Below are 72,089 nucleotides of genomic sequence, written 5' to 3'. Positions count from 1 at the left end.
GCCGGGGATGGGGCGGGTGGGGGTAGGTCAAGGTGGGTCGGAGGAGGGGATGGGGAGAGATCAACGTGAGACGGGGGCGGGTCGAGACGGGCTCGGACACAACTGGGAGGCCAGCGATTGGGCCATGGATGGGGGAGGGAGGGTAACACAGCCAGTGGTACAGGGTCATGAGGCTGGCCAGCAATTGTGCTGCCCAATGATTGGTGGGCTGGCAGAGCGGGGCTACTGCGCATGTGTCGCTCTCGGCTCTGACAGATCGGTGCATGTGCAATGGCTCACTCAGCACTCTGCTGCTGGACTCTCCAGTGGGAATAGGCCCCATCCACTGAATTTTAATGATATTCACGCTGGTGCACTCTGCAGTACACAAAGTGTGGGAAATTAATTCTGAAAATCACGCTGAAAAACCAGCAGGATTCACTCCAGTTTCTTCATGTTTCTATGTTTTGAGACAAGAAATTCTTCATCTCAAAATAGCTGGTCTCTTACCCTGAGACATTGACCCCCTAGTTCCAGACTCCCTGCCAGAGAAGCTAGCTTCTTATCTTCTAAGTATTTTATACATTTCAATGAGTTCACCTCTTATTCTGATGAATTCCAGTGAATACAGTCCCAGTGGATTTAAGAGTAGTAATGAGTCTAAGACTAGTTTTTTACAATTATATAAGGCCCTGATTTTACTGGCACACAGAATGGCATTCTCCATTGGCCTTGGGCGCAATCTTACGAGCCTCGGGCGGTCGTGCTGGTAAATATCCGACCTTAGAATTTTTTGGGGAGAATTCTGCCCCTTAAGTTTGATGCTTTCTTTAACTTCTTTAGTAAATCACCAATGGTAGGTCCACTCTTTACAATATTTCTTTAGAGTAGGAATATACTTGTTCTGAGCATTGTGAAATATCATCTTAAATGTCTGCCCCTGCCTCTTCCCCTGATCTGTCATCTAGCCTTGTATCCCAGTACACTTCAGCTAGCTCAGTTACCTAAATATTTAAATGTAAAAAATCTAGTCTTAGACTCACTATGACTCTTAAATCCACTGGGCCTATATTCACTGGAGTTTATCAGAATAAGAGGTGAACTCATTGAAATGTATAAAATACTTAGAGGACAAGAGGCTGTTTTCTCTGGCAGGGGAGTCTGGAACTAGGGGTCATTGTCTCAAGATAAGAGGTGGACCATTTTGAGAGGAAGAATTCCTTCTCTCAAAATATAGGAAAGTAGAAACTGAAAGCAGGAGTGGGCCATTTGGCCCTTCGAGCCTGCTCCACCATTCTTTATGATCAGGGCTAATCATCAAACTCAATATCATGATTCCCCCTCTCCCCCCATATCCCTCGATCCCTTTAGCTCCACCAGAAAGGTTGTGGATCTTTGGAATTGTCTACCCCAGAGACCTCTGGATGTTCAGCTGTTGAATATATTTGAGATTGAGATGATAGATTATTGGACACTGAAGGGGTGAAACTACATGGTAAAGGTAAACTCGCCATAGCCCCAGATGATCATTGGCTGCTCTCCCATTTGAGGGGGGAGAGCTGGCTGATTATGATTTAACCTGAGGATCACTAATGGATGAGGGGCATCGTTGAGAAGGCAGGCTTCAGGAACGACATTAGCCAGCACAGGAATTGAACCCACACTATTGGTGAGGCTCCGCCTCACAAACCCACCATCCAATCAACTGAGCTAACTGACTCCTGAGGGCATATGGAGGTAGAAAAGCAGCCATCATCTGACTGTATGACAGAACAGATTGTATTACCAGAATGATAGGGAGTGGGATAGCTTGATCTTGGGTTTGGACATAGCTCGGCACAACATCGAGGGCCAAAGGGCCTGTACTGTGCTGTACTGTTCTATGTAACAGGCCTAGGGGTCAGATGGCTTACTTCCTGCTCCTGTTTCTTAGATAGGCTCTTGTGACCTTCAAGCTATACTCCCAATAATGCTACACTGCTCTGTAAACTGAACAAACGAAACATTTGAGACAGTTGCTCTCTATTTTGTGCTCTTGTACAGGGATGACCTGCCAGGCTCGGACCTCCTATAAAGAAGATGAGATTCTCTGGGGCCACCGATTTGAGTCCTGCATCTCCTTGGAGAAAGGTGCGTTCCGAGTTGATTATACCAAATTTGAGAAGACGTTTGAAGTGCAGATGTCAACTGGCAGTGCAAAGGACATGCAAAAGTCAAAAGAAATGGAGGAAGATTATTTGTCCTCACAGACTCTGTACTGGGATAATCTGAATCACTCCTGTGCCAAACAGAGGGGCTATAGTTTGACTGGGAATTGCAATATTACAGAAGAGAGTAACGTAGAAGACATTGAGAATAACTGAAGGCAGTCATTTTCTTGCAATGAAAGAGGATACATTCTGAAATCAGCAGGATAATAAAGAACAAACTCACTTAAAATCTGCTGAGGATCAGAACAAAAATAGTTGATCTGACCTTGATTTTCAGCAAAAGCTTGCTGGGAAATGAAAAGACAATCACTGTAAAGATTGAAAAACTGGCATCCATTGGAACGCAAAGATTCAAAGTTCAAAGGTCAATATGTTGGATGGGGTTGGGGGGATAGGCATGGTTGGTTTGGTAGATATTTTAAGTTTCCAAATTGACAAAGTACTGTAAGTCATTTTGAAGATTGGATGGCTTCAAGGAATGTGGTGGAGACTGCAATTGGATAGCAACCGGTCTGGGCAAACATTTGGCTTGTTGAGCTGAATGGTCTTTCCTCATCTTGAGTTTTCTAATATTTAAGTCTCTCTTCCCGGAATGAAGCTTCTCTATTTTCCTCCATATTGGGGTGTGATATTACTGTTTCTTTAAGTTGTACAAGGCTAACTTGATTTAAGTAACAGAGCCTAGCTCATCTCCACGTTATTCCGGTCTAAATATGCACTAGAGGTGCTGCAATATAACACAAACCTACAATGGCTTTGGGTTGCAGGAGCAGAGGGACCTGAGTGTTTATGTGCAAAGATCATTGAAGATGGTAGGATAGGTGGAGAGAGCCGTTAATAAAATGTGGCATTCTGGGCTTTACTAATGGAGGCAAGAGTACAAGAGCAAGAACTTTTACAAGGCACTAGTTAGACCTCAGCTGGAATATGCTGTACAGATCAGGCAGGCACAGTGACACAGTGGCACCTCACAAGGACCTGAGTTCAATCCCTGGCTTGGGTCACCGCCTGTGTGGAGCTTGCACATTCTCCCTGTGTCTGTGTCAATTTCCTTCAGGTGCTCCGGTTTCCTCCCTCCAAAGATGTGCAGGTTAGGTGAGTTGGCCTTGCTAAATTCTCTTCATGTGCTGGAGTGTGGTGACCAGGAGATTTTCACAGTAACTTCATTGCAGTGTTAATATAAGCCTACTTGTGACTAATAAATAAACCTTTAACTTTAGAAGAGGTGCCACACAAGAGGAAGGATGTCAACGCATTAAACAGAGTGCAGAAAAGGTTTATAGGAGTGGTTCCAGGGATGAGAAACTTCACTGATGAGGATAGATTGGAGAGGTTGGGACTGTTCTTCCTGGAGAAGGGAAGGCTAAGAAGAGATTTGATAGAGATCAAAGAAATCATAGAACCCTACAGTGCAGAAAAAGGCCCTTCGGCCCATCGAGTCTGCATCGAATACCATCCCACCCAGGCCCTACCCCTTTATCCTTACACATTATACCCACTAATCCCTCTAACCTACGCATCCCTAGACACTAAGGGGCAATTTCTTAGCATGGCCAATCAACCTAACCCGCACATCTTTGAACTGTTCAAAATGACGAGGGGCCGGACAGAGTAGACAGAGAGAAATGGTTCCCGCTAGTAAAGGATCAAGAGCGAGGGGGCGCAGATTTAAAATAATTTGCAAAAGAAGCAAATGTGATGTGGGGAAAAACATTTTCATGTAATGAGTGGGATTCCCGAGCCACACGCGTCCCAAGCCTGGAAACTCCCGTCTAAGCTCAACAGAACTTTAAACGGTCCACCGAATTCTCTCTCATCCGCTGTGATTCCAGTGGCGGGAGAGACAGGACATTTCCAGACAATTAGTGCATTCCAGACCCCAACCACTATCTGGAAGTGTGGTGGAGGCAGGTTCAATTGAGGCATTCAAGGGGGCATTAGACAGTTATTTGAATGGAAAAAATGCACAGGTGTACAGGGATAAGACAGGGAAATGGCACTAAATCATGATGTTCGTTTGGAGAGCTGTTGCAAACACGATGGACCAAGTGGTCTCCTTCTGCACCTTAACAATCAGAGAAGAAGATCCTTTTGCTTGGTCTGGGATGCCCCCTCTCTGTCATTTACGGGATAGAGTCCAACTCCCACATTTCAACTGATAGTTCAGCAATGACTTCTGATGAGCTGCCTTTGCCATTCTCTCAACTTGAGGAAGTGAATAATCCTGTTCCTGCGATTGTGGGATGGGGTTTGAGGATAATGTGACATGGGTGAGTGGGGGAATTGTGCTCTTCTGCACTGATACCAGCAGAGGAAGCACCCAGGAATTTCTGTGTCATTGTACTCCTTTTACGACATTGTTTTTAGAACCATATAATCCTTACAGTGCAGAATGAGGCCATACAGCCCCTCGACTGTTCACTGACTCTCTGAAAGAGCATCCCACCCAGACCCTTCCCTCTGCCCTATTCGTGTAACATTGTGCATTTACTTATTACAATGCAGCCAGATGATATGGTGGCACAGTGATTTGCAGTGCTCCCTCACAGCTCCAGAGACCCTTGTTCAACTCCAGCCTTGGGCGACTGTGTGGAGTTTGCACATTCTCTCCGTGGCTGCGTGGGTTTCCTCCGGGTGCTCCGGTTTCCTCCCACACTCCGAGGATGCGCAGGTGTAGTAGATTGGCCATGCTAAATTCTTCCTTAGTGTCCCAAGATGTGTATTGGTTTAGTGAGGTAAATGTGTGGGGTTACGGGGATAGGAAGTAAGATGCTCTGTCAGAGAGTCAGTGCAGACTCGATGGGTTGAATGGCCTCCTTCTATATTGTAGGGATTCTATTCTATTTTAATTGTACCCTTCGCTATGGTTGTAACAATGTCTATATATTTGCCTGAAAATTCTCTTCTGTTGAATCCTCAGTTTGAAATGTTTGTATGTTATTTATTCCAAATCAGATTATGAAATTTTATTAACTGTATCCTAAGATTGCATCAGTATTAAGTGTGTATTGGTCAAACAAAGCCATTGTATTCAATAACGTAGGAAGTAGACATCTGTGGATTAATCTAAATCTCTGTATTTAAAATTTCTTCTGAAATATCCCTACCATTGGAAATTATGATGGGACATTGGGAGGATTGATTGCATAAAATGAGAAAACTTAAATACACCTCTTCTTCCAACTCTACTCTTTGTACATTGAAAGATTTCCATATCTCAGCCCAGTTTTCCAGAAATCCTCAGCATTCAGCAGCTTGGTGAGGTCACACTGGGAGTATTGCATGCAGTTACAGTCTCCCTACCTAAGAAACAATATACTTGCTATGGAGGGAGTTCAGTGGAGGTTCATTAGGCTGATGACAGAGTTGGTGGGACTGTCCTGTGACGAGAGAGTCATTCAACTGGGCCTGCATTCACTAGGATTTAGAAGAATGGGATGAGATCTGATTGAAATATATAAAATTCTAGCAGGGCTGGACAGACAAGATGCAGGGAGGATGTTTACCCAGGGTGGGGAATCTAGAACAGGGAACATTGTCTCAGGATATGGGATAGATTATTTAGGATTGAGGTGAGGAAAAATTTATTGACTCAAAGAGTGGTGAACCTGTGGAATTCTTTACCACAGAATGAAGCGGAGGCCAAATCACTGAGTATAGTTAAACGTCTCACAACACCAGGTTAAAGTCCAACAGGTTTATTTGGAAACATGAGCTTTCGGAGAACTGCTCCTTCGTCAGGTGAGTGGAGAGGTAGGTTTCACAAACACAGCATATACAGGCACAATTGCAAGATAATGGTTAAAATACGAGTCTTTTCAGGTTATCAAGTATTTACAGGTACAGACAGTGTGTGTGGAGAGAGGGATAATCACAGGTTAAAGAGGTGTGAATTGTCTCAAGCCAGGACAGTTAGTAGGATTTTGCAAGCCCAGGCCAAATGGTGGGGTTTACATGTAGCGTAACCCCACTATTACATTAATTGCCATCATTTGGCCAGGGTTTACAAAATCGTAATGACGGTCCAGACTTGAGACAATTCACACCTCTTTAACCCGTGATTGTCCCTCCCTCCGCTCATACTGTCTGTATCTGTGATTACCTGAAAAAAACTCTCACTCCAACCATTATCTTGCAATTTTGTCTTTGGTTATATATGCCGTGTTTGTGAAACCTACCTCTCCGCACACCTGATGAAGAAGCAGTGCTGTGAAAGCTCCTGATTCCAAATAAAGCTGTTGGGCTTTAACCTGGTTTTGTGAGACTTCTGACTGTGCTCACCCCAGTCCAACGCCGGCATCTCCACATCATGAGTATAGTAAGAATGAGATAGATTACTTTTAGATATTAAGGCATGAAAGAGGAAAGTGGGAATATGGCATTGAGATTGAGGATCAGCGATGGTAATGCCAGTGCATGTTAAGCAGACATAGTTGGAGGTGGCCATTGTCTGGCCATTGACTCTTATCAGTTTACGCCTGAATGTCAAATAAGCCTTGCTACCTACAGGTATAGCCCGCTTTAGTGTCTGACAAGTGGTTGATGCTGTACACTGTCTAAACATTGGCAAACATGGCTGGTCTGGTTACGTTTTTGGCCAATGCCAACTCTCAGGAAGTTGATGCTGTGGTTTTGGTAGCCAGGGTGAGGTAAAATAGTTGCCCAACATGGGTGGCTGCTCTGTAGTAAATGGCCAGCGATGTAAATGGCAGGGACTGTATCAGTACAAAGGTCATTTACAAATCCTGTTAAGTGACTGCGTTGTCGATAACATGAGGCAGTGAACTGAGCCTGGAAACATTAAAGAGCTCAGCCATCCTCAGCAGTCCGTTAATGAGAATTAGCACTGAGCAGTCCCTGATTTGTCACTGCAAAGGACAATTAAAATCAGATTTAGCTTTCCTCGCTGAACTGCTGCTAAAAATAACAGCGCACAACTCGTATTTAGCAGAGATTTAAATAAAGGAAGTGACACCCACAATCAAAGCCTTTGCAGGCAACTTTCCAGAACTTTCTATGAAATGCACCAGGATTCATTCGTTGCATTAAGATGCAAAATGAGGCAAAGCAAGCACCAAGCCACCTGAACTCCCTGGTTTATGTTCAGTTAGCGATCGCAAGACATGTAATTTAATTCTGTTTTTGGACATGAATTTGGAGCTTTCAATTCTAATAATTTACAGAAGTTTCTGGAACGTAGACAGTGAAACCATGGTTTTTATTTACAATAGTAAATCACAAATCTAAATTAAACTTTTAACACAACAAAAACTTGTGAAGCAGAAATGAAACTTTTTAAAAAAGTGAATGGCGAGTTTTCAATTTTTGGATGCATGACACTTTCAGGGAAAATTCTTGCTGAGGGTAATCGGGTCTTTCACATGTCGCTGCTGTATAAGAGGCACAATTTTGGACCGTTTGCTGCAAAAGCCTCCACGCTGACACTATAATTAAGAAAGCCCACCAATGCCTCTACTTTCTCAAGACAGTGAGGACGTTTGGCATGTCAGCTACAACTCCCACCAACCTCTATGGTTGCACCACCAACCTCTATAGTTGGTTGGTATGGCTCCTGTTCCACCCAAGACTGCAAAGAACTGCAAAGTGTCGTGAATGTAGCCCAGTTCATCACTCAGACTAGCCTCCCATCCATTGACCCTGTCTACACTTCTCGTTGCTGCAGAAGAACAGCCAGCATAATCAAGGATCCCATGCACACTGGACATACTCTCTTTCACCTTCTTCCATTCGGGAAAAGATACAAATGTCTGAGGACATGTAGCAACCAATGCAAACACAGTTTCTTCCCTGCTGCCATCAGACTTTTGAATGCACCTACCTTGCTTTGGTTGATCCTTCTCTACATCCTAGCTATGACTGTAACACAACATTCTGTACTCTCTCCTTCTCTAAGTACGGAATGCCTTGTATGGCATGCACAAAACAATACTTTTCACTGTATACCAATACATATGACAATAACAAATCAAATCAAATCAAATCAAGTGTCAGCACATTTCACAAACTCCTCTGTGGAGCTGTAAAAGTGACTGGTGCCATCTGGTGATTTTTACATTCAGCAACGGAATCAGTTCAATCCGTTTGCCCATAGAGAGAATTTACAGCACAGGTTTAAGGTGAGAGGCAGTAAGTTTAGGGGAAACGTGTGGAGAAAGGTTTTCACGCTGTAGGTGTTGGGTACCTAGAACGCACTGCCAGTGGAGGTAGTGGAAGCAGACACATCAACAACGTTCAAGTCGTATCTTATTAAGACACATGAACAGAGGCGAACAGAGGGATACAGCGCCGTGGTACTCACTACCCTCCTGTATGCCTGTGAAACGCGGACTGTGTATCGAAGGCATGCAAGACAGCTCAATCATTTCCACATGACTTGTCTTCGCAGAATATTACACATCAGATGGCAAGACAAAGTACCAGACACTGAAGTTCTCTCTGGAGCAAGTCTACCATCAGTCTACACACTGCTGATGAGAGCACAGACCCGGTGGGCAGGTCACGTCATCCGTATGTCAGACGAGCGCAGACCCAAGCAGCTCCTTTTTGGGGAACTCTCTGCTGGAAGACGTTCGCATGGAGGGCAGAAGAAACGATTCAAGGGCACATTCAAAGCCTCCCTGAAGTCGCTTGACATTGACACGACTACCTGGGAAACGCTGGCACAAAACCATCCTACCTGACACTGCCTCATCCACAAAGGCTGTCAGGTTCACAAAGCAAGGTGTATTGCTGAAGCAGAACTTAAGCGTGAGCTGTGCAAGTCCAGAGCCACCAGCGCAACAACTACAGTGTCTACACACGTCTGTCCAATATGTGCCAGGACATTCCGTGCCTGAATTTGCCTGATCAGTCATCTTCGGACACACCGCAACCAGCCTCAAAATGACTAATGGTGGCGAGGTCCTCATCAATGACAATGGACGAGCAACGTATTATACATATACCAAGATCTAGATCATTAATGTTTATCAGGAAAAGCAACACTGACTAGAATCCTGCAGTGCAGAAGGAGGCCATTCAGCCCATCGAGTCTGCACTGACCACAATCCCACCCAGACCCTATCCCCATAACTCCATGCACTTACCTCAGCTAGCCCCCTCACACTGAGGGACAATTTAGCATGGCCAATCCACCTGCACATCTTTGAAATGCGGGAGGAAACCAGAGCACCTGGAGGAAACCCATGCAGAAACAAGGAGAATGTGCAAGCTCCACATGGACAGTGGCCGAAAGCAGAAATTGAACCCGGGTCCCTGCTGCTGTGAGGTAGCAGTGCTAACCACCAAGCCACTGTGCTTACCAAGTCAGAATGGTGAATGGTTTGAAGGGGAACTTGCAGGTAGTGGTGTTCTCATGTATTTGCTGCCTTTGTCCTTCAAGATGGATGTGGTCATGGGTTTGGAAGGTGTTGTCTAAGGGTCTTTGGAGAATTGCTGCAGTGCTTCTTGTAGATAGTTCACACTCCTGCAATTGAGTGTTGGTGGTGAAGGGAGTGGATGTTTGTGGATGTGGTGCCAATCAAGTGGGCTGCTTTGTCCTGGATGGTGTCAAGCTTCTTGAGTGTTGTTGGAGCTACATCCATCCAGGCCAATGGTTCCTTCACACTCCTTACTTGTGCCTTGTAGACTTAGGGCTCTGGGGAGTCAGGAGGTGAGTAATTTGCCGCAGTATCTTGTAGCCACTATGTTTATGTGGTGAGTCCAGTTGAGTTTCTGATCAATGGTAACCCCAAGGATGTTGACAGTGGGAGATTCAATGATGGTAACACCATTGAATGTCATGAGGTGGTGGTTAGAGGGTCTCTTGTTGGTAATGGTCATCGCCTGGCATTTGTGTGCTGCGAAGGTTACTTGCCACTTGTCAGCCCAAGCCTAGATATTGGCCAGGTCTTATTGCACTTGAATATGGACTGCTTCAATGGACTTGCTCCGAACTGAATTATTCAGCATTCACCCTGGTCATAGACTCGAAATGTTAGCTGTGTTCTCTCTCCACAGATGCTGTCAGACCTGCTGAGATTTTCCAGCATTTTCTGTTTCTATTTCAAAGGGGAAGATGTTTGCCAGGAGTTATGTGTGGTGACCTGGTGTTGATGTTGGTATCAAGAAGTTAGTCAAACACTGCCAACAGTGCCAACTGCAACAAAGGTTGCCTGCTACAGCCCCATTGCACTCTTGGGAATGGCCTGGCAGGTCTTGGGTACAAATCCATGTTGATTATGTTGGTCTATTCCTGGGCACAATGTTTTTGCTCGTGATAGATGCACACTCTATTTGGATGGACATTTTTGAGGTAAAGTCACCCACATCACATGTGAACATCAAAAGATTACACCAATGATTTTCAATTTGAGTACATAATGTTTATACGGTATTTAGAAGTAAGTAAATTAGTGACTGAAGATTGTATAAATGAGTTAAAGGGGGAGGAATGAGTTGCCCTTAAAGGGACAATCACCACAGAATGGCAATATAGTTCCAAATTAGTTTGGTGTGTGGTTTGGAGAGGAACTTGCTGGTGGTGGTGCTCCCATGCATCTGCGACTCTTGTCCTTCTAAGTGGCTGAGGTCACGGGTTTGAAAGGTGCTGTCGAAGAACCCAGAAGGGAACAACAGCAAAATGGGGAAAATAAGAATACTGGTCTTGTGTACTTCAAAATGGACATTGGTGCATTAGATGTATTGGCCATACAAAATTCACCCTCAGTGTACCCGAACAATGAACCCAGAGCGCGACGACTAGGAGATTTTCACAGTAACTTCATTGCAGAGTTAACATAAGCCTACTTACCTAGGCGGCACAGTGGTTAGCACTGCTGCCTCACAGCGCCAGGGACCTGGGTTTGATTCACCAGCTTAGGTCACTGTCTGTGTGGATTTTGCACATTCTCCTCCCGTGACTGCATGGGTTTCCTCCCATAATTTGAAAGACGGGCTGGTTAGATACATTGACCCGAACAGCGCCAGAGTGTGGCGACGAGGGGAATTTCACAGTAACGTCATTGCAGCGTTGATGTCAATCTTACTTGTGATCAATAAATACACTTTAACTCGTGACTAATTAATAAAGTTTTGGTGAGTTGCTAACTACAGTGCATCCAATGAACGTAAATTTCAAATTAAAAGGAGGAAAAACTGAAGAAATTTAAATTGTCAAAACAATTAGGGTGGAACTTTCATGTCCCGCCCACCAATGGTAATTGTAGTGGGTGGGGGCAGAACATCCAAAGGCCTGTTAACCTCGGGCAGGAATTTCCGGCTGTGGGGCGAGTGTGGCTGGAAGATCCCACCCTCAGTCTTTAACAACTACAGACATCCAAAACAACTAATGAAGTACTTTTAGAGCAGTCACAGTTGCAATGCAGGGTAACATTAGACAAGTGGTACACAGCTAGCTTCTGCAAACAGCATTGTGAGAATGGCCAAAAATGTATTTTTTAAAAGCTGCTGAGGACATTGACCAGGATACCTGGGGAGGGGCTCCCTTTCTCTCAGATGAAACAGAGGTGTATTTTATGTCAAATGGGGACAAGGGACAGAAGCACTTATTTAAAGATTCACATGGAAGACAGAGGTGAACTCCTCAGTTTTGCAGCTAATGTCATGATGAGATGCTGGTGTTGGACTGGGGTGGGCACAATAAAGTCTCACAACACCAGGTTAATATCCAACAGGTTTATTTGGTATCAGGAGCTTTTGGACTGCTGCTCCTTCATCAGGTGATTCCAAATAAACCTTTCGGACTTTAACCTGGTGGTGTGAGGCTGTTAATGTCAGTCTACAATTTGTGCTTCAGATTCTGCATTGGGAAGAGAATCTTACAGCTGATTTAGAGACAGCTGATCCATAGTTGGGACTTGTTTAGGAAAAAGTTGCACCTTTACAATCTTGCTGCTATGAGCTGCATTGCCAGACCTGCCCGCTAGTTGGCAGTGTGACCCTAGGCTGGGCAGCGCGCGCGGGCTGACGGGAGCTCCCGTCCTGCTTTGCGGTGGAACGGCCGCCGCGCATGCGCGGGGTAGCGAGTTGGCGCCAAGGGGAAAATGGCGTCTTTCGTGGCGGAGGTTCTGGCTTCGTCCGGGCGGCTGGAGAAGGAGGACATCGGCACCAAGATCAGCAAGCTGGCCCGCAGGGTGGAGGAGGTGAAGGTAAAGGAGGGCCCTGCCCGCCCGCCCTGTCTATCTATCTATCTATCTATCTATCTGTCTACCCGCCCGCCTTGTCTGCCTGTCTGTGTGTCTGCCTGTCTGCCCTGCCCGCCCTGTCTGCTGGTCTCCCTGCTTCAACTGCCCTGTCTGTCCATCTGGCTTGACATCCTTCCAGTGTCAGCTCTTGTTTATTGTGGGCTGGCGGCTTCTATTCAATTCAGTTGGATTTGGAAACAGTCCTACTTTTGATATTTTAGTCTTGTAATTTGTTGTGAGGAGTTGTTCCTAAATGTTCGACCTTCATAGAAATAGTTTCACTACTATTGAAATATGCCTTGTCTGGCAAAATAAGACAAACAGCAAACTAAGGCGTATCATAGAAATTGTAGAAACTCTACAATGCAGAAAGAGGCCATCTGGCCCATCGGGTCTGCACCAACCACAATCCCACCCGGGCGCTATCCCCATATCCCTACACATTTACCCGCTAATCCCTCTAACCTACGCATCCCAGGACAGTAAGGGGTAATTTTAGCATGGCCAATCAACCTAACCTGCACATCTTTGGACTGTGGGAGGAAACCGGAGCATCCAGAGGAAACCCACGCAGACACAAGGAGAATGTGCAAACTCCACACAGACAGTAAGCCGAGCTGGGAATCGAACCCGGGTCCCTGGAGCTGTGAAACATCTGTGCTAGCTACTGTGCTGCCCGCAGGCAGGTAGACAGGGTGGACGTGTTTTTGTTTAAGAAAGTATAAAATATTTAATGCTGGGTTCAGTTGGAGTGATGTATTATATGAACTGGAGTTGTAATTTAACTGTGTGAATGATACAGAATGTTACTACAGCTGAAGCTGGGGTTTGTTTATGTACTATCTTGAGTGCAACTCATGATATATTTTCTGTCAGATTAACAAGCCTGGAAAAAGGTAAAATAAAAAAATGAGCCAGTCGGAAGAAAAGGCTAAAGTGTGTCACTTTAATCATTAATGTTGATTGTATTTATAAATCTTGATGCCTTGTGACTATCTAGCAATGTTGACAACATTCTTTATTTTCCTGGTCTTAATCCTGGGCACGATCTGTGATGGATGTTTTAAGTTGTAATACTTGAAATTAATTAGTAAATTGTAATAAAATTGAGATACAGAGAAACTGGATGTGTAGGGCACGACCTGTGATGGGTATTTTAAGTTCTAATACTTTAAATTAATGAGTAAACATATAATAATATTGAGGTACAGAGAAAATGGTGTATATTTATTTAAAGCTGTATCTTAAAAATGCTTGAATTAGCCAATAATTAAATTTTAAAAAAGTGAATGACTGCTCAAGAAAATTTATCTTGAATTATCAGATTGTTTAATTTGGTCAGCTGATTCAAGTAGGTTGTGTTTGTGATAATTTGGCTATTTGGTGCCTGATTTCAGTTAAAAAAATTTCTGGAAATCTGGATAGTCTTATTGAAAATCAGACTATTGGCCTCTTTTAAGTCAAACTAAATAAACAAACTCAGGTTAAATCAGGATAAAGTAAAAGGGGCAGCTCCACAAAAAGAAGGGGAACAGCCCAAACAAAATCAAAGTGCAAAGGAAACTTAAAAAACGTCAAATTAAAATGTGTTTATTAGGGTCAATAATGCACCCCAGCCCCTGCGGTGCCCAATGGTGCGCCTGTGGACACCGCATGCTCCCTCTCCTGGCTGTGAGCATAGCCGCGGTAGAGGGGCAGACAGTTTAGAATGGACGGCCCCCTTGATCGCCCGCTGCCTGGACCTGTAAATGGCACGTTTCGCCAGGCCCAGGAGCGGGTTCACGAGGAGGTCGCCATCCCTCCCCTCCCCTCTCTGCACCAGGTATTCGTTGATCAGAAGCATGAGACTGAAGTGCAAACAAAACATCAATAAAGGTTCTCCAGGAAAACAAAAAGGGAGTGCAACCTAAGACACGAAACATAGACAAGGTCCACGGACTCCACAAAGTCACAGAAGGGGCAAGCTTTGGAGCCTGTGAACCAGTGAATCCTACAGTTGTGCGGAACTGCTGCATGCATCATCCTCCACTCCAGGCTCCCAATGTAATTGGGGGAGATCCCTCTGTAAAGAGACCTCCACTGGGCACCTCCGCCGCCCAACGGCAACAAGGCCTGTCAAGGTGTATTCGGACGACAGGCGAGGATGCAGTAGTGGAAGGTGTGCAGCAGCAGCAGCCTGTACAAGAAACGCCTCTGCATGTTGGAAAAAGGCACGGAGAAAATTTCAGTGAGGCGGCTCATGCTGTGGGGCACCTGACCCGAGGAGGGGGCTGAGACTTTGGGCTAATGTGGAATTCCTTCTGAACAGGGGAATGCTCGGACGGGATCCCACCGCACGCGTACGCTGCCTCGAGACAACGTGCGCTTTCGGGGCCGAGCACGACCGTCCTAAGGTCTTAGATGGCTTTGGCCGCGCGCCGGATGGACAGCCCCGCGCGCTTAGCCAGCACGGAAAATCAGACTGTTGGCAACAGCATGAAGTCCAAGTACATAAAAGCACCTGCCTCCTGGCTTCCCAAGTTCTCTACCTGTCACTCTTTGACTTCCTCCAGCCTAACAAGCACATTATGTCCTTCCAATTCTGCCCCCTCATGCACCCCTTACTCTGTCTCATCCCTGGTGGTTTCACTTTCAACCGTGTTTCCATAAGCTCTGCGGTTGCCTACCTAAAGCTTAATGTTTCACCTTACTTTAGGTTCACTTTAAAAACATATCTGTTTAACCAAGCTGTTATTCAGCCATGCTAATATCTATTTCTGATCCTAGTCAATATTTATCTGATCACACTTTTGTGAAGGGCTTTGGGATATCTTCCTGCATCACAGGAAATGAAAAATGTTATGTTGCTTCCAAATATCTGGATAGATTAGATGCAAGGAAAGTGTTAAATTAAAAGCGGAGGAATTTAGAGTAGCTAAGAGTAGTGGGCGAGAAGAGGATTGGGAGAGGTTTAAATGTCAACAAAGATTGACAAAGAAGTTGATAAAGAAGGGTAGGAGAAACTATGAAGCTGGGCTAGCGCTTAATATAAAAAAGGATAGCAAAGAGTTTTTATAAATATATAAAAAGGAAGAGGCTGGCTAGGGTGAACGTTGGTCCTTTAGAGGATGAGAAAGGGGACCTAGTGGTAGGGGATGGGGATATGGCTAAGGTATTGAATAACTTTTTTGCTTCTGTCTTCACGGAGGAGGATGTGAATAATTTGCCGGGTGTTAGCGATGGAAAGGTGGTAGGACTGGAGGGTCTTAATGACATTACTGTTACTAGAGAGGCGGTGCTCGACAGACTGGAGGGGCTGATTGTGGACAAGTCCCCAGGACCGGATGGAATGCATCCGAGGGTTCTGAAAGAAATGGCGGAGGTGATAGCGGATGCCTTGGTGGTTATTTTCCAGACGTCGCTGGATTCCGGGGAAGTGCCGGAAGATTGGAAAACGGCTAATGTTACGCCGTTGTTTAAGAAGGGTGCCAGGCAAAAGGCGGGGAATTATAGGCCGGTTAGTTTAACGTCTGTGGTAGGTAAAATGTTAGAATCCGTCATTAAGGAGGAAATTGCGAGGCATCTTGAAGGGAATTGCTTGATAGAGCAGACGCAGCACAGTTTCATTAAAGGGAAGTCGTGTCTGACAAATTTACTGGAGTTCTATGAGGATGTGTCTAGGGCAGTGGATAGAGGAGAGCCGGTGGATGTGGTCTTTCTAGATTTTCAGAAGGCGTTTGACAAAGTACCTCACAAGAGGTTATTGCAGAAGGTCGGGGGACATGGAGTTGGGGGTAGGGTGTTAGCGTGGATAGAGGACTGGTTGTCAAATAGGAGGCAGAGAGTGGGGGTCAACGGGTGCTATTCGGATTGGCGGATGGTGACTAGTAGAGTGCCCCAGGGGTCGGTGCTGGGGCCTCAGCTTTTTACCATTTATATAGATGATCTGGAGGAGGGAACCGAGTGTAGGGTGTCGAAATTTGCTGATGACACCAAAATTGGGGGAACGGCAAATTGTGCGGAGGGTGTGGAGAGTCTGCAGAAGGATCTAGATAGGCTGGGCAAATGGGCCAGGAAATGGCAAATGGAATTTAATGTTGGCAAGTGTGAGGTGGTCCACTTTGGTCGGAATAATGGTAGGAAGGACTATTACTTACGTGGCGAAAAACTGCAGCAGGCGACGGTGCAGAGGGACCTCAGGGTCCTTGTGCATGAGTCGCAAAAACCCAGCTTGCAGGTGCAGCAGGTGGTCAGGAAGGCAAATGGGATGCTGGCCTTCATAGCGAGGGGGATTGAATATAAAAGTAGGGAGGTCTTGCTGTGGCTGTATAGGGCATTGGTGAGGCCGCAGCTGGAGTACTGTGTGCAGTTTTGGTCGCCGTACTTACGCAAGGATATTTTGGCCTTGGAGGGAGTGCAGAGGAGGTTTACTAGGCTGGTACCGGAGTTGAGGGGGTTGAGCTATGAGGAGAGGCTGAATAAACTAGGCTTGTACTCGTTAAGAGTTTAGAAGAATGAGGGGAGATCTCATTGAGACGTATAAGATGATGAATGGGATGGATAGGATAGAGGTGGAGAGACTCTTCCCGCTCAAAAAAGACAGTAGGACTAGGGGGCACAGCCTCAAGATAAAGGGGGGGGGGCGGTTTAGAACGGAGTTGAGGAACTTCTTCACTCAAAGGGTGGTGAATCTCTGGAATTCTCTGCCCGTTGAAGTGGTGGAGGCTACCTCGCTAAATATTTTTAAGACGCGGGTTGATGGGTTTTTGATAAGAGAGGGGATTAAGGGTTATGGGGAGAGGGCGGGAAAATGGAACTGAGCCACGACAGATCAGCCATGATCTTATTGAATGGCGGGGCAGGCTCAAAGGGCTAGATGGCCTACTCCTGCTCCTATTTCTTATGTTCTTATGTTCAGCCTAGAAATAAAGCATGGAAGTTACACAGTTTTGTTGTTGTTTTAAAGACAGCAAGTCTAGTTGTTGCCACTAGAAGGCTCCCAAGTGCTTGGTCCCAAGTCCCAGGTGCTGAGAGGCAGTATTGTTAACCACTGTGCATACTTAAACCAATGTACCTTTAATCCATTATGTTAAGTTGCTCCAGCACTGGTGGACCTAACCCCAACTTTGACATCATGCAGGTATAAATGTGATTTCCTTAAACAGCTCAGGTTCAGAAAGCCAAAATCTTTAATTGTGCCATCAGTTGTTTCCTTATGGTTTAAGCAAAGTACAAGCCTTTTACATAACAATGGCAATATTTTCCAAAATCTTTTTGGAAAGAAGAAAAACAGCCACAAATGCAACGTAAATATTTCATTATAGCTGCCATTACTGCAACCTGCTGGCAATGGCAAATCATCACTAACGAAAGCTCCCAAGGAAACAGCTCAGGATGAAGCATTCACAGACAATGGGCCAAGGACCTGTCTTCAGGCAGAGGATTGATAAATGAATGATTATGTATAAAAATTACACGCTAACACTGGTTTTCTTATTGATGACGGTTTTAAAATATGAAAATAAATTTTTCATTATTTCACCAGTTTTATTCAGAGATGCTTTAAGCTGATTTAATTCAGAGATGCCGTGGGCAGCACAGTGGTTAGCACTCATGCCTCACAGCGCCTGGGACCAGGGTTCGATTCCCAGCTTGGGTCACTTGTCTGTGTGGAGTCTGCACATTCTCCCAGTGTCTGTGTGGTTTTTTGTCCAGGTGCTCTAGTTTCCTCCCACAGTCCAAAAGACATGGTGATTGGGTGCATTGGCCATGGTAAATTCTCCCTCTGTGTACCTGCACAGGTGCCGGAGTGTGGCGACTAGGGGATTTTCACAGTAAGTTCATTGCAGTGTTAATGTAAGCCTACTTGTGACACAAATAAATAAACTTGTGATTTCAGCATGGTTTCATGCTGTGTACTTGAATGTCAAGATGATATGATAGTGCCGCTGAGGGAAATAAGAATTTTGTGAAACTTGTGGCTTAAAGGTGCTTTCTTCCAGGGTGAAGTATGCGACATGATCAACAAGAAGTATGAGGATTTCATCCCGAGTTTGAAAAATGGAGAGAATTTGGTAAATCAGGTGGACGGGATATCAATGGAGATCGACATTTTAAAGTCACAGATTGAAAACGAGGTAACTGAAGCAAGCACGAATCCCACAGGAATAAATGACAAAAAACAGAAAGGTCTGAGCTAAAGCATTGCTTGAGGTGTATACAGTGAACACTAAGAAGCGTTACACAGGCAGCTGTATCTTGCTGCAGGGCTGATGGAGCTCAGTCTGAAAATAGGTCAGCAAAATTAGTCTTGAGTGCACATACAGAGCTCTGCTCCCGATTGCCAATTTTCAGTGTTGGGATGTGAGCAGAGTATTCACAAAATTTCGCAGGATGTAGACCACAGAAACAGCCACCTGACCGAGTCAGTCCATGCCAGCATACTCCATTCTCATTAATCAATAGCAATGTTATGTGAGTACGAAAGGTAAAGTGCTGTGGCTGCTGCGGTTACAATCAGAAAATATTGGTGATGCTTGGCAGACCAGGCAGCATCTGTGGATGGAGAAAAAGAATCAGCATCCCATGTCTGTGACCTGTAGACGGAACTGGAAAGCGTAATGAGTTTTAAGTGAGTACAGAGGCAAGAAATAGGGGGAGTGGAAGAAAGAACAAAAAGGAAAGTCTGTGATGGTGTGAAAATCGGAATGATTTTGGATGGTATTAGGATGATGGTGTAAACCAAAAGGGAGTCATCATGGGACAAGTCAGGAAGCAGAAGACAGAGCTGTTAACAGCTACAGCAGAATCATTATCAACGTTGCCAACACGAGTTTTAAAATATCCACAAGCCCCAATGAACTACTCAATATCCTTTAAAACTATTGCTACCTTGAATCGTGAGTATTGCTGCTGCTTTAGTGTTTGATGGGTTGTGCAGACTGCTTTACATCAGTTCCATGGCAGCAATGTAGGACTGCAGTAGGTTTGGCTACCAAAATTTGGCACTTTTTTCAAGTTTTTAAATTGAACTTTCATCATACAAATGCAACAATGCCTTCTATAGAGAAGAAAACAGATGTGTTTTAAGATTATACATTTCACAATCTACTTCAGATTTGCTGCACAATTGTGCCACATGTAGTCAGCAATGAAAAGTTGTCAGCTTTTATGTCTCGCTTCTAGAAAGCTAGCGAATTACTTACCTTAAAATTTATCTTTGGCCTGAAAGTATGTTTGTGAATTTATTTTTTCTTGTGTACCCAAAGTGGTAAATTGTCTGGATTTCTTCAGTTAGGCGTAATGTTGCATAACAAATTTGTGACTTGCACCGAATTTAGTAATCCATGAAGCTAAGTTCAGAAGATATAGGAGCAGAATTAGGCCATTCGGTCCATCAAGTCCACTCTGCCATTTGATCATGGCTGATGTGCTCCTTATCCCCATTTTGCTGCCTTCCCTCCAAAACGTTTCAATCCATTACCAATTAAAAATCTATCTAACTCCTCCTTAAATTTACACACTGTTTCAGCATCCATTGCACTTCAGGGCAGCGAATTCCACAGATTCACAACTCTTTGGCAGAAGTAGTTTCTCCTCAACTCTGTTTTAAATTTACGACCCCTTATCCTAAGACTATGACCTCTCAGCCGAGAACCCACAAGAGGAAGCATCCGCTCCACGTCTACTTTATCCATTCCTTTTATCATCTTAGATACCTCAATTTGATTTCCCCACGTTCTTCTAAATTCCAGAGAGTATAGGCCTAAACTGTTCAACCTCTCTTCGTACGACAATCCCTTCGTCTCTGGAATCAATCTAGTGAACTAAGTTCTCAGTTTGATGGCGTCTTGTTTGTTTTAACAGGTTCAGAGAGATCTCCGCGTTGCTGTGACTGAGTTCAGTGAGCTGAAACAACAACTGGAGAAAAGTACAGTTTTACTGAGTGTGTTGACACAGTTACATGAGGTGAGTAGCTGCTTTGTGTTCTCGGGTTTGGTTCCCTTCTGTCAGGTTTCTTATCGGTGACTTTGTCAGATTTACAAGTTGGCTGAGTGAAAGCTGTCCAGTTACCTCAATTCAATTTGTGAATGCTTTCAGCTATAAAACTCTTGCAGCCGTTGCTTCTACTTGCTGCAAAGAGGAGGAAAGTAATGGTGGAAGGGGGAAATTTTGCATCAGTGGCATTCACTCTGTATGAAGAGAGTGGCAAAAACATTGTGCATGAATCTCACACTGTAGTGTAGCATTACTGATCAAATTAAAAAAATTGAAATAACAAAAGGATTTTGTTGAATAGTTCTTGTGAAACGATCTGACTTTCATTATTACCCACTTGGTTGGCAACTTTGACATTTGTCCCTGTTCTGTGCTCTGAATACTACGTTTGTATTTTAAGCAATATTGGCAATAATTGGTTTTGAAGTTTTATGCACATACTTTGGCCTAATGGTATTACTGCTAGACTATTAATCCAAAAACTCAGCTAATGTTCTGGGGACTCAGGTTCAAATCCCGCCATGGCAATGATGGAATTTGAATTTTAAGAATCTACTGATGACCATGAAATGATTCTTGATTGTTGGAAAAACTTATCTGGTTCACCAGTGTCCTTTAAGGAAGGAAATCTGCCGTCCTTACCTGGTCTGGCCTACATGTGACTCCAGAGCCACAGCAATGTGGTTGACTTTTAACTGCCCTCTGGCAACTAGGAATGGGCAGTAAATGCTGGCCAGCTAGTGGCGCCTCTGTACCATAAATTAATGAAAAAAAACCTTGTCTGTTCGCAAAGACAGGTCTTTTCTCTGTTATAAGAGTAGGAAATGCTGAAGACATAAAGCCAATTAGGCAATATTTCTGAAAGTGAAAAAAAACTATAATCATTCATGGGATGCAGACGTCGCTAACTGGGCCAACATTTATTGCCTGTCCCTGATGCTATTTTAGAGTCAACTACATTGCTGTGGATCTGGAGTCATGTAGGCCAGACCAGGTAAGCATGGCAGATTTCCTTCCCTAAAGGATTTCAGTGAGCCAGATAGGTTTGTTCTGTCAATCGACAATGGTTTCATGGTCACTATTAGACTTTAAGTCCAGATTTTTATTGAATTCCAATTTCACTATCCGGCTTGGTGGGATTTGTATCTGTGTCCCCAGTGCATTACCCTGCATCTCTGGATTAATAGTGTAGTGGCCACTACCTCCCTGGCGGGGAGGGGAGTGAATCTCATGAGAAGTGGAAAATGGTGTACATGTAATGGAATTGAATATCATATAAAAAAAGAGCTATTGGGTCAAATGTGCAAATAAGTTTTCTTTTGAAAACTTGGAGAGGAGGAGAGACTGGAGAAGAATTGCAGAGTGTATCTTAGGGAGGATGAAAGTAAGTGGAATAAATCAAAACACAAATTGGTTTGTATCTGAAAAGTCATGAACGGGTGAGGGAGGGAGATCTGTAATTTTTTTTGACTCCCAGTTGTTTGGGAAAGGTAGTGGAATGAATATTATTTTCTGTTGTTATCTTTTCCAGTTTGACACTGCCCTTGAAACACACCACCAAGCTCTGTTAGAAAAGAACTACATCAAATCTGCTACTCATCTTAATAAGGTAAGTGCATCCATCCCACACAAACCTGTTTTTGGAACCATAATGCAGCTAGCTGTTTGGAATTTAATAGGATTATATGTACTGTGAATGAGACTCTTAAGTTAGTTCTTGTGATGCTGAGTTACAGGTTCATTAAAACAGGGTATAAAAATAAATTGCTGCCACTGCAGTCTTACTGCCATTGTACGGGTGAGTTGATTATAATTTAAATTCTCTGAGCCTTGCTATCTGGTCCAAGTCTGAAATTTGCTGTACCTGTTCCATGCAAGTAGATTTTTCATTATTTTCCACTCTGCCTCTGAAGTTTAATTGTAAACTCTGGTGTTCTGGGCACGTTGCTGTCATTACAGCTTTAAACTCCTTAATGGAACCTGGAGATTCAGTTTTACTGAATCAAAAGAGAATTTGCATTTATATACAACCCTGTCATATTTCTCATGCACACTGAGATGATTTGCATACTGTGAATTCCCTTGTGCAACAAATATGTTGGCAAATATGGGAGTGATTGTGCACAGCAAGATCTCAGATTAAACTATTAGTTTATTTGTGGTTGGTTGAGGGACAATTTTGATCAGGGCACCAAGGAAATTCTCTTCTCTTTCAATGTAGGCATGTGAATTTTAACATCTATTACATCCACCAACTGGACAGACAGGTCTCACTCAGTTTAACATTTTTGTTTGTCCATGTGCAGATGTTTTGGTTTATATTCCTGAAATGCAGCGGCATGGTGGCAGAGTGGTTAGCACTGCTGCCTCACAGCGCCAAAGACCCGGGTTCAATTCCAGCCTCAGGTGACTGTCTTTGTGGACTTTGCACCTTCTGCCCTGTGTCTGTGTGGATTTCCTTTGAGTGCTCTGGTTTCCTCCACAGTCCAAAGATGTGCAGGTTAAGCGGATTGGCCAAACCAAATTGTCCTGTAGTATCAGAGGGATTAGCAGGGTAAATATGTGGGGTTACAGGGATAGGGCCTGGGTGGGATTGTTGTTAGTGCAGGCTCAATGGACCAAACGGCCTCCTGTACTGTAAGGATTCTATGATATATTAGTGGCCAGTTGAAAAGATGCACAGTTTAATTTTTTCACGTGTCTGAATTCTGTTGTGACTGCAACTGGGTTCACCAGTCCCTTGTTTCTGCTTATTTGCATCAGGCACAGTCCAACCTGACCCTGCTAAAATCAAGGAAGGGAGTTGAGCTGAAGATATTGCAAGTGCTTCACACGGAGCTCATTGTACAGAAAGAGAAGCTGCTATACCATCTGGGTGAGGAGTGGAAGCAGTTGACAGTTTGGAACCTGCCCCCTTCACCAGCACCTACAAAAGGTGAATCAACAATTTTTTTTGGAGGAATTAAATAATATAACTTTGGAGGGAAGGAGATCTTGTGGTGTCGTGGTCGTGCCCTTACCTCTGAGTCAGAAGCACCAGGTTCTAGTCCCACTCGAGGACTTGATGGCCACGGAAGGTGCTTTTGTAATGTGGCCAAACAAGTTGATTATCAGCCTGTAAATACTTTCAAATGTACCTCATGGTAGGAAGTGAGAGCAGGAGAATTTCGTGCTCTGTCATACTATAGAAAGCAATGACACATCACTGCAGTACTTTGCCAAATATAATCATGGACCAATCCAGTGGCAGTCTTGTTGCCAATGCCCTCTTAGGGAATGGTATTTGAAGGAGGGTGAGCGGTTAAGATATTAGCTGTGAATAACTGGATATATTTGGAGAAATCTACTTACTTTAATCTTACAAACACTCTATTAAAACACCTTTTATGCTGATGTTTGCGATTGACAATTCCTGTGTCCTTAGTGACTATGAAAACTGCTTATGGAGTTACAGTTGCTCACCAGTGGAATTGCTGTAGTACCAGCATTTGGGATGAGGTGTAACTAATGTGACAGTTTACATAGAGTATAATAAATGAAGTAAGAATTTATGACAGAAATGTAACAATAAGGACTGGGGTGGTACAGTGGTTAGCATGGCTGCCTCACAGCGCTAGGGATCCGGGGTTCGGTTCCTATCTTGGGACACTGTGGAGTTTGCACCTTCTCCCCGTGTCTGCATGCGTTTTCTTCGGGTGCTCCCGCAGTCCAAAGATGTGCAGGTTAGGTGAATTGGCCATGCTAAATTCTCCCTCAGTATACCCAAACAGACACTGGAGTGTGTGATGAGCAACACCTTGAGAGTTGCAAAATAAATGCAAATACCTATAATTGCAACAGTATATATGGTATTATGTTTTTTATCTATTCCTCCATCCCAGCCACTTAATCCTGGCTTTTAGAGTCATAGAATTTTAGAGGTTTACAGCATGGAAACAGGTCCTTCGGCCCAATTTCTCCACGCTGCCCTTTTTTTTAAAACCCCGAAGCTAATCCCAATTGACCACATTTAGCCCATAACCCTCCATACCCATCGTACCCATGTAACTAACTAAATGCTTTTTAAAAGATATAATTGTACCCGCCTCTACTACTACCTCTGGCAGCTTGTTCCAGACACTCACCACCCTCTGTGTGAAATAATTGCCCCTCTGGATCCTTTCGTATCTCTTCTCTCACCTTAAACCTATGCCCTCTAGTTTTAGACTCCCCTACCTTTGGGAAAAGATATTGACTATCTACCTTGTCTATGCCCCTCATTATTTTACAGACCTCTATAAGATCACCCCTCAGCCTCCTGCGCTCCAGAAAAAAAAAGTTACAGTCTATTCAGCCTCTCCTTATAACTTAATCCATCAAGTCCCAGTAGCATCCTAGTACATCTTTTCTGCACTCTTTTTAGTTTAATAATATCCTTTCTATAATAGGGTGACCGGAACTGCACACAGTATTCCAAGTGTGGCCTTACCAATGTCTTGTACAACTTTAACAAGACGTCCCAACTCCTGTATTCAATGTTTTGACCGATGAAACCAAGCATGCCGAATGCTGCCTTCACCACTCTGTCCACCTGCGACTCCACTTTGAAGCAACTATGAGCATGTACCCCTAGATGTTTTTGTTCTGTCAGTCTCCCCAGTGCCCTACCATTAACTGAGTAAGTCCTGCCCTGGTTCAGTCTACCAAAATGCATCATCTCACATTTGTCTAAATTAAACCCCATCTGCCATTCATCAACCCACTGGCCCAGTTGATCAAGATCCCGTTGCAATTGGAGATAACTTTCTTCACTGTCCACTGTGCCACCAATCTTGGTGTCATCTGCAATCATTAATATAAATGACAAATAACAATGGGCCCAGCCCCAATCCTTGAGGCACACCGCTGGTCACAGGGCTCCAGTTTGAAAAACAATTCTCTACAACTACCCTCTGGCTTCTGTCAAGAAGCCAATTTTGTATCCATTTAGACACCTCATCCTGAATCCCATGAGATTTAACTTCATGCAACAACCTACCATGCGGTACCTTGTCAAAGCCCTTGCTAAAGTCCGTGTAGACAACATCAACATTTTCTATTGTGTTTTTATCAGAATTTGAATAACTTCATTTTTAACCTTGCCTTTTTTTTCCATGCGTAGGCAACTCTTACATCATTATGGGTTAGTTTTAGATCCTACCTAACTTTTCTCCAGCATCCCAATGCAAAAGAAACTTGTGCACCGTTGTTCAGTATTTTTCAACTCCTGCACAGAGAAGTTTTTGATGCAATGATTAAAATTGTTGACGTAAGGGTGGAGCTGACCACTTGTTGCTGTTTTTTCCCAGCTGAAGATTTATTGGGGTGGACGTTGAAGACTGAACTACGCTTGTGCAACATGACATCAAAGAAGAAGAGTGATCTTGAGCTTCTGCTTATGTCGATACTTCAAGGCTTTGCTATTCTTGGTGAATTGAACAGGAAGCTGAAATTCTTCAGTAAGCAATTTTAACTGATAGAATAGTCCAAGTTAATATTTTCCGTTGTGGCCAGGACATGTTGAGTGTTGTAAAGTATGGGCACAGTAGATCACAAATATAGTTGAACAATCATTTCCTGAGTTGGATGAAGTCCTAGAAGTCAAGGCATATGACTGCTGTATAGCTATACGGTGACTTGGATTGCTAGGAAACAGCGTTTGATGTTTGATGGCACAGTGATTAGCACCTTACAGAAAGAACCTGGATTCAGTTCCAGCCTTGGGTCATTCTCTGTGTGGAGTTCGCACGTTTTCCCTGTGTCTGCGTAGGTTTTCTCCAGGTGCTTCAGTTTCCTCCTACACTCCAAAGATGTGCAGGTTCAGTGAATTGGCCATGCTAAATTGCCCCTTAGATGTATAGGTTAGAAGGATTAGCCATGGTAAACGTGTGGGGTTACAGGGATTGATGGGAAAAGGCCTGGGACTGTCGGAGAGAGTCATAAAATCCTACAGTGCAGAAAGAAGCCATTCTGCTCATTGAGTCTGTACCAACCACAATCCCACCCAGGCCCTAAACCCATATCCCTACATATTTACCCACTAACCCCTCTAACCTATGCATCCTGGGACACTAAGGGACAATTTTTAGAAAGGCCAATCCACCTAACCCGTACGTCTTTGGACTATGGGAGGAAACTGGAGTACCCGGAGGAAACCCACACAGACACGGAGAATGTGCAAACTCCACACAGACAGTGACCCACACTGGGAATCGAACCTGGGTCCCTGTGTCACGTTCGTTTTTCAGAGCCCTTACGTACTTGATGCAGGAACAAGACACTGATCTGTATAAGAAAACCCAGTCCTTTATTCTCAGGCAAGTACAAGCTCTCTGAGGATCGTTACTAACTCAGAACAGTGTCCTGAGCTTAGCCGAGCGATACTCCCTCGAACGAGGCGAATCTCCCCCTTTATACTCTTTTTACAGCAATTGGTCACTTACACACAGTATAACTTCACCCAGATCACGTACTTAGCAACAGCAAAAGTAAGTACAGATACAGTATGTGAGTAAAAATATGTCGAAAACCCACACCCCCAGTTGCCATCGAAACTGTATGTCCACCATTGCTCCAGTGTGAGATAGCAACCATCCTCATATCTATCTTGGGACATTACTTTGCCCGTAAAGTGAATGTTATCTCCTTCAAACAAGGACAGCGTTTAGCCAAGTCCAGTCTAGACTGATTTAATAAAACAAAAGTTTCATTATATTTCATTATTTACAAGGCCAGGGTGACAGTTCAGAATAGGGAGTATCAGCACAGGTTGTTTCATACAAGATGCAGTTAATCACAGCTCTAAGCTAATGGAGACTTTTCACTTTATCTTGAAACAACCAGCTGCGTTTGCAATTTTGCAGGATCTCAGCTTGTAAAACCTTTTTACAAATGGCCAAGATCATAGGAGATTCATGGGATGTTAACCCCTTAACATCTCACCTGGAACTGTGAAGCAACGGTGCTAACCACTGTGCTACCTTGCCGCCCAAGGTATAGAGGAGGCCATTCACCCATCGAGTCGGTACAGACTCAATGGGTGAATGGCCTGCTCTACACCTTGGGATTCTGTGATTCTATTCTATATTTGCCCTTTGAGTTTTGGGGAAAAAAATCGAATAACTTAATTTTTATAATTCTAACAGTAAAACTTGACTACGTCCCACATGGCAAGTCTATACCACTCCTTTTTTTATATAGCATCAAAGTCTGAGAACCAGTCTTCCAACAGTAAATCTACAAGAGCAATGAAATGTGCCTCAGTTATTAGCTTGCCCAATCACAAAATAATTTCTCTCTGCAGATTGAAGATTTTATATCCATAGTTTCTGAATCAAAACTGTAGGACTTTCTTAGTGCTAGCAGGTTCAAGACGTCTGACTGGAGAATTACAAAAAATAATGAACACTCGAGCTTCAGTTAACCATTAAAAACCATTACTGTTTTTCAATACAATGCATTCAATGCACTGTTGGTCAAATAATGGAATGCGCACCAATATGATGTTACAAGGAGCTTATATCTACAGCTAATCCACAAATGGGCAGTTCCGCACTGATTGTAGACTTCACTGATTGACCGTCTCCATTGTTTGCAGTATTGAAATTGTAAGGCTGCTGTCTTTAGTTCCATCAGCATGTCTCTGTTGGGGATGGGTCCTTACCACCTGATGTTCTTTGGCTGAACTAAGTTGGCAGCTTTCCAAATTTGAAGCCTGAGTGTGTTTTTGTTGGCAAGTAATTAGTTGCTTCTATCAGTTTCTCTGGATACTGACTGACACAGATCTGGTATTCTGAACCTTCAAGTTCTGCCCTTTTTAAATAAGTTTGACCTCTCCTGATAAAAGTGACTCCCATGTAAGCAAATTGCATCCCACAGTCCAACAAACCTGAGCAAATGTTTACCACAATCTTACTCCCAATGCCTTAAAGCATGTTAGCTGACAGTGGTGCTAAACTACTTTGGTAGTGCTTTTTTTTCCACTTGCAAAATTTCACTCTGTATCGTGGTTTCAGATTAAAGTGAAGAAATTCATGTAGTTTTAACATGCCCATAAAAACATTTATTCTTAATTATTACATTTATTTATTTTGAAGGCCAGCTGGTTAACTGGCAAATTTCATTTCCTGCAGTGGGAAAGCGAGAGAGTTGTCCCTCTGTGGGCAGTGCTTGAGGTCATGTCTTTGAGTGCAAATTTGGGATAAATTGTGGACTTTACAGTTGCATGGCGGTAGAATATCATTCATGGTTTCGCCTTGGACCTTTCATAACTGTGAATTCATGTCTCTGAATTATGTAGGTCAGATCTTGATGAAATACATTTTGAAACCGCTGGTTGTTGATCCTTCCCTTGACATTGAGACTGAACTTCAGACGCAAGATGCAGTATTACGATTCAGTGCAACTGAAAAGCAATCTGATCGTGCCTCGCCAGCAGAGGTTTACAGGAAGGTGATCACTGTGTTGGAGTTCCTCCACCAACATCTTCTTTGTACGTATACATTCTTTACTTTGTCCCCTCTGCAATGGGAATTTTGTTTACATGAGGAATTTTGTTTGTTGTCTTATTGAGATCACAGAATTGTTACAGTGCAGAAGGAAGCAATTTGGCCCATCATATCTGCACTGGCTCTCCAAATAAGCGTTAAAACTTAGTTCATTCTCCTGCCTTTTCCCTGTATCCTGCACAAATAATCATCTAATTTTGTCTTGAATGCTTCATTGGCATCTGTCGCTACCGAATTTCCAGGCCATGCGTTCCACATCCAAGCCACTCGCTGTGTTAAAACGTTTCGTTCTCTCATTGTATTTGTTTCTTTTGCCAACCGCTTTAAATTTGCGCCCTCTTATCTTGGGTGACTGCCCAAAAGTGTGCAGCTTAGGTGAATTGGCCATGGCAAGTTGCCCTTGATGGCCAAAGTTGTGAGGGTTCAGGGATTAGCCATGGTAAATGTGTGGGTCACGGAGATAGAACAAAGAACACACTGGCTGCAGGAGCCAAAACTTTTGCGCAGAATCCAGTTGAAATTTTGTGCGAGTCTAAATGAGCTTAAAAGTCTTGATAATTGCAGACTCAGCTGCTCGTGAGTTGAAGTTCTGAGATGGCCAAGTTGAGAAGAGAAGGAGAGAGAGAGAGTTCTTAGATGTAAGCCTCCACAGTTGAAGGACGTTAGAACCAGGAGCGTTCCGGCCAGAGGTGGCTATGCTTAAGATACTAGCAAGACCTGTGCTGAACTGTAAATTTATAACTACGGAACATCAGATGGAAATTTAAAGGGGCACCTTTCTAGGAGTAAGCAGAACATGCCGTAAATCTCGGCCCTCATGAAAATCTTCAAAACAATACCAAGACCAAGTGGTTAACCTTCCAAGTTCTGATAATTATTTAACTTAAGTTTTTGGGGGGAGGTCAAGTGGGTGTAGAAGGAAAGTTATTAATGAGTTTGGTTTGGAGTATAAATAACCATGTTCATTGAACTTCAGATATCTTTAATGGAAATGTCTATTTTAGAGGGAGGTTATTATTATTCATGTTCTTTGAGCTTCCTTCATTTTTTTAGTAAAAACTTGTGTTATCCAATTTCCAAAATAAACACCACTGCCGGTCTCCACCAATATCATAGCAGTGGGATGTATTGAGGCTGTGAAAAGTGCTGCACAAACACAAGCCTTTCTTCCTTTGCAACATGTCTGCCTGGAGTGTTTGGTGAGGCAGGGTAAATGAAGCTTTATTCTGAATCTAATAAAAGGAAAATACCGCAGATACTGAAGTCTGAAACAAAAGAGAAAATGCTGGAAAATTTCAGCAGGTCCGACATCATCTGTGGGGAGAGAAATAAGGCTAATGCCTGGAGTCCGTATGACTCTTCCTCGGAACTAAAGAGGGATGGAAATTACTCCCTTTTTTTGTTTTTCAGTTTCCTTAGTTTGCCCCAATACAGTCCCATCCTGTCCCTCACAGGGCCAGCTATCACCTGTTCCTCAGTTTTGCTTTCACTGAGCTTTGTTATTTTATTAACACATTCTGCTATCTGACCTTTGTCACTATTAACACTTCAGTCCTTAATGTGACCATAAACAGCCAATTTGTCATATATATCTATAACATCTTTGTGGACCTCTCCTTAGCTCTGCCCCACACTTTCAGGACCACTTCCTCCACCTCCTCTCCGACAATATAATTGATCAAATTTCTACCCTTCAGTTCTGTGGAAGAGTTGATAGGATGGGGGTGTGGGTCTAGGTAGAGTGCTTTTTCAGAGGGTTGGTGCAAACTCGATAGGCCAAGTGGCCTCCTTCTGCCCTGCAGGGATACTATGGATTTGTTTCTCTCCATTCTTCTCTAGTTGGTGAGCAATGTAATTGCTCCTCTTTTGTCCCATAGCTTTAAATCAAATAGATTCTGTCCTTGGACTCTCTGGGGCATCCTCTTTCTCCAGCACTGCAATGCAGAAGCTGTCTTTCTGTGAAATTAGTCCAATAGCATCATTTCAAATATAACACTTACAATTGGATGTGTAAAATATTGACTGTGTGTTTCCTTCCATATTTATGTTAGACGTGTCTCAATGGGATTCCGAGATTTGTAATGTGAAGCAGGATTTAATCTTAGCGGAGATGGTGGGAGATATGATCTGGGAGGATTTATCAGAAATTATCATCAAGGACTGTTTAGTATATTCTATACCTGCAAACAGCAGCCAGTTGGATCAGTACGAAGAGGTAAGCAAAACCCAAAGCGAACTTTACCAATGGCTGGGGAGAAACTGACCAGCAGCCACCTTCGGTCCTGCTTTGTGGAACTTGTTGCTTAACTATTTTTCAGCCCTCGTATTATAAGAATTTCTGGTTTATAATATGTTGATGGATTTTGGGTGAGCTAATGTGTCCTTTGAAGAAAATACAGTTTTGTGTGTGTATTATCTATAGTGTTTCATAAGATGTTCACTTAAGGGTGGCACAGTGGTCAGCACTGCTGCCTCCCAGCACCAGGGTTCTGGGTTCGATTCCCAGCTTGTATCACTGTCTGTGTAGAGCTTGCACATTCTCCCCGTATTTGCGTGGGTTTCCTCCAGGTGCTCCGGCTTCCTCCCACAGTCCAAAGATGTGCAGGTTAGGTTTTTGTTCATGTTAAATTCTCCCTCTGCTTACCCGAACAGGTGCTGGAGCGTGGCGACTAGGGGATTTTCACAGTAACTTCATTACAGTGTGAATGTAAGCCTACTTGTGACTAATAAATAAACTTTAACTTTTTTTCCTATTCGTAAGCCTTGCTTCCCGTTGTCTCGAGGTTTGGCCCCACTGCTCAGCTATTATTGAAAATTGTTGACACAAGAATTTCCAATCGATTTTGCTTTGTTAATCTCACACTGTAATTGCAGACTCTGGTCCCTAAGTGAGTTACTAGAGCAAACACCTGTGTCTTCCTTGCCATCATCATGTATACTTGGAAGAAAGTTTGCTTAAAGGCTGTCCATGGGTTATTTACTAAGATATGTGCTCGTGGATTGAGTTGCTGACTATAAAAATCATTAAAAGTGGAAATGATCAATCCAGCGCATACCAATGCTCCGAGCCAATGCCAAACATGCAAATGCTTCTTACAATTCACAGTGTAGCAAGAGACAATTTGACAACCACTCCTTGACATTCAATGGCATTCTACCACTGAATCTCCCCACTCTCAACATCTTTACCATTGACCAGAAACTCAACTGGACTCGCTACAGCAACACAAGAGCAGGTCAGAGGTGAGGAATACTGAGGCGAGTAACTCACCTCCTGACTCCCCAAAGCCTCTCTACCATCTGCAAGGCACAAGTCAAGGGTGTGTTGGAATACTCACCGCCTGGATGGTGCAGCTCCAACTACACTCAAGAAGCTTGACACCATCCTGCACAAAACAGCCCGCTTGAATGGCATCATATCCACAAAAATCCACTCTCTCTACCACTGACGCTCAGTAGCAGCAGTGTGTACTATCGACAAGATGCATTAAACCCACAACCATTTCCATCTAGAAGGACAATTTACAAGAGGCACCACAGCAATTCATCAAAGGTCCTTAGACAGAACCTTCCAAACCCACAACCACTTCCACTTAGAAGGACAAGGGCAGCAGATACATAAGAACATCGCCACCTGCAAGTTCCCCTCCAAGTCAGTTACCATCCTAACTTGGAAATATATCACCATCCCTTCGCAGTCGCTGCGTCAAAATCCTGGAACTCCCTCCCTAACAGCATTGTGAGTCAACCCTCAGAACATGGACTGCAGCAATTCAAGAAGGCAGCTCACCACCACCTTCTCAAGGGCAACTAGGAATGGGCAATAAATGCTGGCCTAGTCAGTGGCGCCCATGTCCCACGAATGAATTTTTAAACATCATCAGATCAAAGTGAATTATTGATAAAGGTGCTTCTCTGTGTCTCTGGATGGAATCGATACGTCTCTTCCAACGTTGCAGATAAAAGATTTGGCAGAAAAATGGGCATGGTGGTCTTATATCCCCCCTCTTTCCCCACAGGAGAGGACTTCCACCTGTGCCGTGTACTGTTGAGTAGTCTCACAACACCGGGTTAAAGTCCAACAGGTTTATTTGATAGCACGAGCTTTCGGAGAACTGCTCCTTCATCAGATGAGTGCACTCACCTGATGTCGGAGCAGTGCTCCAAAATCTCGTGCGACCCAAAAACTTGTTGGACTTTAACCTGGGGTTGTGAGATTACTTATTGTGCTTACCCCAATCCAACCCTGGCAACTCCACATCCTGTACTGTTGAACACGCTGATCCTTTGTCAAATGAATCGAGTTGATTTTACAATGAGCAGGAGTCCCCCTGTTCCTGTGACTGCGTAATGCAACTAGAGAGAGCTAAGATGTGCTTTGGGGAGAAGCCAAATCTCATGTTTTCATTTCCAGACCTAACTGTGGAACCAGCCGGGCTGATGCTTGGTGGATTAGTTTGTACAAACATCTGACCCTACGGGCTTTGCTGTACATCGTTTTCTTTGTTTTTGTTGTATAAACATCTTGCAGCTTCACTAGTTGTAGATACCCGAGAGGACTCTGTAATTGAGTTTTGAGGGACATAAATGAGAGCAGAATATTGTTACTGAGTTTACACATCGTGGTTTATTGCTTTTTCTGGCATTGATTTGTATGTGTGTGTTTTTTGCACCCTTTTCCCTTCCAGGTGATAAAAGAAACCGACAAGTTTGAGAAGAAGCTTAAAGAGATGCAATTTTTGCGGGACCAATCCACAGACTTGTTGAAGTATGCGAGGAATGTAAATGTTCACTTTGCCAGTAAGAAGTGTCAAGATGTGATAGTCACTGCCAGAAACCTGATGACATCTGAGATCCACAATACTGTGAAGGTGAATTAAGTCCTAAGTGGCCATACTGATTCAGAAGGGAGGTTAATTGGCAGCAGGGCTGACCATATCTTGAGTCCTCTGCAATTTTGTTTTTAATATAATGATAATAGTAGAGTGTTGGAATATTGTCAATGGGATGCAGCTAATATCTTGATCGCAAGAAATACTGGCCTATGACTTATAACATTCCTTAGATCTCTTAAGCAAGCAACATGTTTTCTTCTATATGATCACTAAATTTATTTAATTTTGATAACAAAATTGCCATTGGAGAGAAAACCCCATTACTTGTCAAACTTGTTTAACACTCTCAGTACATTTCATTCTTTCCACAACTGTACTCTGCCTGATGTCTCAAATTCAAAGTACTTTTCTCCACAGCCTAAGAATGAATAATACATGGGGTGGCATGGTGACACTGGTTAGCGCTGCTGCCTCACAGCGCCAGGGACCCGGGTGCGGTTCCGGCTTCGTGTCACTGTCTCTGTGGAGTTTGCACACCCTCCTTCTGCCTGCGTGGGTTTCGCCCGGGTGCTCTGGTTTCCTCCCACAGTCCAAAGATGTGCATGGTGTGTTGATTGGCCATGCTGAGTTGACCCAAGTGTGAGGGGGATTAGCAGGGTAAATATGTCAGGTTATGGGAATGAGGCCTGGGTGGGATTGTGATCAGTGTAGGCTCGATGGGCTGAATGGCCTCCTTGTGCATTGTAGGGCTTCTACAATTTGGGCATGTTGCAGATCTTGAAAGCTAAACATTGAGCTGGGAAACTTTAGATTGTGACCTTCTCTGAATTAAATCCCTACATCCTATATATGTATATCCGTCAGTGCAACCCCCGTTTCTCCCCCCGCCTCCCACCTCACACCAGATCTTCTGCCTTTTGTTCTTCGTTGAGATATCTTCAGCTACACTTCAGTATTTAGCCCTGTCTCCAATTCTGATGAAGAGCCAAAAGGACTTGAAATGTTAACTCTGCTTTCTCTCCTTATGGATGCTGCCAGACGTGCTGAATTTTTCTGGCATCCTTTGTTCTTGTTTCAGATTCCAGCATCCGCAGTATTTCGCATACACTTTTTTGCATATTTTATATTGGTACCGTTTGCTGTTTTTGGACAATTCGAGTGAACATTGTGGAACATTTCACAGGCCTTCCCACCTTTAACGCTTCACTGAAATATCAATTATTTAAAATATAATAAAATATTATTTTAAATGGCCAGTGTTAAATGTCAGCACTGAATTTAGCATGCCAACCTTGGTAGCACTGCTGTGTCTGGAAGATTTGCTATGCAGTCTCTGATTTTTGGATTTTCACTTGTGCAGAGAGCTACTTGGTACACTCTAGAGGGTGCTCTAACCTAACATTTGAAACTTTCCCTGAAGAAAATAGCAGAGGTGCATTGAAATGGAGGCATGGAATAAAGGAATATGCTGTTTAAAAATCTCATTTTTGATTGCTAGCATTTTAATTTTATTGTAAGCATTCGTTTAAATTCAGTGCAAAAGGCTTGAGCATGAGTTGTGAGCGCCAGTTCAAAAGTCTATTTGCTTTTTTTTTATACCTTAAGATTACACCTGACTCGAAGGTCAGCGTACCAAAGCTACATAGTGTGGGGTTGGTCAGCAGAGCAAAAACACCAATAACATCCACCGTTGCTGTGAGCGACATGGTAAACCTGGGGAATGGGAAGCAGCTCAGCCATCGGACTCTCTGTGTACCCACCTGCCGTATCAGCGAATCCGTCCAGAAACTGGTGGAACTAGCCTACCAGACGCTGTCCGAGGCCACGAGTGCCACCCCCGAATGGCAAGTAATTCTGTGCATTCAGATACTTATGGTAAGAGGTGTTAGATCTTTGGGATGAATAGAGTTCTCAGCTTCCCATACTTTGTGGCTGTATTGTGCTTACCCTGGACCAGTGTGGATAAAAATGTAAGTTCTGTAAATCCAAAATAAAACAGAAAATGCAGGAACTGCTGAACTGGCTCATCAGCATCTGGAATATTAGACTAGCTCTTTGTTTGCGCAGCCTTGGATCTTTATCTTGAGCAGTGTTTTAATGTAGAATATAATTGATTTTCTCCATCCTAATATTGAGCTTTAACCTTAATCTGAAAGCTGTTTTACAGCTGATTGCTCCAAATGGAACATTAGACATGAACAATGTTAAAAAGCTGCCTTTAAGTTGTTAGCGAATATTAACCGCGGGGTACAAAATTGTCAGTGGAACTCTCTTCACGTCCCATTTATAGAAATTGTTAAATAATTCAAGGACTCGTACAATATTGAAGGATGCCAGTTGGCCCGTTGTACCTGTGCTTGGCCTTTGAAAGAGCTGTCTATTTGGCCCTCCGTTTCTGATCTATGCTCAGCCCAGTATAGGATGGCATGCTTCCATCTCAATTGTAATGTCCCATTATGAGTCAGCTGAATGGTAGATGCGTGTCTGAGAATGATGACTGGAAGTGGGTATCTGCTTGCTTCCGTGCAAAAAAACTGTTTTGTTCTTAAGAAAGTAAAATCTACAATCCAAAAAAAAACTGTGTCTCTGTCTCTGTCTGGGCGGCACGTTGGCACAGTGGTTAGCACTGCTGCCTCACGGCGCTAGGGACCCAAGTTCGATTCCTGGCTTGGGGTCACTGTTTGTGTGGAGTTTGCGAGTTCTCCCCGTGTCTGCGTGGGTTTTCTCCCACAGTCCAAAGATGTGCAGGTTGGGTAGATTAGCCATGCTAAAAGGTCCCTTAGTGTCAGGGAGACTAGCTAGGATAAATGCATGAGGTTATGGGGATAGAGTCTGGGTGGAATCATGGTCGATGCAGACTCGATGGGCTGAATGGCCTCCTGCACTGTCGGATTCTATGATTCTACATGATAAACACTAGGCATGGGATTTTTGTTTTCAAATTCTGTTACCTTCATTTTATAGCTACCTGCTTGACTATTTCCTTCAGGGTAAGGGTGGGGGGGGCAACAGTAATTGTGTAAACATGAGTTTGCATGCTGTAAAAGACTAGAAATCATTCATCTCTTTGACAGTGAATTCATGGCATAAGAAATGTAACAGTGCATGTGACTGGATCTTAGCTGTGTTCATGTTCGGTGTGTTGGAAGTGGCAGTGTTTTTTTTTAAATGAGATTTGAGGTGGAAACAGTTTCTACCTAATTTTTGTGTGGTTTAATAGAAAGAAGTAATTTGCATTTTATAAAACCTTTTCTGAACCCCAGCTGTCCTAAAGCACATTACAGCCAATGGAGTACTTTCTAAGTATAGTCACTGTTGTAAGGTCAGAAACATGGCAGCCAGCATTGCCAGTTTTGCAACCCAGCACCCAATGACTTGTGGCCAGTAGAAGAATATTACACTGGTGATTTACGTGGTTTTAGGACGGTGCATTGTTGGGGCATAGCGGAAGGAGATTCACTGTGCATCTCGCTGCTAAATTTGACTTGGTAATACTGGATGCCTCATATGACAAGAGTGCTTGTAGCAAGGACGTGGAGAAACAATATAAAACAAAGTGTACAACCTGAAAGGGGGTTCAGGACATGATGTGTGTATATGCACGAGTCATTGAAGGTGGCATAACAGTTTGAGACCATGGTTAATGAAACACAGTATCTTTGGTTTTATTAGTAGGAGCGTAGAGAATAAGAACAAGGAGATTATGTTGAACTTGTGTAAGACATTAGTTTGATCTCAGCTGGAGTGTTGCATCCAGTGGTGGGCGTCTGCACTTGCGGATTGATGCGAAGGCATCGGTGAGAGTGCAGAAAAGATTCACAAGAATGGTGCTGAGGATTAGGAATTTCAATTACAAGATACATCAGAGAAACTAAGACTGTTTTCCATGGGAGGGAAAACAGACAGAGATTTGATAGTGATCGTCATAATGTGTCTGGACAAATTAGATAGGGAGAAACTGTTCTCACCTGTGCCAGGATTGAGAGGGAGCAGATATAAGTCATGAGGCAGAAGTGTTATGAGGGGGAAAAAAAATTTTCATGCAGCAAGCAGTCTGCTTCTGAGCAGTATTTAATAAAAAGGGGCTGTTAGAAATCATGTAAATACACAATAATCTTGCTTTGTAATGAGGATCTGTGCGCTTGGGTCACGAGTGACCTTTACATTCTAGAATGTAATCAGACTTTAATATAAGAATGGCACCGCTGAAAAATGTGAAGAAGTCTGTAAATATTTATACATCATAAATGAAATTAAATTTGTTTATTGAGGGGTTTTCCCTGGAGGTTTCTGTTGGTGACTGTTTGCTTGTGCCTGAATATTGAATTATTTTTGTCTTAGTGGTGACAGTATGATTTTGTTTAATGCCAGTTTCAAATCATAAACAGATCCTGCTGTATGGAATACGTTAAGTGATCACAAACAAAGATATTGTTGACGACATCTTTTGTTTCCAAAGGAGGAACGTTTTTAGAATTTTGAGTCATAGATTAAGAGAAATTTGAGGGGATTTGAGAGCTGATGCCTTGGTGCAGAATATTCTGGCCATGAGGTGGGGCTAAGCTTCAGTTCTTTTGGTACAGCTTTTTTTTTGCAGTGAAAAAGTTGTATATTTCTCCAAAAGGGAACTGTTTTGTGTTGATTTACATTCAGCAGCTTTACTATTAAAGCTGACCTGTTCATTGAACAACTTTCCACATATCCACCATGTCCCATGTTATGTTACCACTGAACATATCTTCCCTCATCCCCATCCAGCATTCCAAATGGACTGTTCCTTCTGCAACACCCAATTCACCCCTTGGTCATCCCCAATACCCATGGCACCTTTCCATGCAAGTACTGGCGATGCAACACCTGTCCTTTTTAACTCTTTCATTCTCAACTCAAAGCTCCAAACACTCCTGTCAGGTGAAATAGAAAGTGTGCATTCTTTCAATTTAGTATGCTGTTCATGATGCCACCTCTTCTATGTGGCGGAGATGGATTCAGATGAGGTAACCACTGTGAACAAACACCTCTATTCAATCTGCAAGTGTGACCCCAGTCATGTCATTTTAATTCTTCACCTTGTTCTCACTGTCTGAACTTAATGATCTGCTGTGTTCCAGTGAAGCTCATGCAAGCTTGAAACCTCATCTTTTGACTGGGCACTTGACATCTTTCTCAACTGAACACCGAGTTCAGCAATTTTAGATTGTAACCTCTACCCCATTTTATTCGTTTTGTTTCTCTTGGCCTAGGTTTTTCTCTCTTTCCCTTCTCTTTCTTGCTCCAGGTGCATGATTCCGCCAGTTCTGTTTCTTTACTTGTCCCAATTACAGCTGCCTTTGGTCTTGTACTGTGGTTGCTTTTGTCATGTAATCTCTCCTTCTTGGATTTCTTGTTGTCCCACCCTGTACTCTTCTTGCCCGTCCTTCATTTCATCTCTAATTTTTCCCAGTTCAATCCCATGGAAGGGCATGAATGTTGAGTCAGTGGTTGACTCTGTTTCTCTCTCCACAATCTCTGGTTTGTACTTAATGGTGATTATTTTATTTTTCAGCGCTATTCAGCTTTTCTACACAGTTAGAAACATGTTCCACTTGTTCTATGATGTGGTACCCACTTATCACCGGTAAGTATTATAGTTTTTTTTCTAAAGTTAGTTTTTAAATACCTTTGCAACATTGAGTTTATAGCCAAATTACTATATTTGCCGGTACAGTAACACCTTGACCACATTTTTGATTAACGGTGCATTCAACCTATTGCGGAAAGTGAGCTGCACAGTTCCTAATACAGGCATATATTGACATGTGCTTAAATGAGAATTCTCTGTTCCGCACTATTACATTTTAACAGCCCAATTATGTGTTTGCAAATTCATTTCTCGCCATGTACACCTTTGTACTTGATGTGTATGTAACTATAAATTAATAGGAAAGCTTTGTGAAGAAATATGTTTGTTGACTTTACAGAATAGTATAATTTGAAGGGACTTAGATTTAACTTTTAACCTGAGGGGAATTAAAAGTCTGGCACAGTGATAGAATATGCAACTCTGTGTCTGATATTTGAAAGCTTACTGCATTTATATGAATGACTTTGTCCATTTTTATAGATGAAGCTTTGAACAATTTTACTTTAAATGGCCTGTTGGCTTTTTTTGAACTGCACAGTAATTTCACACAAACTTAAATGTTCGCATTTATTATATCAAACAAAGTACTTTCTGAATTGAAAGATTAGCCGGAGATTTTCCCAAGTGTCTCTCCCCAAGCGAGTTAACTACTTGATTTGGTTGTGCGGGACTAGTTGTTTTGCCTCACAGTTCTCAGTGCACTGCAGATTGGGTTTTGTATTCCATCACACATGCTGCATGAATAAAATGTTACAGTTCAACTTTTGTAGTTTAGATTTTCAGTTGTGGGATTCAGATCAAAGCATGTTAGAAATTCTGGCTATGAGTTGGACTCAAGGTATAGCTGAGATCATCTTGTGATTTTTCAGTCTGTAGATAGAAGGATGAGCAGCCCGTTCTGTTGCGATGGAAGTGATTGTGACTCAGTTGGTTCCCAGTCAAGCAACGTCTTGAGTTTATAATTCTCCCCCTTGTTTTCAAATCCCTCCATGTCCATGCCCCCCACTAATTTTGAAATCTCCTCCAACCTCACAACCCACTGCAATATCTGACCTCCACCAATTCTGATCTGTTGCGCATTCCCAATTATGATGTGGAGATGCCTGCATTGGAATGGGGTGGGCACAGTAAGAAGTCTAACAATACCCCAGGTTAAAGTCCAACAGGTTTATTTGGAATCACAAGCTTTCTAGGCAGGTGAGGGACTTGCCTGATGAAGGAGCAGTGCTCCGAAAGCTCGTGATGCCAGATAAACCTGTTGAACTTCAACCTGGTGTTATGAGACTTCTTACTATTTCCAATTATAATTGCTCCATTTTGGAGTTATGCCTTCAGTTTTCTAGGACCCAGGATCTGGAATTCCCTCTCTACATCTCACTACCTCACTTCCATCCTTAAAGACATCTCTTAAAACTTACCTTTCTTTTCCACCAAGCTTTTGGTCATCTGACCTAATATTCCTTATGGGATTCGGCGTCATAGTTTATTTTACAATGCAAATGCGAAACACCTTAGGACTGTGCATTGCTAAAGATACTGTATAAATAGAAATAGCTATTGTTAGATATTGTGAAGCATTTGCAGCACAGAGGCAATGCATTTAGCCCAACAGGTCCGTGCTGGTGTTATGCTTCACATGAGAATCCTCTCGATCCATATCCAATTAATTTATCAGCATATTTTTCTATTCCTTTGTCCCTAGATGTAGATCTGTGCTCAAAATGAGAAATGTTAAGTCCAAGAGGAAGTGGGAAAGTGGTCCTTGCAAATTTGCTTCATCACTACTTTCACAGGGGCAGTTAAGGATTATGGGTGGCACGGTGGCACAGTGGGTAGCACTGTTGTCTCAAGCACCAGGGACTCGGGTTCGATTCCAGCCTCGGGTCACTGTGTGGAGTTTGCACATTCTACCCATGTTTGCGTAGGTATCCTCCGGGTGCTCCAGTTTGCTGTCACTGTACAAAGATGTGTGGGTTCGGTTGATTGGCCATGATAAATTGACCCTACTGTCGGAGACTAACAGGGTAAATGCGTGGGTTACAGGAATAGGGTGGGATTGTGGTTAGTGCAGAATCGATGGGCTGAATGGCCTCCTCCTGCCCTGTAGGGATTCTATGAAAGATGGGCAATGTAACTGCTGGCCTGGCCAAAAATGTTCATGTTCCATGAAAGAGTAAAGAAATGGTCAGACCAGATTTGAGTACTGTAGTAGTAAAAATCCTTTCCCAGGACAATTATCCATTTTCTAAGTTATTGTCCTCCAGAAATTCTGTTTAATTTCTGCATTGCTTAATGTTATGGAAAGATTCAGATTCTGCTTATTGAACAGTTGGAAGTGTCAGTACAAACACTAACAGAACACAAGCTGCTTTTACCCATCGGGCTGTTTCTTCATGAATTTGGCTTTATGGTCACTTTGGCTTTCATATGTGAAGACTGTTCCGGTTGCCATTTAGTTATTTGTGGTAGATGTGTTGATATGGTCATTCTAAATCTGTTCTCTTTTCCTCATCCAGAGATACCCTCCAGAAGTTCCCTCAGCTGGCTGCCATTCACCACAACAATTGCATGTTCATTGCCCACCATCTGATCACACTGGGGCACCAGTTCCAATGTAGTCTCCCAAGTCCTTTGTGTAATGGAGCTGCCACCTTTGTGGACTTTGTGCCAAGTTTTAGACGTTTAGGTGTGTAAATGAATTTTACTTCACCAATTATTGAGCCCCCGGAATGGTCTGTGATTTCCGAAGTATCTTCTAACACAATAGTTATGATCCATTATTCTCTGCGTCAGATGTGGAGTTGGAGGTGATGGCAGACATCTAGTCTTCATTTGCAACACTGGTGAATCAGATTTGTTGCTGTGATATGTTTTGATTAAATTAGATGGAGCTGTCTTGTTCCTCTAAAGAATAGGAACTTTACTAAACTTAATATTGTGGGCTGTTTTTGTGACATTTATGGTGAAATTTCTTGCTTTGCCTCTGGGAATATTCCAAATTGAAAACTGACACCAATTCTTAAAAAAGTGTCTTAGTGGCTCCGAACATACAATCCCTAAAATGCAGCAGGAGGCCATTTGGCACATCGAGTCAGGCCAGTTCTCTGGAAAAAAAACCCACGTTTTCCAGGCACACCCCCCACCAACCCCATAATCCTGATCGTTTACCAATCCACCTACCCTACACACCTTTGGACTGTGGAAGGAAACTGCAGAACCTGGAGGAAACCCACGCCAACACGGAGAATGTGCAAACACCATGCAGTCACCCAAGGATGGAATCAAACGCTGGTCCCTGTGAGGTAGCAGTGCTAACCCCACTGTGCATTCCGCCACTCTGTGGCAAGTTTTCTTAAAAAAAAAATTTGCTCCATTCTTAAAGTTACAAAGCCAATGCCCAGAGTGGACAGGGTAGATCTGAATCCATTCCTTGCTTGCTCCAAAAACCAAATTCAATTGAATCCAATTCATTGTCCCCACAAGAGAGACAAACAAATCCTAAGCTGACTAGATGAGGCATCCTATTGGGCATTGCACCCTATCTTGGGCTTGATCTGATGTATGATCTTAACTAAGCTGTTTTGAAACATTGGTAAGAATTTCAAACCTAAGAAGCCTGAGAGTTGACTGGATGTTAGCAGTGGGTGACTGTGGCGCCAATCTAACCTTTCTAATCTGCTTAATTACTGTGATCACGGGATGTTGCTAAATCTGTTGAGCTATGAATGGAAAATTGTTGGCAGTCTTGTAAGTATGTCAGTAAACACGAGGTGAAGGCCTTTTCAGCAACATTTTGACAGTTTCCTAGTCGTATATGTCTTTTGCGATCTTGTGAAACCATTTAATTGACTGTTGTACAAATTTGCAAGGTTAAATGTGACTTGAATCATCAACACCTTATGATGTTGAAGTTCAGACATTGCTGATTTAAGTTGTGGATGATCTGTTGCTCTTCCTTTATTCACCCCTTCCCCTTCTACTCACCATCTGAAACTGCAAAGTTCCACATCAGCATTTGACAGTCAGCTTGACCTAGTAGTAGTGTTAGGAGTAGGAATTCGCAGTATTCTTACTGTTTGAGTTCCGGCCAACATTTCTACCTTTAAACTACCAAACCAAATGAATTGATTATTTTAGCATGTGGGATCCTGAATGGTGGCCTCTTGCACTGTAAGGTTTCTATATTCACAGCCACTAAGGAACTTTCAATGGCTGAGTATGTCAAAAGTGATATAAAAGTGCAAGTTCTTCATCAGAACTTGTAATAAGCTCGCAGGAAGCATGCCAAAGACTGACAAGTAATCCAGTGAGCCTGGGTAATACACTGGGGACCTGGGTTTGAATCCCACCACAGCAGATGGGTAAATTTGAAGTCCATAAAAAAAATCTGGAATTAAAAAATCTAATGATGACCATGAAGCCATTGCCAGTTGTTGTTAAAAACCTACCTGGTTCATTGCACAGTGGCACAGTTGTTAGCATTTCTGCCTCATGGTGCCAGGGACCTGGGTTTGATTCCCGCCTTGGGTCACTGTCTGTGTGGAGTCTGCACATCCTCCCTGTGTCTGTATGCATTTCCTCCCATAGTCTGAAAGACATGCTGGTTAGGTGCATTGGCTATGCTAAATTCTCCCTCAGTGTACCCGAACAGGCACCGGAGTGTGGCAACTAAGGGATTTTTACAGCAACTTCATTGCGGTGTTAATGTAAGCCTACTTGTAACATTAATAAATAAACTTTAAACTAATGTCTTTTAGGGAAGGAATTGTGTTGTCCTCTCCTGGTCTGGCCTCCATGTGATTCCAGACCCACAGCAATGTGGATCACTCCAAATGCCCTCTGAAATGGCCGAGCAAGCCATTCAGTTGAAGGGCAATTATAACGGGCAATAAATGATGGCCTGGCCAGTGATGCCCACATCCCATGAATGAAGTAAAAAAAAAACAGGTGGATTAAAGCAGCTGTTGTTGTTGAACATTTGAATCTGTCTCTGGAAAGTGTTCTTACATTGACGTGGGGAAGATAATGGCACAGTGGTAGTGTCATTGGGCTGGAAGCCTGAGGCCCAGGTTAATGCTCTGGGACGTCGGTTCAAATCACACTAACACAGCTGGTGGAAATTACATTCAATTGATAAATATTCCTTCTGTGCTGTAGGGATTTCCTTCTGTGCTGTGGGGATTCAGTGATTCTATTCAATTAACATCAAGATATTCTTCATATAGAGAATGAGCTGGTTGCATTAAGAGGGCTTGCAGTCTCTTGAGTGTAGGAAATTGAGGTGTGGCATGTTTTAAAAAACGGGTGGCATGTTGGCACAGTGATTAGCGCTGCTGCCTCACAATGCCAGGGACCCAGGTTCAATTCCTGCCTCGGGTCAGTGTCCAAGTGGAGTTTGCACATTCTCCCTGTGTCTGTGTGGATTTCCTCTGGGTGCTCCCATTTCCTCCCACAGTCCAAAGGTATGCGGGTCAGGTTGATTGGCCATTCTAAATTAAACCCAGTGTCAGGTGGATTAGTAGGGTAAATATGAGTGGTTGTGGGAATAGGGCCTGGGTGGGATTGTGATTGGTGTAGACTCGATGTGCTGCATGGCCTCCTTCTGCACTATAGGGATTCTATGATTCTATTTAATTGACCTGTGCTGCAGGTAGGAATTTGGTACATCAGCCAACAGGTGCATTGAGCCCAGAAATCAGGATAAGTTTCATTTGCCACTGAAGGCTTTGAACAAGTTAGTCATTCTGTGTATGTTACAGTGGAACGAAAGCCTGAGGAAAGGAGAGAGAAATCAATAGCGAAAGAATATTGTCCTTTTAAATGATTGTATTTTAAATACTATTTCATGTAGGTCACTGTATTTCATCACTTCTGATGTGTATTGTACTTTCATTATTCTTGTCTAAGGATCCTTGCTTTTTAAAAATTGCAAAACAAATTGTGTACTGGATGAATAGATTTTAATTTACTCTTTCTTTAAAAGTGAGTGTTACCTTAAATAGTAAATTTAGCGGTTGAAGTCAAATCAATTTGTTGGTGGGGAAGAGGTTGATGGATTGGATGTCTTAGTGTTTGAAATCATTTATTGCAACAAATTGCCTTTTCAACAGAAGAGTGGCATTTCTTTTTACAGAAACCTGTTTTTAAATGGCATTACATTTCTCATTGCCAGGGACTGAGTGTTTCCTGGCACAGTTGCGTACCCAAAGGGATGAGTTGCTGGAAAGATTGTCGACTGCAAGAAATCTTTCAAGCCTGGATGATGTGGATAATTACTCGGCTGCAAGCAAAGCTGTCCGGCAGGTTGGTGTAATTAGACATTCTTTCAAATTTATGCAGGCATTGGGAGAATTTATTAAGGTGAGTGCCTAAGATCTGAAATAAAAATGAAATATTTTGCCCAGTAGCATGCATAGTTCTGATCCCCAGAATACAATAAGGATGTACTTTGAATGTATAAATAAAGATTTACAGGAGAGCAGCATGGCCCTCTTATAAACAGCACCGGGAACCCAGGTTTGTTTCTGGCCTTGGGTCACTGTCTGTGTGGAGTTTGCATGTTCTCCCTGTGTCAGCATGGTTTTCCCCTGGGTGCTCTGGTTTCCTCCCACAGTCCAAAGATGTGCCAGCTAGGTTGATTGGCTATGTTAAATTGCTCCTTGGTGACCAAAGAAGTGTAGATTAGGGGGATTAGCGAGATAATGTGTGGGGATACAGGAATAGGACAGGAGGTGGGCCTGGATAAGATGCGGTGTCAGAGTTGGTACAGACTCGATGGGCTGAATGGCCTCTTGCATTTTCAGGATTCTATGATATCAGAGTTGAGAGGTTAATGACAATCAGAAGCGGCTGGACAGGATTAACTTTTTCTTTTTAGCAGAGAGAATGTTGTGAGTTGACAAAACTAGACAACATAAATATGATCGTCACAATAAAGCCAATAGGGAATTCAGGAAAAACTTATTTATAAAAAGTATTCAGTAAGGAACTCAGTACTACAAGAGGTAGTTGATGTGAATGCATTTCAGGAGAATTATTATGAGCATGCACTAATCGGGTTTGATGAAGAATGGATGGGAGGTGACAGAATGAAGCATGAGTAATAGTTTGGGCCCTGCTGGACAGCCTGTTTGTGTACTATAATTGCTACCTATACGTGCTGGAGATCTGCCAGTGTCTGAAAGAAAAGACAAGCTAGCTGTTTTCAAACTTAAAGTTTAAAGATTATTTGCGTCACAAATAAGCTTACATTAGTGCTGCAGTGAAGTTACTGTGAAAATCCTTGAGTCACCACATCCCAGCGCTTGTTTGGGTACACTGAGGAAGAATTTAGCTCAACCAATGCATCTAACCAGCATGCCTTTCGGACTATGGGAGGAAACCGGAGCACCCAGAAGAAAGCCATGCAGACATGGGGAGAACATCAGACTCTACATAGACAATGACTCAAGACAGGGATCGAACCCAGATCCCTGGCACTGTGAGGCAGTAGTGCTAACCACTGTGCCATCATGCGTTTTAGAGCATTGACCTGCACATATAATAGATGATCTACCATTAGTTGTATCTCATTTTTTTTTGAGGATTTGATTAAATTGCACTATTGACCAGACTAGACTGTCTGACAGCCTGTAGCCATTCTCAAGAGTTCGGGAAAGTAATGCTGAAATGCTAGAAACGTGGCAGATTAAACAGAATCTAAATAAAAAGTTAAACTGAATTTGAAAACAAGGCCTGCCTTTTCAAACTGAAATGTGTGGTTTCAGCTTTTCTCGTTTGTATTGTTAATTGCTCTTAATTGAGGGAACGAGTTGTGGAATTCAAGTGCCCAGTTTCCTCATTGTTTTCCACTCTTGGTTCTTTACTCTTTCATGCAAGTTTCATGGATGACCCTGGTGCAGCATTGCGCAGATTGTTCCCAGTGTTGGAGGGAGTCTAGAACTAGGAGAGTTTAGAACTGAGATGAGGTGAAATTTCTTCACCCAGACGGTGGTGAATGTGCGGAATTCACTACCACAGAAACTGGTTGAGGCCAAAATGTTGTCTGATTTCAAGAAAATAGATATAGTTCTTGGGGCTAAATGGATCATGGGATATGGGGGGAATGTGGGATCATGGTATTGAATTTGATGATCAGCCATGATCAAAGTGAATGGTGGAGCAGGCTTGTTGGGCCGAATGGCCTACTCCTGCTTCTATTTTCTATGTTGCTGTGATGTAACCCAGTGACGTATTAACATTGTCATCCTATTGTCCCACTGCGGTAACACAGTGGTTAGCACTGCTGCCTCACAGCGCCAGGGACCCAGGTTAGTTCTTGGCTTGGGTCACTGTGTGAAGTTTGTACATTTTCCCCATGTCTGCGTGGGTTTCCTCCGGGTGCTCCTGTTTCTTCCCACAGTCCAAAGATGTGCAGGTTAGACAAATTGGCCATGCTAAATTCTCCCTCTGTACTCGAGCAGGTGCTGGAGTGTGGCGACCAGGGGAATTTCACAGTAACTTCACTGCAGTGTGAATGTAGGCCTACTTGTGACTGATAAATAAACATGTTTCCAGCCATCAACAGTGTTATCTAAAAGGTTCCTTTATTTCTATTTTCTCTTTTTTCAGGTGATTCATCAGTTAAAGAGGCTGGGCAAAGTTTGGCAAGACGTGCTTCCAGTTCATATATATTGCAAAGCCATGGGTACCTTGCTTAACACTGCAATCACAGAGATTGTGAACAAAATCACAGTGCTAGAGGTAATTTGGAACAGAATGGAGTAAAACTTTAACAAAGGCTATTACATTCCTCCAAGTGGAGTTCTGTTGCTTCATCACAGGACAATGAAAGGTTTTTGTTCAGATCAGTTGTATTTGAATCTCTGTACATGAAGATGCTGGAGGTGGGGATAGAAATTATTTTTCAAATTTTCATTATGGTTATCTTCAGTTAAGTTTTGTATTACAGACCAAGTATGCTTTATACAGAGGGTACCAAATGCGGAAATTAAATGTCCTTTCAGTGAGTAGTGTGGCCTTTCTGGAGTTACGAATTGGACATCAAAAGAAGTATTTAGTTTTATTTTACCGGTGCAGAAATTTTTTAAATGAGACTTGTGTACACCACCCTGATTTTGCTTAGTGTGACACCTGCATTTGTCACTTTATTTTCATTAGCTGATATCCTGTATTTATTTCTTATTTCCTCCTGTATTGAAATTAAGATCCTTGCTCTGCTACCATTTTTAACTTGTGCATGTGACATGAGAGTTGGAAGATTATGCGTTGTTCTGGTCTCAAGTTGCTGCTGCTCTGGAAAAGGTGCAAAAAAAAATTGACAAATGTGATACCAGCATAGAGCTTCTAACTATTGAGATATGCTGCTGCAAAGGCAGTTTAATGCTTTAAGTTTCATTTGTGCTTCATTTTTGTTTTGGTTGGTCCCTCTTTAAGGAGCTGCCCTTCTTGCTTTGTCCCTCAGTTTGTTTAATACATAATTTCTTTTGCCAGAAGGAATGCCAGGGACTAATGCGTGTACACCACAGCAGTGGTTTTACTTTGCATTCTGTCATGAACTATGCTCCTTTCCTGTTGAGCTTCCTGAGCCATTGCAAGTGTGATCGTGTAGAGAAGCTGAACAAAATTCTGCTTGCAAGGTCCAGAATTGGGTGAAGTTAATTGGTTAATAAATACCAGAAAGAATTCAAGAGAAACTTCTTTACCCAAGAAGTGGTTCGTATGTGAAATTTGATACCATGTGGAATAGTTGAGACAGAGTGTTACTGCATTGAAGGAAAAGCTAGATAATTGAGGTGAAGTGTGGGAGAGGGCTGGCATTGACCAGTTAAACCAAACTCCCTGTTTCTATGCTGTTAATTCTCTGTAGATTTTAAATGTTAGTACTGATTTGAAAGTTGGCCAGGGCATCTTCCTGTTTGATTTCAAATAGTACAGTGGAATCTTCCGCAATAAGCAGCGCAAGAGTTTTAGCTAGAAGCTTGGTAAACTCTTGTACTGAGATGTCATCGTATGTGCCCAAGCGCTGGAGTGGAACCACAATTCACAAACTTCCAATCAAATTACTCTCTGCACTGGAGCATACGAAAAATAAGCTTTAATGAAGCATGGTGTGCACCTATGATATAAACTCCTCCAATCGTTGTATATAGAAATATAAATAGAGTGCAGAAGGAGGCCTTTCGGCCAGTAGGGTCTGCACAGATTCTCCGACAGAGTATCCCTTTAACCCCTCTTATTTACCCAGCTAATCCCCCTGATTACACACTTTTGGACATTAAGAAGCAATTTAGCAAGGCCAATCCACATCACCTGCACATCTTTGGGAGGAAAGAGGAGCACCCAGAGGAAACCCACGCAGACATGGAGAGAACGTGCAGACTCCACACAGTCACCCAAGGCTATATTCAGTAGTTTAGAGTTTATTTTATTAGTGTCACAAGTACTCTTACAGTAAGACTGCAGTGAAGTTATTGTGAAAATCCCCACTTTGGTGCCTGTTCGGGTACACTGAGGGAGAATTAAGCATGATCAATGCACCTAACCCGCATGACATTCGGATTGTGGGGGGAAATCCACACAGACACGGGAAGAACTGTGCAGAGTCTGCACGACAGTGACCCAAGCCAGGAATCGAACCTGAATCCCTGGTGCAGTGGGGCAGTAGTGCTAACCACTGTGCTGTCCAGGGTCTAGGAAGGGGGAGCGTCAGATGAATAATTGTGACTTATTACAGTTTTGTTCACTGCAGACTTGAGCCCAGTGATTCCCTTTGTTCTATGCTAGTAAGACTATGAAGCAACCTGCACAGTAGAGTGGTCTGTGTCATATTGTAGACTCTGATTATAGATTCTGTGCTATTTTTGTGTTGAACTGTATGAGTTTTAAGAATATTTCAACTTTTTGCGTGTTGCAGGATATCTCCTCGGAAAGTGCAGATTGTCTCTATTCGTTATGTAAAACAGTACTTGAGGAAGGACCGCAGATCTTCCAACCACTGCCTGAAGAAAGCAGAAATAAAAAGTATCAGGAAGAAATTCCAGTGTATGTGCCAAAATGGCTGAAGTTCAAGGAGCTAATGATCGTGCTTCAAGCTAGTCTGCAGGAACTGGTGGACAGGTATGTTCTTGGATTATAAATGGCTCATAAGTAAATAAATGATTTCTATCTTCTACAGTAATACTGTTCTTAAATGATTGTGTCAGGATATTCTTCGAACTAATAGCCTCTTGAATTGTCCACCATAGCAGTAGGTTGTGCATAAGCATTTATTTGTTGGTTTTGCTACGTTATTATTCTCTTTAAAGGTCAAATTTCTGGTGTGGAGATTGGGCCCACCAGTTGGCAAAGCTGTACCGGTGTGCTCTTTTTCTGGCTCTGACTCCCAATTTTCCCCTTTGCCCCTGCTTTGCTCTTTCACAGATTCATGGCCCTGGAATATGGCAGCCTCTGCTTGACCTTCTTGTCTGCTCGGTGGAGCTCTAATGGTAAACTAAATTAAATAGGAAAGGGAACTGACCTTCCCTTGCTTTGGCATTGAGTAGGTGTTGATGCTCCCTTTGTATGCGCCCTTGTCATGGTATGTAGTTTTAATTATTCAGTCCACTAAGGCAATCTCGAACTGATATATGGAAACAGCAGCTAACTTCTGTTTGGGAGTTTTTTGGAATGGGGAAGACTAGGCTGGGGAAAGGATATGCATTGAATTTCATTAAAAATCTGCTGGGCAAGTTCTTCATTCCCCACAGAGATCTCAGTTTTGAACATTTGATCTCACCATCTGCTGAGGTGCCATGGGCAAATATGTTTTTGGATCAACTAAGTCTTGGATGCCAGTGTTGGCTCGTGTGCCAAGAATCAGTAGATAAACTGAGTAATTATTGTGTTCTGTGTAAAACAAAGTTCTTGTAACTTCAAAAGTATATTTACGGATGCTGACTGAAAGAATAATGGGCAATACTTGCATTTATTTACTGTCTTTATCAAGTCCTCAAAGCACTTTATAACGTGATGATAGTTGTGCAAAACGCAACGGCCATTCTGAAACCGCAGTGTCCCGCAAGCATTGAAATAAAGGACTAATCAGTCTTTGGCCATAGGAAATGGTTTCTGTGAAGCCAGGGAAATTGTGTCAGTGAACACCTGAAAATTTAGGTTGGATCCTGGTTTAGCATCGTGTTCCATTGAATGCCCACAGTGCGGAAGGAAGCCATTCGACTCATTGCATCTGCATTGACTCCCCAAAAGAGCATCTTACGTGGGCCCAGCCCCCTGCTCTATCCGGCACGGTGGCACAGTGGTTAGCACTGCTGCCTCACATGGCCAGGGACCCAGGTTCAATTCCGGCCTCGGGTGATTGTCTGTGTGGAGTTTGCACATTCTCCCTGTGTCTGCATGGGTTTCTTCTGGGTGCTCCAGTTTTCTCCCACAGTCTAAAGATGTGCAGGTTAGATTGATTGGCCGTGCTAAATTGCCCCTTAGTGTCAGGGGACTAGTTAGGATAAATGCATGGGGTTATGGAGATAGGGCCTTGGTGGGATTGTTGTTAGTGCAGTCTTAATAGTCTAAATGTCCTCCTTCTCCACTGTAGGAATTCTGTGATTCTGTCCCCATAACTCTGCATTATCGTGGCTAATCCACCTAACCTACACACCTTTGGGCACAAAGGAGCAATTTAGTGTGGCCAATCCACCTAATCTGCACATCTTTGGGAGGAAACCGGAGGACACCCACACACATATGGGAAGAATTTGCCAAGTCCACAGAAACAGTTACCCAAGGCCAAAATAAAACCCGGATCCCTGCTTCTGTGAGACAGCAGTGCTAACCACTGTGCTATTGTGCTCAAGGATTAAATACTAGGTTCTTGGTTTGGCTGATGACTGTGTTGCAAACCAACCAACCCTGTGCTCTCTCACTGCAACAACAACCCTCCCATCTGACACCTGACCTCCACTGCCAAGTGCATAAAATATTGATTTGAATCTTTCTCTAAAAACAAATTGATGGAAATATTTTTAATTTCCTCATTCTTGAATTAAATCTGGATGGCACAATCGTTAGCACTGTTGCCTCACAGCATCAGGCACCCTGGTTCAGTTCCCGGCTTGGGTTGTTGTCTGTGTGGGTTTCCCCCTGATGTTCCAGTTTCCTCCCACAGTCTAAAGGACCTGCTGGTTAGGGTGCATTGGCCATGCCAAATTCTCCCTTAGTGTACCCGAACGGGCGCCGGAGTGTGGTGACTAGGGGATATTCACAGTAACTTCATTCAATGTAAGCCTATTTGTGACACTAATAAGTAAAAATAAAATAAATTAATAGGATGTTTAGCATTGTGGATCTATTTTTGATTTGACTTTCTCTTGTTTAGATGGACTGACGGAAAGGGTCCTTTCGCAGCAGAGTTTTCCGCAATTGAGGCAAAAAGCCTAATCCGAGCTTTGTTCCAGAACACAGAGCGAAGAGCAGCAGCACTGTCTAAAATAAAATAAATATAGTTCTGGTTTTCTATGTATTCAATGAATGAAATGTTAATAAATGTATATTTATCTTGTAAACACTACCTTTTTTATCTTGTTCTTAATGTTCCTTAAAAGCTATATATACACACAACTGTAAGAATAATGTAGCAATATGTTCAAGAAACCAGCATGTTCCATCGACTGTTGCCTTGAATAAAAAAATGTATATACTTGCTCTTTAGTTGCTTTTTAAATTCTAGTCCATGTGGAAATAACGGCAGATATTGGGGTAAGTAGCACTAAGGTTAGCACTGCTGCCTCATAGTGCCACGGACCTGGGTTTAATACCCGGCTGGGGTCACCGCCTGCGGAGTGTGCATGTTCTCCCCAGATGCTCCGGTTTCCTCCCACAATCCGTAAGATGTGCTGGTTAGGTGGACTGGCCATGTTAGAGTCTCTGTGTACCCGAACAAATGCCGGAGTGTGGCGACTAGGGGATTTTCACAGTAACTTCATTGTAGTGTTATTGTAAGCCTACTTCTAACACTAATGAAATAAACGAAGTAGTTTATTGTAGTAAGGGATCTGCTACTGTACCGTTCTAATCCAAACTGAGCATTTTGATTGCCACTGGGACTTATTAGAAAAATTATGGTAATTGTGCCATAAACTCCCACAATGTCAAAATGAAAAGCCTTCCATCTGGAATCCTCCACCTTGGTTGAGGGCTTGACCTGTTTGAAGTTGTCTCAGAACTCAAATCCCCTCTGAATTTTTTTAAAGATGTATAAGTTTTATAATTGCATAAAAAGCTGCACTGTATGATTATAGACAGCACTGTTTAGGTAATTTACAGCAAGTTGACCTGGATGTCACTGATGCCACTATGCATGAGACAGTGGCCATTCACACCGTTGATTTTGGCCTTGACTGAAAACCATTCCTATTTTCTGGATGTCGAGAGCACAGCATAGCATAACGCAACCCGAAAATGGTGTTCACTTTGAGATATCATGGGATAGCTGATGTGGGAAATGTTGAGTAAGGATTGATTTCGGTGAGGTGGGACTGAGGTGTGTTGTTCGAGCATGGTAAGAGTTCCTGGCTAGGGTACTTGTTGCTGTCACAGCTTTGTCCAAATGCTCTTGTTCCTCATCACCACCAATACACATCACCGAGTGTGAAGATTCACACATAAGACTTGTACAGTTTAAAGTTACGATAATGAAATGTTGATTTACATATTTCTATGGCTGTCTTTTATAACTGTCCAAAGTTGGTATTTACACAGCACTAAGTAACTATGATGTGGAGATGCCGGTGTTGGACGGGTGGGGGGGGGGTGGGGAGCGGTGAGTGTACAACAGCAGCAGGTTAAAGTTCAACAGGTTTATTTATTATCACAAACTTTCAGTGAGTCTCACCTGATGAAGGAGCAGTGCTTCGAAAGCTCATGATAACAAGTAAACCTGTTGAACTTTAACCTGGTGTTGTGAAACTTATTAAGTAACTATGCGAATGCTGAACAACTTGTGACTGGCATCTAAAGCCAAAATGGGACAATGTCACTGAATATAGATTATTCAAGCGAACATCTTGGAATTGGTTTTACTTGTATCATTTTCTCTCAGCGAACTCAGTGCTGGCTGTAAAAAAAAAAGTGACTCATGACTAAAAAATGTAACGAAACAGTAAATTGTGGGATATTGAACAATAATGGTTTTTGAAGAGAGAATCGGTTTGCTTATTTGGAAATGTCTTTCATCTGTTTGCTTGATTAAGGCTAACTGCATATTGGTTTTTAAGGGATTTAATTGTAATCAAAATCATTAAAAATCATGACCTTTCTGGAAACTGCACCTGTGGCCTCTGGAGAAACTATGTGGTGTTAAGGAGAAGGTAATTATTTTCACTGAAGCAGGTCACATTCCTGTTACAAAGGCAACATGTTTAGAGACTGGAAATCATACAGAATTGAAATCCTCAGAGAAACTGAATTTATAGAATTCTACAGTGTGGAAGTAGGCCATTCGGCCCATCAAGTCCACACTGACCACAATCCCACTCGGGCAATATCCCTATAATCCCATGCATTTACCCTAGCTACTCCTCTGATGCTAAGGGGCAATTAAGCACGGTCAATCCACCTAACTGACACACCTTTGAACTGTGAGAGGAAATCCACTCAGACACGGAGAGAACGTGCAAACTCCACACAGACAGTGACCCAAGCTGGAAATTGAACCCAGATCCCTGGTGCTGTGAGGCAGGGACCGTGTTGCCTACGGTGTATCAGGTCAATATACTGAGATGAAAAGTCTCAGACAAGCCACTCTGTTACCTGACCTACTCGGTATTTCCAACATTTTCTGGTTTTACCAGTTATCCGGATCAGTTATGGCAATAGTAAATCCGTTGCTTACAGGCCTGAACTGAGTACTGGTTTCTATGTTTCGGATTCGTGAGTCTGTTACTGGATGATCTCCATCGAAGACAACTGAGCTTGATTTTTTTTTTGCTCGGCTGAACTTACTGCTTTAGAATAACCAGCAATCTAAATATGGGCTTTGGTGGATCTTTTTGACTGTTTCCTCATCCAACTTAGGGCAGCACACCGGCACAGTGGTTAGCACAGCTACCTCACAGCGCTGGGGACCGGGGTTCAATTCAGCCTTGGGTGATGTGCGGAGATTGAGCATTTTCCCTGTGTCTGTGGGGTTTCTTCCGGGTGCTCAGGTTTCCTCCCAAAGGTGTACAGGTTAGGTGGATTGGCCGTGCTAAATTGACCCTAGTGTCAAGCTGGGTTAGTACGGTAAATAAGAGGGGTTACGCGAATAGGACCTGTGTGGGATTGTGGTCGGTTTAGACTTGATGGGCTGAATGGTCTCTTGTATTGGAGGGATTCTGTGTTCTCTTGCGTTGCTGTGACAAAGCCCATTTGCTCCCTCAGGCTGTGACATTTCTATTTCTATATTAGTGGCTTAGGATGCAGCCAGCTAAAGGCAAGTTTTAGACTGTTGTGCATTGTTTTAATAGCTATAGCTTTAAAACTCGCCACTTGTTACATACATCAGAAAGGATAACTTTAATCCCATCTGTTTGGGACTGAACCTTGTGTTAAAATGTTTGTGTTAAGTGCATATCTCAGTTGTCATAGGAGTGAATTCTGGAATCTCTGAAAATGAGGTGGAACCAATTAGCCAAACCTTTGAGGATTTGACACACTGCATTCTTCCATCATTGAACTCTTCGAGCTAATTGCAAGGTAGCAAAACCATCAATAGGGTGGCATTGCCTGGCACAGTGGTTAGCGCAGCTGCCTCAGTGCCAGGGACCTGGGTTTGATTCCAGCCTTGGGTCACGGTGTGTGTGAAGTTTCTCCCCGTGTCTGTGTGGGTTTCCTCTTGGTGCCCCTCTTCCTACATTCCAAACGTGTGCGGGTTAGGTTGTTTGGCCATGCTAAATTGACCCTACTGTCAGGGAGGGTTAGCAAGGTTAATATGTGGGGTGACGCGAATAGGAGCTGGGTGAGACTGTGGTCGGTGTAGACTCAATGGGCTGAATGGCCTCCTTCTGCATTGTGGGGATTCTATGATTCTACTCATATACAGGACTTTATTTGCTCTCTTCATTTACGAGCACAGATAGACTTCACGCGTGAGAGATCGAAATCATCCTGCGGTCCTATTGGGGCGCATTGACTTTTAAAATGCCCAGGATGAAATTGAAAAGTATTTTATGGAGTAAGTTGATATAGTCAGGGAGTGGAAAGCTGTCAAAGTCAGGAGTGTAGGGAGAACAGCTTTACAATAGAAGGAAGCAAAGTGTCATAGGTACGGGAAAAACTGGCTGTAAAATGGATGCAGTTTAAGGTCTAAAGTTACTAAAATCAACCTACAGAGCAGAAAGTGTTGACAAACTACAATTCTGGTGTCAATTCACAGATGTATCAGAGGCAAAATCAAACTATTATCGTATATGGATTCAAATCATAGAAACCCTACAGTGCAGAAAGTGGCCATTCGCTCCACTGAGCCTGCACTGACAATAGTCCCACCCAGGCCCTATCCCCATTACCCCATGTATTTACCCTGCTAATCCCCCTGGTGCTCAGGGACAATTTAGCACAATCAACATAACCTGCACATCTCTGGGCTGGGAAGAAACCAGAGCACCAGGATGAAACCCTGTTAAACTCTACAGACAGAAGGAGGTACAAACTCTCACAGTCATCCGAGGTTGGAATTGAACTTTGTCCCTGGTGCTGTGCGAAAATGCTAAATTTAACTTCACTTGGTAAGGCTATGATGAACTTCTGCATTGGATACCCTGTTAGATACAAGAGTTTTTTTCCCCAGGAGTTAACCATGATAAATGCCAGAACTGTCTTTCTTCATTGCCTTCATACCACTGCAGAATGTAAATACCAGAAGACTATTCAAATAGCAGCAATGTTTTAATCAGACGAATGTTTGACAAGAGCACACTTAATGAGCATGGAAACCTTTGAAACCCAAATGACAAAATGTAATAAGGATATTTGAGTTTCATCAATCCAGACTGAGGTTTTAATGCCAGTTATATCCTGAAGCTTGTGAAGTGGTGGCAATAATCTAAGAACAAAGGGCATCTATGAATGAGATACCATGCTTTTAGCTTAGCCTATTGCCCCATGACTAGAGGAAGGTTAGGAGGTAGTAAACCTGAAAGCTTGATGTCTTTAGCACTGGCAAATGGATTGTCCCAATCCCAGTATCCACACGGGGGAGAGGGTGGCAGAATGGTGATGTCACTGGGCTAGTAATTGAGAATCCCCAGCACAGGTTCTGGGGACAAGAGTTCAAAGCCAACTATGACAGCTGGTGAAATTTAAATTTAAGCAACAATCTGGAATTGAAAGCAAGTCTCAGTTATTATAGAATCCCTACAGTTTAGAAGGAAGCCATTTGACCAACCACAATCCTGTTCAGGCCTGTAACCCCACAAATTTACCCTGCTAATCCCCCTGACACTAAGGAGTAATTTAGCATAGCCAATCAATCCAACCTGCACATCTTTAGACTGTGAGAGGGAACCTATGCAGACATGGGGAGAATGTGCACACAATCGGTGACCTGTGGCCAGAATTGAACTCAGGTTCCTGGCGCTGTGAGGCAGCAGCGCTAACCACTGTGCTGCCCATGGCGACTACAAAACCGTTATTGGTCTTTGTAAAATCCCATCTGGTTTACTAATGTCCCTTAGGGAAGGAAATCTACTGTCCTTATGTAGTCTGGCCTACGTGTGACTCTGGACTAACAGCAATATGGTTGAAATGGCCTCACAAACCACTCAGTTCAAGGGCAATTAGGGATGGGCAAGAAATGTTGGCCTTGCCAACGATGCCCACATCCTATGAAAGAATAAAGAAAAATAAATGATGAATTTTATGCTTTAGGTTATCAACTTCAAAGTAAAGCTAGAGGCAGGATAGCAACTGCTGTTAGGTGATTCACAATTAAATTAGTAATTTTGATTCCATGAATGACCTGTGGCTGACTTGGGAAAGTGAGGGAATGACCTGATCTAAGGACTAGCATTGACCCAGTGCTGGGAATCTATGCTGCTGTTCATGAAATGAAGATTGAAGAGGTGGCTATTTGAGGTGTATTTTTGTCTACCAGGCTTAAGAGTTGAAACAAAATGAATGGTAGTTTCCAGTGTGGCAGTAGAAATGCAGGAAACCTTAGGCTACATTTGCACAAGGACACAGGAGACTCAGTCCAGCCTCAGGTTAAGTTGATAACTGCCAATGTAAAGTTTAAAGTTTATTTATTATTTTCACAAGTAGGCTTAAATTAACGCTGCAATGAAGTATGGTGAAAACCCCTAGTTGCCACACTCCAGCACCTCCTTCAGGTACACTGAGGGAGAATGTAGCATAGCCAATGCACCCTAACCAGCACGTCTTTCTGACTGTGTGAGGAAACCAGAGCACCCAGAGAAAATGCACGCAGACTTCACACAGGCAGAAACCCAAGCCAGGAATTGAACGTAGGTCCCTGGCACTGTGAGGCAGCAGTGCTAACCACTGTGCCACCGTGCTGCTGACAAATATTTTGTATTCAAGAATCTGGAAGTCATGTCGAAATAAAGATGGAGCAAGACCTTGTAGGAATGACTAGAGGGCATAGGTTAGAGGTGAGAAGGGAGAGGTACAAAAGTGTCTAGGGGGCAATTTTTTCACACAGAGGGTGTTGAGTATCTGGAACAAGCTGCCAGAGGTAGTAGAAGAGACAGGTACAATTTTATCTTTTAAAAAGCATTTACAATTACACAGGTAAGATGGGTATAGAGGGATATGGACCAAATGCAGGCAATTGGGACTAGCTTTGGGGTTTAAAGAAAGGGTGGCATGGACAAGTTGGGCTTGTTTCCATGCTCTAAATCTCTATGACTTTAGAGAGGAATAGGGTTGAGGAAATGAATGGTTTTTGTATCTGTTGCCTGATTTTTATGTGCAATGGAACAATTCCTTGAGGAATGCCTGTCATCCAGTAGAGCTAAGCATTTAATGAGTCCTGATGACTTCAAACCTGGTTCTTGGCAGTCAGTGAGTGAAAACTGCTGACATTACAGCTGGAAGATGTTGAACTGTGAATGCCTACCTTTATTGAAAAGTCTCTCTTGGGCTCTGTAGGGAAGTATTTCAACTGGTTAACTGGAGTTTTGTTCTAATTATTGCTCTTTCTTGTCTTTCTGATTTCTTCACCTCTACTATAGGGCTCACCAATAGATTGCCAACACAGTTAAACTTGCAAATTGTAAATTTGCTGCAGCTAATATTAAGTTCCCCTAAAATACAACCGGTACTGGGAATAACGCCAGGATTCTTGAATCTATATTCACTAGGTGCCTCACAGCACCAGGAACCAGGGTTCAATTCGATTCTGGCTATGACTAACTGTGTCGCTGGCTGGGATGGCACAGTGGCACAGTGGTTAGCACATCTGCCTCACAGTGCCAGGGACCTGGGTTCGATTCCCACCCTGGGTCACTGTCTGTGTGGAGTTTGCATGTTCTCCCCATGCCTGCGTTTGTTTCCCCCCCAGGTGCTCTGGTTTCCTCCCACAGTCCAAAGATGTGCCAGTTAGGCTGATTGATGATGATGATAAATTGACTCTAATGTTAGGGGGATTTGCAGGGTAAATACGGGAATAGGGCCTGAGTGGGATTGTGGTTGGTGCAGACTCAATCAGCCAAATGGCCTCCTTCTGCACTGTAGGGATTCTATGATTCTAAGATGTGTGGGTTAGGTTGATTGGCCATGCTAAATTATCCCTTAGTGTCTCAGGATTTATTTATTTATTCATTAGTGTCACAAATAGGCTTACGTTAACACTGCAATGAAGTTACTGTGAAAATCCCCTCTGCTGCCTGTTCAGGTACACTGAGGGAGAATTTAGAATGGCTGAAGCACCTAACCAGCATGTCTTTTGGACTGTGGGAGGAAACCGGAGCACCTGGAGGAAACCCATGCAGACACGGGGAGAGTGTGCAGACTCCACACAGACAGTGACCTAAGCCGGGAATCAAACTTGGGTCTCTGCTGGTGTGAGGCAGCAGTGCTAACCACTGTGTCACCGTGCCATCCAATCTGATCGTATTGCATGTCAGAACAAACCCATAAGGCCAAATGGGCTCGCCCTCTTCCTATTTTTTGTAAGGACGTATCATGTATAACCTGAGAGAAAAAAAATCACTCTTTCGTCTAATTTTGATTTGTGGAGTGCTGCAGTTTTGGAATGGCTCCTGTATTAACCTGCTGACATTCAACACTACAGGTAAGTAAGTAAGTTGTTTGAAGGTATTCTGAGAGACAGGATCTACTGGCATTTAGAGAGGCAAGAATTTGTGAAGGACAGTCAGCATCGCTTTGTGAGTGGAAAATCATGTCTCACAAATTTGATTGACTTTTTTGAAGGGGTAACCTAGAGGATAAATGAGAGCAGTGCCGTTGACGTTATCTACATGAAATTTAGTAAGGCCTTTGACAAGGTACAGGGTGTATGTAGATGGTTAAAAGCAAATTATTGTGGATGCTGGAACCTTTGACAAAGATTTGACAAAGGGTCATCTGGACTTGAAATGTCAGCTCTTTTCTCTCCTTACAGATGTTGCCAGGCCTGCTGAGATTTTCCAGCATTTTCTCTTTTGGTTGTAGAGAGTTGTTTTTTAAGCTGGAGGCCTGTGACCAATGGTGTGCATCAGGGATTGGTGCTGGGTCCACTGTTATTTGTCATTTATATTAATGATTTGGATGAGAATTTAAGAGGCATGGTTGGTAAGTTTGCAGATTGGTGACATAGTGGACAGTCAAGAAGGTTATCTAGGATTGCAACGGGACCTTGATCAATTGGGTCAGTGGGCCGATGAATGGCAGATGGAGTTTAATTTAGATAAATGCAGCATGATGCATTTTGGTAGATCACACCATGGAAGGACTTACTCAGCTAATGGTCGGATATTGGGGAGAGTTATAGAATAAAGGGATCCAGGGTACAGGTTCATAGCTCTTGAAAGTGTAGTCACAGGTGGACAAGGTGGTGAAGAAGACATAACATAAGAACATAAGAAATAGGGGCAGGAGTAGGCCATCTAGCCCTTCGAGCCTGCCCCGCCATTCAATAAGATCATGGCTGATCTGTTGTGGCTCAGTTCCACATTCCCGCCCTCTCCCCATAACCCTTAATCCCCTCTCTTATCAAAAACCCATCAACCCGCGTCTTAAAAATATTTAGCGAGGTAGCCTCCACCACTTCAACGGGCAGAGAAGTTGTACAAGACATTGGTAAGGCCACACTTACTAGGATATTATTAAACTAGAAAGAATGTAGAAAAGATTTACTAGGATGCTACCAGGACTTGATGGTTTGAATTATAAGGAGAAGCTGGATAGACTGGTACTTTTTTCTCTGGAGCATAGGAGGCTTAGGGGTGATGTTATAGAGGTCTATAAAATAATGAGGGGCATAGATAAGGCAGATAGTCAACATCTTTTCCCAAAGTTAGAGAAGCCTGATACTAGAGGGCTTAGGTTTAAAGTGAGAAGGGAGTGATATAAAAGGGTCCAGAGGGGCAACTTTTTACACTAATATTGGTGAATAGGCCTGGAATAAGCTGCCAGAGGTAAAAGTAGAGGTAGGCACAATTCTGTCTTTTAAAAAGCAGTTATATGGATAAGATTGGTATAGAGGAATATGTAACGCGGACAATTGGGATTAACTTAAAGGTAAAAACTGGGCAGCATGGGTGAGTTGGGCCAAAGGGCCTATTTCATGCTGTAAACCTCTATGACTCTATAAAATAAATTCACCGTGGACTTTCTGACAAATTGGTAAGTCTTCATAAAAGTCAAGAAACCATTCCTGACTGGTGGTAAGATTTGTTTTTCTTTAAAAAGGGGAATTATTAGAAAATTTGAATTTAAAATAGAAACTTGCATTTTTAATGAAAAACTAATTATTCTTGACATGTTTGGATATCAACACAATTTATTGGTTAAGGTTAACAATCCAAAATCGAGCTATTTGGAAAATTTTTTACCGGGCATAGACAGAATCCTTAAAGTTTCAAAGAGCCATATGTTTCCTTGGTCATTAATTACAAACTAACTCCAAAGTGACAATTTCTACTAGTTAGATCGAAAAAGTTACATAGTTTTATATTAAACTTCTATAATGGTACTCTTGTTGTATCTTCCTTTCTTCTTCCTGCCAAGGCACAGATACAGAAAATAAATTAAATGATTGGATCTATTTTCCCGCAGGGACTTTCTATATCATTGTCAGGAACTTTCTGGAGACCAGAGAATTCACAAGGACAATTGCTTTCCACCGAGAGTATTTCTTCTCACATCCTTACCCAAGAGGTAAAATTATGTTGAGGAGTACTTAAACCAGAAGTAAAATGACCTAGTCTGTTTTAATGTCGAACAATTATGGGGTGACTGAAATCTATAAGTAAGCAACTGCAACTTAAACTTCTGAAGTAAGGATCAAAGAAGGCTAAGGGTTGACTTGATTGAGTTGCACAACATTATGAGGGGTAAAGATAGAATGGACAGGATAAAATTGTTTCCCTTGGTGAAGAGTTCGAGATGTGGAGATGCCGGCATTGGACTGGGGTAAACACAGTAAGAAGTCTCACAACACCAGGTTAAAGTCCAACAGGTTTATTTGGTAGTAAACACCACTAGCTTTTGGAACACTGTTCCTTCGTCACGTGAGGAAGAACATTTTTACACAGAGTGTGTCACCTGACGAAAGAACAGTGTTCCAAAAGCTAGTGGCGTTTACTACCAAATAAACCTGTTGGACTTTAACCTGGTGTTGTGAGACATCTTACTGTGAAGAATTCGAGGACCGGGGACAGAGATTCAAAGTAAAATAAAAATTATTTATTAGTCACAAGTAAGGCCACAGTCACAAGAATGAACACACAGTGACACTCCAGCGCCTGCTCGGGTCAGTGCACCTAATCAGCACGTCTTTCAGACTGTGGGAGGAAACCGGAGCGCCCAGAGGAAACTCACTCAGACATGGGGAGAACGTGCAAACTCCACACAGACTGTGACCCAAGCCAGGAATTGAACCTGGGTCTCTGGCACTGTGAGCTATGCCCCTGTGCTGCCCTCACTGTGCCCAAAGCAGTAGGTGTAGAGGAGACATGAGGAAGAACATTTTTACACAGAGTGTGTCTGGAGTTCACTACCTGAATTGGTGGGGGAGGCAGAGACCCTAAACTCTTTTAAAAAGTACCTGGATCTGCACATTAAATGCTGTGACCTACAGGGCTACGGGCTGGGTGTAGGAAAGTGGGATTAGAGAGGGCACCTGGGTGTCCTTGGGCTAACATGAACAACATAGGAAGAATGTCCTCCTTCTGCACTGTGACCTTTCTATGGTTCCAAGGGGCAAGATTTTCTGCTGCAATTTTTGATGTAAATCAGAATATTTTTAAGATAAGTTTTGGAAGAGCTTCGGAAAAATGAACCTTGAAATGACTCCATTAAGGGTCACTTGGCAAAGTACTCTTTACCTCTGCACCCAATGAATATATTATTAAATGCCCATTAAAGGTCTCATCTAGACTTGTCTAGTTTGATGATGGGAACTGAGTCTTAAGTAGGAGTTCAGGAGAAAAGCACAAAGGTTGATATGACATTGAATACCTGTAATCAGTCATTAAAATTGTGAACTGTACACATTTAATAAAACACTCAAAACATGTCAACACTTAAACAACTGTCCTCTGAATGACTGAGAAATTAATGTTACAAAATAGATTTTTTTCCCATTCCGTTCAGGCACTTCCTTCTTATGCGTAACTATAAACTTGTAAGATCAGTTCTTGGTTTTTTTAGTTGCATTGGCCATTCTCTCAGTGTACCCAAACAGACGTCAGTCAGAGTGTGGCGACTAGGGGATTTTCACAGTGGCTTCATTGCAATGTTAATGTAAATCTACTTGTGACGTTAATAAATAAATAAGATACAAAAAACTAGACCCAAAAGTCTTCGGTAAATTTTTGAGAAATTTTGCTTCCTAAGACCCAGAAGCTTCACTTCAAACATCGTTAAAATTCAAGGAAACAAAGGGGAAAAACATACAATCAAAAGAAATGTGACTCACGATTATTTACATAGTCTACAGACGGCACATTGAAGAGGTTTCTAATTAACCTCTTACTTTGCCCCCAGATAGAGATTTTGTATATTATAGCAATATTTAGGAGGTGATTTTCCCCATCCTGCTGCACAGCGGGTTAGGAGAATCGAGTTGCGGCTGGAGTTCTTCCCTATCATCAATTATTGACTTTCCAGCACAGAGACACTCAGTAATGACAGACATTTTATGACATCTGACTTTGTTCCTTGTCCAATCACTAATCAAGATGTCTTTCTGAATTTATTTCAGCAGCTCTCCAGCCTTGTCTTCACATCCTTAATGACGGCAGTGAGTGAAACCAACTCTTTCTACACTGTTTCTTACTGAAATCTCTAGTTTTAAGAAAACGGGTGGACATCAGTATAAACACTGGCAGAGAGTTTAAGTTTATTTGTTAGTGTCACAAGTAGGCTTACATTAATACTGCAGTGAAATTACTGTGAAAATCCCCAGCTGCCACACTCTGGCGCCTGATCGGGTACACTGATGGAGAATTTAGCGTGGCCAATGCACCTACCAGCACATCTTTCAGACTGTGGGAGGAAATGGGCGCGCCCAGAAGAAACCCACACAGATATGGGGAGAATGTGCAAACTCCACACAGACAGTGACCTAAATCGGGAATCAAATCAAACCCGGGTCCCTGGAGCTGTGAAGCAGCAGTACTAACCAATGTGCCATCGTACTGCCCCTGGGCTGAATGGTATCTTCTTGACTTGTAAAGTCTATTTCATTCTATTTTAGTGTCTTCACAATTTGGATTATTTTTTGCCTCTCAGAGGGCTGTTACTCTATTTCCCGTGATAGATATTTGAGCAGCAGGGGTGGGATAGATAGGAAAGTGAAGCCGAGGCCACATTGTGATCGGCCATGTTCTTATCAAAATGCTGAAGCACCTGCTCCTGCTCCTATTCTTGTGTCCACACCACTTCCTGTATCTGAACATCCAAATCATTTGAGGCACTGAGTGAACTGATGGGAGGTCTTGTGGCGCAGTGTGTAGCATCCCAACTCTGGGCCAGAAGCTCCAGGTTCGATTCCCACTTTGGGCGGCACAGTGGATAGAACTGCTGCCTCACAGCACCAGGGACCCCGGTTCAATTCTGGCCTCGGGTCACTGTCTGTGTGGAGTTTGCATGTTCTCCCTGTCTCTGTGTGGGTTTGCCCTGGGGGCTCCAATTTCCTCGCACATTCCAAAGATGTGCAGGTTAGGTAGATTGGCCATGCTAAATTGCCCCTTAGTGTCAGGGGGGTTAGCAGGGTAAATACTTGGGGCTGTGGGATAGGGCCTGGGTGGGATTGTTGTCGGTTCAGGCTCGATGGGCTGAACGACCTCATTCTGCACTATAGGGATTCTATGATTCAGGACCTGTTGCTCCTGGAAGATACATTCATATCTTGTCCAAAATCAGCCTGTAAATCCTTCCAATAAGCCTAACGGGTAGGCAGTAAGAGTGGGGGAGTTTCCTGGTCAGCCATGCTGCAGATAGCAAGGCCAAACTATCACAGCACCTTGCCAAGCATAATTGTGTAGCAATCCAATGGATGTCTGTGGTTGCCAATACTCTCTTAGGGCTTGGTACCTAAAGGAGGAAGAATAAACAGAAGTGGCCCTAAAATATAATCCTTCGAGGAGCCACCGCCCACTTCGCCCATCCTAAAAGAAATTGCCCTTTACTCCCAGCAACAGTTTCCCCCTTTCTCACCAGTATTTACTACATTTCCCATAACCTTAGAGACAAGAAGGTATATGTGACATTAGGAAGCTATTCATTGAGTCATATCCTCGCCAGCTGGGAAAGAGCCATAAGACCACAAGAAACAGAACAGGAGTAGGCTGTTCAGCCCCTCGAGCCTGCTCCATTATTCAATAGGATCATGGCTGATATGACATTCCTCATGTCCTTTTCCCTACCCTTTCCCGTAACCGTGCATTCCAGGCTAATGGCACCTCCCAGCTCTTGGTCCTTTAGCTTAGAACAGCAGGGGTGGCATAGTGACTGCTGCCTCACTGCGCCAGGGACCCGGGTTCGATTCCTAGCTTGGGTCGCTGTCCATGTGGAGTCTGCACATTCTCACCGTGCCTGCGTGGGTTTCCTCTGGGTGCTCCGGTTTCTTCCCACAGTCCGAAAGATGTGCTGGTTAGGTGTATTGGCCATGCTAAATTCTCTCTCAGTGTACCCAAACAGGCGCCACAGCGTGACAACTTGGGGATTTTCACAGTAACTTCATTGCAGTGCCATAAGCCCACTTGCGACAAATAAATAAACTTTAACTTTATGACGCTTCAATTTTTTAAACATGTTGAGGTTTCCTGCTTCCACCACTCTTTCAGGCAGTGAGTGACCTCTGGACCCTCACCATCCCCTGGATGAAAAGATTACCTCTATCAGCTCCCCTCTAATCCTTCTGTAACTGTTTTAAATCTGTGCCCCTTTAGTACTTCACAATCTTCATTAACCTCCCGTGTGGCACCTTACAGAATGCCTATAGTGCAGAAAGAGGCCATTTGGCTCATCAAGTCTGCGTAGACAACAGTCCTACCTTGGCCCTATCCCTGTAACCCCACATATTTATCTCACTAATCCCTCTAACCTACACATTCTGGGCCTTTAAGGGGCAATTTAACATGGCCAATGCACCTATCCCACACATCTTTGGACTGTGGGAGGAAACCGGAGCACCTGGAGGGAATCTACATGGACATGGGGAGAATGTGCAAATGGCACACAGACCCAAGCCATGAATTGAACCTGGGTCGCCAGAGCTGTGAGGCAGCAGTGATATCCACTGTGCCACCGTGCTGCCCAAAAGATGCCCTTGAAGTCCATGTACATCAGAGCACCACATGTGGAAGATTAAAATAAGGGATTCTCTGTGAGGCAGAAATGCAAACTGCAGTATAAACTACGGCCTGAAGATGGAACTCTCTCTATATTACATCAGTGAGATGTTTCCTCCTCATGCACTGCCTGGGCCATTTGGACCGTACAGTCGCTCCCTGGACAGGCACAGATCATGTGTCTGTGATCAGTGGATCCCAGTGCTGTGCTGGTTGTGATCACACAGGATTCCGCAGAGTGTGACACTGGAGTTGGATCATTTAGAACCTCGCTGAAACACTGAGGTCACTTGCTGAAGTCATTGGAAACATTTTGCGATTCACTGTGATCTGATTTTCTGCTTGTAGATCCACAGAGTTCAGTAAATGAAATGAATTCTGCTGATAAATGGGCAGTAAATAAATGTTTAATAATGCAATTCAGCAAATTAAATGAGCAGGATGGAATTTAATTCATTTGAGTGGAATAACCATCCAATAACATCTCTGAAATAAACGCAACATTGGATCAGCAAAACACTCTGGGTACCTGAAATCTGAGATTAATACTCAGTGGGTCTGTACATAAGAACATAAGAAATAGGAGCAGGAGTAGGCCATCTAGCCCTTCGAGCCTGCCCCGCCATTCAATAAGATCATGGCTGATCTGAAGTGGATCAGTTCCACTTTCCCGCTTTCTCCCCATAACCCTTAATTCCCTTGTCTATCAGAAAACCTATCTACCCGTGACTTAAATATATTCAGCGAGGCAGCCTCCACCACTTCAATGGGCGGAGAATTCCAGAGATTCACCACCCTTTGAGTGAAGAAGTTCCTCCTCGACTCCGATCTAAACTGCCCCCCACCCTTCTCTAGAGGCTGTGCCAGGTGGGTTTTTATGACAATAGACAATGGTTTCATGGTCATCAGTAGATTCTTAATTGCAGATGTTTGTTAATTGAATTCAAATTCCACCACTGCTGCGGCGAGATTCGAACCCAGGTGCCCAGGACATTAGTTGAGTTTCTGGGTTAATAGACTAGTGATAATACCATGAGGCCATTGCCTCCCCCTAATGTTAAAGTTGTTAAATAAGTACAAAGGCAGGGAAAAAGGGAGGGCAGGAGAGGGCAGGGTGGTAAGATCAAAGGTCTATACTGGAATGGAAGGCAGGAGATATTAGTTGAGTGAAGGGGTGATGGAGTAAGGCAAAAGAAAATGGAGGTGGGAGCCTCTAAGTCAGAGCTGGCGGAAAGGTGAAACCTGAAGTGCGACAGATGCCGAACTTCAAACTAGGTCGTTATTTGTTGCAATTAGAATCCCTAGCTGCAGAAGGAGACCATTCGGCCCATCGACCCTGCACCAACAACAATCCCACCCAGGCCCTTTTCCCAAAACCCCATGCGTTTACCCTGCTAATCACCTTGGCACCAACAGGCAATTTAGCATGACCAATCAACCTAACCCGCACATCTTCGGAGTGTGGGAGGAAACTGGAGCACCCGGAGGAAACCCATGCATACATGGGGAGAACACACAAATTCCACACAAATAGTGACCTGAGGCTGGAATTGAACCCTGATCCGTGGCACTGTGAGGCCCAAATTACGTAGAGCTTTGGCGATGCCTCAGCTGGGGTATTGTGTATAGCTTTGGGCTCCTTCCCTATCGAAGGATATACCTGCCTTAGAGGGAGAACAGCGTAAATTCACTCGAGTAATCATAAGAACATAAGAACATAAGAAATAGGAGCAGGAGTAGGCCATCCAGCCCTTCGAGCCTGCCCCGCCATTCAATAAGATCATGGCTGATCTGTCGCTGCTCAGTTCCACTTTCCCGCCCTCTCCCCATAACCCTTAATCCCCTCTCCTATCAAAAACCCATCAACCCGTGTCTTAAAAATATTTAGCGAGGCAGCCTCCACCACTTCAACGGGCAGAGAATTCCAGAGATTCACCACCCTTTGAGTGAAGAAGTTCCTCCTCAACTCTGTTCTAAACCGCCCCCCTTTTATCTTGAGGCTGTGCCCCCTAGTCCTATTGTCTTTTTTGAGCGGGAAGAGTCTTTCCACCTCTATCCTATCCATCCCATTCATCATCTTATACGTCTCAATGAGGTGAGAGGGCTATCCTTTGTGGAGAGATTGAGTAGAATGTGTCGATATTGCGTAGAGTTCAGAAGGATAAGAAGTGACCTTGCCAACACATATCAGATGGTTTAAAGGGTTTACAGGGTGATGCTGTGATGTCTCCCGGGTGGAGGGTCTGGAACTAAAGGGTATAGACTGAGATTAAGGCATTGACCATTTAGCATTGCATTAGGAGCAATTTTTGAATCTTTGATATTCTCTATCCCAGAGTGTGACAAATATTTGGTCACCCAGCAGATTCAAGATTTAAATCAACTGATGTTTGGACGCATATGGGAATTATTGGCACAAAAAACAAAATGCTGGAAAATTTCAGCAGGTCTGACAGCATCTGCGGAGAGAGAACAGAGCCAACGTTTTGAGTTTGGACGACCCTTTGTCAGAGCTCATTATTGGGTGGGGTGGGAAGGTAAGGTTGTGGTAAAGGTTCATGATCTTATTAAAGAGCAGGGCAAGTGGGAAGGGCCTTATGCCACACTTCATTTATTCAGTCATGGCGTGTAAGTGTTGCTGCTTAGGCCAGTATCTGCGGCAGACTCCTAATTGCCCTCAAGCTGGCAATGGTGAGTTGCCGCTTTGAACCGTTGCAGTCCATATGGTATGGGTACACTCACAGTGCTGTGAGGGAGGGGATTCCAGGATTTTGAACCAGCAACAGTGAGGGAACGGTGATACGTTTCCAAGTCAGGAAGGTGTGAGGCTTGGAGGGGAAATTTCAGGTGGTGGTGTTCCAATGTCTTTGTCCTTTTAGCTGGTAGGTGGGTTTGAAGGTGCTGCTAAAGGAGGCTTGGTGAGTCTGGTAGATGGTGCCTGTCGCTGCCACTGCTCTTATTTCTTAAGATTCCGTGTAAAACACTTCTGAGGTGTGGAAAGCTGCTATATAAGTGTGGGCCTTGCAATTTGAGAGTTTTGTTGGAGTTCGATGCGATGGATAGGTCACACAAGTGCTGACTCGTTCATTGTAAATGGTATCAAGATACCTGAAAGAGGAGTGTTATGGAAATGCACTCAGCGTTCATTCAATATTCCAGGCAGGAGCCACTTCCAACCTTCAAGGTGATTCAATAACTCTTCCCCAATGGGGAAACTGTGCTTGAAGGGGTTATGGGCTAGATCGAGGATCAGACTTTAATTCTCGGTTCCTCTGTAAGCAGGTCTTCCCATTGTGAATGTAACACTGGCTCTTCAATATCTTCAGAACGGTCAATAGTGGTTAAAGGACACTGGGACTAATTTTACGATCCTGCCCGCCATGGGAATTAACCTCTGGCAGGATTTTCCGGTTTCTGAGCGAGCGTGGCTGGAAAATCCCACCCAATAATCATTGTGTTTGGAATAAGACTTTCCAATCCCAGGTGCAACTGGGATTGGAAATCTGTCGGACAAAACAAGAGCTTTGGTGTCAAATTACAGAGCCAACTCCAATCCAGGTACTGCACACAATTCTGTGCTCCACACGACATAGGCATAGAAAAGGTTTAAAAATGAGCTACAGAGCTGATAAGCTTTTTCTATCAAGAAAGTCTGAGTAGGCTGGGGCTCTTTTTTCTAGAAAAGAAAATACTGACCTTAAAATTGAGAGGTCCTTGAAATTATGAAAGGGTTTGATAGAGTAGATGTAGAAAAGATGTTTCCACTTATTGGTAAGTCCAAAACCAAATATAAGATAGCCATTCATAAATGCAATGCAATAAAGTGAATTAGGAGAAATCTCATGCCGAAGACAGTGGTGAGAATGTGGAACTTGGAGAAGCTGAGGTATCGGACATGGATTAACATAAGGGAAAGTTAGATAAACATGTGAGGGAGAAATGGAGGTCATGCCGGTAGGGTTTGATGAAGTAAGTCGAGTGCGAGGAGGTGTATGTGGAATATTAACACTTGTACAGACTGAGTGTTTCTATGCTGTAGATTCTATGTAAGATTGTAGCATGTTTTAAGTTTATAAAATTGATCAGCTTAGGTGACTGTGTAGAGTTTGCATGTTCTTCCCACATCTGTGTGGGTTTGCTCCAAGTGCTCCGGTTTCTTCCCACAGTGCAAAGATATGCAGGTTAGGTGGATTGGCCATGGTAAATGCAAGGCATTGCAGGGATAAGCAAGGGAGAGGGCCTGGGTAAGATTTGATTTTGATTTGATTTGATCTATTATTGTCACATGTATTAGTATACAGTGAAAAGTATCATTTCTTGCATGCTTTACAGACAAAGCATACAGTTCATAGAAAAGGAAATGAGAGAGTGCAGAAGGTAATGTTACAGTCATAGCTAGGGTGTAGAGAAAGATCAACTTAATGTAAGGTAGGTCCATTCAAAAGTCTGACAGCAGCAGAGAAGAAGCTGTTCTTGAGTTGGTTGGTACGCGATCTCAGACTTCTGTATCTTTCTCCTGACAGAAGAAGGTGGAAGAGAGAGTGTCCAGGGTGCGTGGGGTCCTTAATTATGCTGGCTGCTTTGCCAAGGCAGCAGGAAGTGTAGACAGAGTAAAGGATTGGGAGGCTGGTTTGCGTGATGGATTGGATTACATTCATGACCCGTTGTAGTTTTTTGCAGCCTTGGATAGAGCAGGAGCCATACCAACCTGTGATACCACCAGAA

The 72,089-nt window shown here is 43.2% G+C and overlaps 2 protein-coding genes across 2 annotated transcripts in view; both read left to right on the top strand.

Moving 5' to 3' along the window:
• Window positions 1–5,359, top strand: part of LOC145359849 (G protein-activated inward rectifier potassium channel 3-like) — a 16,749-nt gene extending 11,390 nt beyond the window's left edge. The window contains exon 4 of the mRNA XM_080214645.1: window positions 2,023–5,359. Within this exon, the coding sequence (XP_080070771.1) occupies window positions 2,023–2,342 (320 nt within the window). The 3' untranslated portion in view covers window positions 2,343–5,359. The remainder of the gene's footprint in view (window positions 1–2,022) is intronic.
• A 6,863-nt stretch (window positions 5,360–12,222) lies between these two features.
• zw10 (zw10 kinetochore protein) lies at window positions 12,223–53,047 on the top strand. Its single transcript, XM_080214635.1, has 16 exons — window positions 12,223–12,358; window positions 18,376–18,510; window positions 20,240–20,341; window positions 21,903–21,980; window positions 23,135–23,306; window positions 25,699–25,848; window positions 28,689–28,880; window positions 30,948–31,111; window positions 33,585–33,767; window positions 35,337–35,575; window positions 39,277–39,348; window positions 41,871–42,040; window positions 45,527–45,657; window positions 47,965–48,096; window positions 50,270–50,472; window positions 52,724–53,047. The coding sequence occupies exons 1-16, from the start codon at window positions 12,254–12,256 to the stop codon at window positions 52,842–52,844; spliced, it is 2,349 nt and encodes a 782-aa protein (XP_080070761.1). The 5' UTR covers window positions 12,223–12,253; the 3' UTR covers window positions 52,845–53,047.
• Window positions 53,048–72,089: the final 19,042 nt, after the last annotated feature.

Source organism: Carcharhinus amblyrhynchos, chromosome 29, assembly GCF_965287045.1.
Source record: "Carcharhinus amblyrhynchos chromosome 29, sCarAmb.v2.hapA, whole genome shotgun sequence".
NCBI classification, from domain to species: domain Eukaryota; kingdom Metazoa; phylum Chordata; class Chondrichthyes; order Carcharhiniformes; family Carcharhinidae; genus Carcharhinus; species Carcharhinus amblyrhynchos.
The sequence above is the reverse complement of the archived record's forward strand: the minus strand, read 5'-3'. Positions and strand labels throughout refer to the sequence as shown.

Coding starts and splice junctions, on each gene's coding strand:
- zw10 (XM_080214635.1), top strand. CDS start 12,254: ATGGCGTCTTTCGTGGCGGAGGTTCTGGCTTCGTCCGGGCGGCTGGAG. Junction 23,307..25,698: donor TTCACCAGCACCTACAAAAG/GTGAATCAACAA, acceptor GTTTTTTCCCAG/CTGAAGATTTATTGGGGTGG. Junction 50,473..52,723: donor CTGCAGGAACTGGTGGACAG/GTATGTTCTTGG, acceptor TCTCTTGTTTAG/ATGGACTGACGGAAAGGGTC.